This window comes from Pongo abelii, chromosome 7 (genome assembly GCF_028885655.2).
Source record: "Pongo abelii isolate AG06213 chromosome 7, NHGRI_mPonAbe1-v2.0_pri, whole genome shotgun sequence".
Taxonomy (NCBI): domain Eukaryota; kingdom Metazoa; phylum Chordata; class Mammalia; order Primates; family Hominidae; genus Pongo; species Pongo abelii.
Genome location: NC_071992.2, coordinates 92,175,849 through 92,247,937, shown reverse-complemented (window position 1 = coordinate 92,247,937; position 72,089 = coordinate 92,175,849). Strand labels below are relative to the sequence as shown.

The 72,089-nt window shown below is 38.4% G+C and overlaps 1 protein-coding gene across 2 annotated transcripts; it reads left to right on the top strand.

Annotated features, from left to right (window-relative positions):
- Positions 1-28,397: 28,397 nt before the first annotated feature.
- Positions 28,398-47,838, top strand: PEX2 (peroxisomal biogenesis factor 2). Of its 2 annotated transcripts, XM_063726700.1 has the most exons (4): positions 28,398-29,856; positions 41,571-41,602; positions 43,616-43,725; positions 45,701-47,838. In XM_063726700.1, exon 4 carries the CDS (start codon positions 45,718-45,720, stop codon positions 46,633-46,635), a length of 918 nt encoding a protein of 305 aa, XP_063582770.1. In that variant the 5' UTR covers positions 28,398-29,856; positions 41,571-41,602; positions 43,616-43,725; positions 45,701-45,717; the 3' UTR covers positions 46,636-47,838. The 2 variants fall into 2 exon arrangements, with proteins under 2 accessions (XP_063582770.1, XP_009242164.3); XM_009243889.4 differs by lacking the exon at positions 41,571-41,602.
- The last annotated feature ends 24,251 nt before the right edge of the window (positions 47,839-72,089 follow it).

Genomic DNA, 72,089 nt, shown 5'->3' with positions numbered 1-72,089 from the left:
GAGACTCCATCTCAAAACAAAAAAAAAAGAAAATTGATTTATGTCTGGGGACAGAGAAAGGAATTTTTTTTTTTTTTATTGGGCAGGACAACGTTTCAGCCTCTTTCTCCTCCATCATTTGTTTTCTCTCTCTCCCTCCCTCTCTCTCTCTCACTCTCGCTTTCTCTCTGCCCCCACCATCAATGTGAAGCAGCAGGCTTATTTGCCCCTGGGCCACCATATGTTATTCATCATCTCCACAATTCCCTTTGAGCTCACCAGTTTTACAGTAATTGTGGCCTCCTGGCTTCTGATGGTTTTCCACCACCACCAGCCTCTACTATTGATGGGCCCCATAAGTCACCAGTTCATGAAATAAGCCCAGCTCTGTCTGTGCCCACCTATCCTACTTCATCCCTGAAGTACCTCTTTCTCACCAGCACATTCCTAATGGCTTTAGTGAATGTATGTCCTCTGAGCCTCTCGTGGGACATAATCCTTTCATGGCTCTTCTGGCTTTACATTATATATATCCAATCCAATATGCCCACTTTACTCAAGCTTTGTTTTTTTTCCTTCTTTTAATATCTCCCAAGTTAACCAAGCATTTCTAATTTACTGACAATTGGCCGTTATTTTTTCTGGGTTTCTTTTTTTTTTTCTTTATTTTACTTTAAGTTCCAGGATACACGTGCAGAATGTGCAGGTTTTACATAGGTATAAGTGTGCCATGGTGATTTGCTGCACCTATTGACCCATCCTCTAAGTTCCCTCCCCTAGCTCCCCACCTCTCAACAGGCTCTGGTGTGTGTTGTTACCCTCCCTGTGTCCATGTGTTCTCATTTTTCAACTCCCACTTATGAGTGAGAACACGTAGTGTTTGGTTTTCTGTTCCTGTTTTAGTTTGCTGAGGATGATGACTTCCAGCTTCATCCACGTCCCTGTAAAGGACGTGATCTCATTCTCTTTTTTGTGGCTGCATAGTATTCCATGATGTATATGTGCCACATTTTCTTTATCCAGTCTATCATTGATGGGCATTTGGGTTGGTTCCATTACTTTGCTATTGTAAATGGTGTTGCAATAAACATATGTGTGCATGTGTCTTCATAGTAGAATGATTTCTATTCCTTCGGGTATATATCCAGTAGTGGGATTGCTGGGTCAAATGGTATTTCTGGTTCTAGACCCTTGAGGTACTACCACACTGTCTTCCACAATGGTAGAACTAAATTACACTCCCACCAACAGTGTAAAAGCATTTCTATTTCTCCACAGCCTCGACAGTATCTATTATTTTTTGACTTTTTAATAAACACCATTCTGCCTAGCATGAGATGGTTTCGATTTGCATCTTTTTTCTTTCCTTTTTTTTTTTGAGACGGAGTCTCACTCTGTCGCCTGGGCTTGGGCTGGAGAGTGCAGTGGCGTGATATCCGCTCACTGCAAGCTCTGCCTCCTGGGTTCACGCCATTCTCCTGCCTCAGCCTCCCGAGTAGCTGGGACTACAGGTGCGTGCCACCATGCCCGGCTAATTTTTTGAGTGTATTTTTAGCAGAGACAGGGTTTCACCATGTTAGCCAGGATGGTCTCGATCTCCTGACCTTATGATCCACCTGCCTCGGCCTTCCAAAGTGCTGGGATTACAGGCATGAGCCACTGCGCCTGGCTCGATTTGCCTTTTTCTAATGATCAGTGATGTTGAGCTTTTTTTCATATATTTGTTGGCATACAAATGTCTTCTTTTGAGAAGTGTCTGTTCATATCCTTTGCCCACCTTTTGATGGGATTTTTTTTTCTTGTAAAATTTGTCTAAGTTCCTTGTAAATTCTGGGTATTAGACCTTTGTCAGATGGGTAGATTGCAAAAGTTTTCTCCCATTCTCTAAGTTGCCTGTTCACTCTGATGATAGTTTCTTTTTGCTGTGCAGAAGCTCTTTAGTTTAATTAGATCCCATTTGTCAATTTTGGCTTTCATTGCAATTGCTTTTGGCATTTTTGTCATGAAGCCTTTGCCCATGCCTATGTCTTGAATAATACTGATGTTTCTTCTAGGATTTTTATGGTTTTGGGTTTTACATTTAAGTCTTTAATCCATCTTGAGCTAATTTTTGTAAAAGGTGTAAGGAACGGGTCCAGTTTCAGTTTTCTGCATATGACTAACCAGTTTTCCCAGCACTATTTATTGAATAGGAGAATAAAATACCTAGGAGTGTAGCTAAGAAGGGATGTGAAGGACCTCTTCATGGGGAACTACAAACTACTGCTCAAGGAAATAAGAGGGGACACAAACAAATGGAAAAAAAAATTCCATCCTCATGGATAGGAAGAATCAATGTCGTGACAAGGGCCATACTGCCCAAAGTAATTTGTACATTCAATGCTATTTCCATCAAACCACCTTTGACACTCTTCACAGAATTGGAAAAAACTACTTTAAATTTCATACGGAATCAAAGAAGACCCTGTATAACCAAGACAGTCCTAAGCAAAAGAACAAAGCTGGAGGCATCATGCTGCCTGACTTCAAGTTATACTACACAGCTACTGTAACCAAAATAGCATTGTACTGGCACCAAAACAGACATATAGACCAATGGAACAGAACAGAGACCTCAGAAATAACACCGCACATCTACAACCATCTCATCCTCAACAAACCTGACAAAAACAAACAACGGAAAAATGATCTCCTATTCAATAAATGGTGCTGCTTTTTCCAGTTTCTAAGAGCCACTCCAGTAATACATGTGCCCCATCACTTGGGTCTTTGTTAAGGGTATTGAAACTTATTTTCCAAAAACTCTCCCCAAGTCAATAAACTCTTGCTTATTCAGATTTAAACGTTGGCCCTTTGACCAAGAACTCTTAAATATCCAGTCCCTAGTTATAGGTCTGGCGGCCAGTAGAAGTGGTGAGGGCTGAACAGGGTATGGGTTACTGGTGTGGAGAGGTTCTGAAGCATCTTCTAGCATAGTTGAAGTGGTAGATCTTTCTACAGAAGGGAAAGGTGGCAACTTCTGCACACCAAGAGAATCCAGAGAGGGTTGCAGAGTCAACATCCTCGGGAAAATCCAGATAGCACTGTCACAGTTATCAGAATCTGTAGTTTTCCTTCCTAGGGCTCTGACCTTCACATAGCAGAACTGATTTGACTGAGTTTTCAATCATCTTTGGAACTCTGAAACTCTCACAATTAGTTCTCCTAGCCATTTGATTGTCCCTCTCTTTCTCTCTCTCATTTTTTATTTTTTTATTTTTTTGAGATGGGCTTTCGCTCTTGTTGCTCAGGCTGGAGCGCAATGGCATGATCTCGGCTCACTGTAACCTCTGCCTCCTGGGTTCAAGCGATTCTTCTGCCTCAGCCTCCCGAGTAGCTGAGATTACAGGCATGTGCCACCACACTCAGCTAATTTTGTATTTTTAGTAGAGACAGGGTTTCTCCGTGTGGGTCAGGCTGGTCTTGAACTCCTGACCTCAGGTGATCCATCCACCTCAGCTTCCCAAAGTGCTGGGATTACAGACGTGAGCCACCGCACCTAGCCGATTATCCCTCTCTTTCAATATGCTACTGCCATCCAAGCTCTGTGGTTCTCACACTTAGCCATTGATCACATATTAATGTCAGGCAATCTTACGCTATCCTTCTGAAGCACCTAATTTCAACAAGGCGGTAACCAGCCAATTTAACTGTGTTGGCAGGCATGGTTCATCCTATATATCTCAAATGCCAGCACCATGGCGCCTTCCTCAGCATTCCCTTTCACCAGGACATTTTTCCAGGTCATTATCAGCAAAATGATTAGCCACTGAACTTCACCTTGTGCCAGGGGCTATTCATCTCCTACATGCCTATCAGGGCAGTGTCTAATTTTCCATTGAGTGGTTGGTAGGCCAGTGCCAAATCTTCATGTTACTCCTATTTTCTTAAACCAAACTTACTCCTACTTCTTTTAGTTTAGATCCTCCAAAAAGCAAATGCCTAGGCAAAATTAAGCATGTAAGGATTTTAGTAGAGCAAACACCTGCAGGCAAAGAAATAGGGAGAGAGTTAGACAAGGGTGGGAAACCCATTAGACTGTGAATGAAGGAAAGCAAGAGAGAGAGTGTGTTGAGGAAAGGTGCCTAAACTGCTTTACAGAGGAAGGCAGGCTCAGCAAAGCTGCTAAGGTTGGTCTAAAAAAGGGTACCAGGTCTCCCAGGAACAATTCTGTTTTAGGATTCCAACTCTCCCTCACGCAGTCTTTGGTGAAGAGCAGACCATGGCAGACATGGCCTCTACTCCAAGGCAATGAAGGATGTATCACTGGAGCCCCTCTAGGTCAAGTGTGCTCCCTGTATTAAAACCTGCAGACACATTCTCATGGCCTTCACAGCCCCTCACATTGTTTATCTAGTAGGACTTTACAATTGTTAATAATTGTTGACTGCTCTGGGTCTTCCAAATGGAAAGTTTATTGTGACAATCTTGTTTTTGTTCCATCATTCTAGATGTACATCATTGGAGACAGATAAACTTTTTGTTCATAAGTCTCCTGGGAAAAAGGAACCACATTCAGACCAACTGCAGAAATCTATCCAAGCTTTAAGGTCTGTGTCAGTTAGCATTTGCTGCATCACAAACAACCACAAAACGTTGCCAGTGTGTAATAGATATTTATTTAGCTCAAATGTCTGCAGGTCAGTGAGGTTCAGCTGATTTGGGTTGGGCTCAGCTTCATAGCTCCGCTCCAAGCCTTAGCCCAGCTGGACATGGCTCTTCACTGAAGTTTGGGCTCAGGTCTGTCCACATGTGTTCATTTGGGGCCCAGCCAACAGGGAGCTCTTCTCATGGTGAAGAGAGAGGTATAAGACAATGTGCCCAGCTACTAACCACATGTCAATTCCTTGCTTGTGGTCGCTCTTCCAGCGGTCTATTGGCCAAGGCAAATTAACAAAGCTAAGGCCAAATTCAAGGAGAAAGGCATGGCAGGAGGGGTGGGAGAGGGGACCTTTAAACAGTAATCTATCACAATGCTCTTTCCAGCAAAGACAGACTATCCATATGCGTTGGTAGGAAAGCCAACTTGGATACCTCCCCTAACACGCAGTGTCCATCAGCATGGGCCTTACACAATTCTTTGGCATACAGGAGAGGATGATGCTCCAAAGTGTGGAAGGCATATCAGAACCAACCAGGGGGATATTCTGAAGTGTTTCCTTTCTTTTTTTTTTATTGTTATTATACTTTAAGTTCTAGGGTACATGTGCACAACCTGCAGGTTTGTTACATATGTATACATGTTTCCTTTCTTATCTCTTGCTATGCGAGAAACACTTTGTAGTGAGCCACTATTATCAATTCACTCAGCAGATACGGACTAAACAACTACATATGACAGACTCACGTGGGGCCCTGAGGTGACAGGGAAGATCCAGCCCCTGCCCTTATGTGGTATAGTAAAAGAGACAGACATTAGGAAAAAATAATAATAATTAAGCAAATATTTAATTATAATTGAGGTAAGTGAAATAAGGAAAAAGTAACAGGGAAAACTGAGTTCACCTGGGGATTGAGGAAAGATTACTTAAGAAAGAGACACCTGAACTGTGTTCTGAAGAATGAGCAGAAGATGCCTCAGTGGAATGGGGTAGAAGTTGAGGTAGAAGATTCCAGAAGGGGATTCCAAGAAGAAGGAATAGCAGGGGTGATGGTCCTAGGACAGAAAGTAGTGGGGCATGTAAGAGAAGCCCTCATAGCACCTTCTCTACAACAGGGCTTTTTCCAAGCTACTTTGGAGGACCTCACTGTTTTTCCTTCAACAACCTAAAATTATCTTTTCTTTTTACTTATCTATTTTCTATAATTAAAATAAAAGTTCCACAAAAGTGAAGAAGTTTTCCGTCTTATTCACCCAGGTTCTGTATACATGTCTATTGAATTAAGTGATTAATAAACATAAAAAGGCTTACTGCCTGAAGTACAAAGAGCTAAGGTAAAATGGCTGAAATAGGAAGAGGAAAAGGCCACAGCTGATCTAACAATACCTGTGAGTCACATTCAGGATTTGGGTGTTTAATCTAAGAACAATATTGTGCCATTAAAGGTATTAGAACAGAGAAATGGCATACTTCAAATTACCTCTCTAAAGTATCATTCTAGCTGATTTGTGTACAATGGATAGTAGGGATGAGTTAGGAGGTCACTGTGGTACTCCAGGGGAGGAAAATTGGCTTAAACTAGGAAGAGTACAAGAGATGGAGAAAATTCTTGTATTGTAGTCCTCAAGGATTCTGGGAAATAATAAACTTGAAAGCCATATGCTTGAGTGCTCATAAGTCTCATAATAGTAGCTGACTGCTGTGTGTCAGCAGTGGTAGGAAGTTTGGATAATCAGGGGATACTGAAACTTCTAGTTGTAAAACGAATTTTTCTGGATGGATGACAGTGAGATCACGAGCAGATTCTCCAGTGATTGTATGTACCATTTTTGTAGGAATATAAGTACATACTCTTCTAGCATCTGGTCGATATCTGAGTGGTAGTAAATAAACAGATGGATACTGACAAGTATGGCTAGTTTGAATCTTGCCTTCCCAACCTGGTTTGAGACTGGGAAGCTTGGAGATGGAGACGAGGGACTGTAACTGTATGTTTTTTTTTTAGCATCTCTTCAGCACCTAGCAGTATTTGAATAAATGGCCAACAGATCAACTGAAAGAAATTGGGAGTTGTTAGTAGCGTGGGGGAGAGGAGGAGTGTTTCAGGTAAGTACACTTCCCACCTGATGAAGTATACTAACACTAAAATGGATTGTACCAGGATTGGGAGAAACAATGATGGCAAGGTTAGGCCTGAAGTGAAATTCATCCTGATGGTATGGGAATGAAGGGGTCAGTAACGTTGAATAGGAGTTCCCAGAGTTAGCATAGGGGCTGCTATAACCTCGTCTTAGAGATGAACAGGGTTAATTAGGCCTCTTCCCAGGGTAAAAACATGCAGGTCAATCAAGTAGGCTTTAGATTCCTATAACATGGGACCCCAGAAGGAAAGCATCTCGACCACTTTTAGCTTCCTTGAATGCAAATGAAATCTGAGAAAATGAAGGAATGATGTTTTTCCACAGAGTTGAAAAGATAATGGGATTAGCATTTTGAGAGTGTCTGATGTCCTCGCCTTGTTAATCTTCTAAGAGACAGACAGGCATATCTAGATCCAAAAGACCTCTTGCTGGCTTCCTAAAACATGAGTGCCAACCTAGCGCCACCTGGAGATGTGTGGTGTAAAGTCTGTTCCCCTGGCTGTTGACTTGAACAAGGCAGGAGGAAGTGTCCTGAGGTCCAGGCAGATTAGCTGATCTTGAGTGACAGGCCCCAGATGCCAAAAGTGCCTGGTTAAGAGCCTGCTCTTGAGAAGTTCCTAGACTCTCAGGCTCTGATCCTGGTAATTTAGTGAGTGAATGTGTAGAGGGAGTGCATCACCATGTATGTTCTCCAGTTGCATGTCCAATATAAAAGCCACTAGACACATGTGGCTACTTGAATTTAATTCAAATTAAATCAGTTTAAACTTCAGTTTTTCAGTGGCACTAGCCATGTGTGGCTAGTGATGATTAGATTAGACACACAGGTGAAGGACATCTCCATCTTTGCATAAAGTTCTGTTGGGCAGTCCTACTCTAGACTTCCTAAGCTTTCTCAGCTGTAAAATGGAAAAAAAATTCCTGCCTTTCTCATAGATATATGAGCATGAATAACCTAATGAGAATGAAAATACTTCAAAAAATGTTGCATGCATTATGAGGCAGGGTTGCAGTGTGATTATTGCTTGCTTTCTGGTCGCTGGATTTATCATCTACTGTCAAACTAGCACAGCAATTTACTGCAGGAGTGAACCATCTCACAAGAACCCAGGCCATTCTGAGAAAGTCCCTCAGCCTGTGGAAGGTGTTTACTGAGCATGGTGTCGAGCAACTAACGGGCTTCTCCAGACTATTTTCCAAGCTGCCTGGCAAAAATCCTTTGGAAGTCAATCTCATCTTGGCTTGATCACCTGTGATCACACCTAACCCTCCCAGGCCAATTCTTTCTATCTTTAGTACCATGTTTGGAGTTGACTGGAAAAATGGTGTGAGGCCAATCCAGCTTTCAATTCATCTAATGGCCCTGAGCAAGGCCCACTTCAGAGATGCAGGACCTGAGCAGTCATACAGTGCCTTGCACTCAAAAGGGCTCTGCTATTGCCATGTTGAAATTGCCAACAATTTCATATTTAAACATATTCATAAGTGAAGTCCAGTGTGTCAGGGGAATATACACTGGAACAGAGGAGATACAAAGCAAAATGCAGGCATCTTGGCCTGTTCTATTCCTTAGCTCCCAATTCACACAGTGTTCATGATGTCCAGGAGCACAGGATTCTGGTGGACCCATGCTAAGTGGAAGTTCATAGAGACTCAAATCAAGTATTCAAGGTCGGTGGTCCACTACTGAGGAAGCAAAGGCACTGATAGCCCCAAAGGCCGTGATTTTTATTCAAACCAGAGCTTGCTTCAAACACAGAAAGAAAACAAAAGTGTTCTAAGAAACATGAACAACCAAGGAAACTTATCATACTTTCTTATGCATATTAGTTTCCTGTGTTAATGACCTACTTACATTGAAAATGATGACAAAGGAGGAAAGAAAAAAACAGGACAACCCATATTTCATTTTCTTTCTGTCTTTCATTACTCATCAGGAAGCTGAAGGTAGAGAATGCTGGTAGAATGTATGCATGTCAAGAAGTAAAATAAAAGCAGTTGAATTAGTTTATGCAGTTTCCACTGTTCTGGTAAGGAAAAAAAAGATATTCGTGTGCAAACTAAAAAAAAAAAAAAAAAAACAATAAAACCATGGTGGAATTTCTACATGCAAATTAAATACTCCCATATTTGCATTTAAAAATAGGTATTGCACAATACAAAGATGAATGGTAAAATGTATGCTAATCATTTTAAATTTTAATTTTCCTTTTCTTAAGATGACACTAAATGGCAAACAAAACTATCATGACAGGAGAAAGATTGTAAACTAAAGGAAAAGCTTTATATTTTAGTACATTTAATTATACTTTTTTTTCCTACTTTTTGAACAAGCAGTTTCATTATGGACTTGGCCCTGCAAATAACGTAGCCAGCTCTGACTATAAGCTAGTTATTTGACTTCTTTCCATTTCATTCATTCAATATCGAGTGATAAACTGAAAAACAGATTTTGGCTGCAGGTGCTCAAGTTTAGAATGCGGCTCCAGGTCTAAATGAAGGGAGCTGAAGTGCAGACTGTATTGAGAGGAAGAATAGTATAGTAGTTAAAGCACTGATGCCAGGAGCAGGGTGCCTGGCATTACATTCTGGCCCTGTCAACTTTTCGATCTGGGGTAATTTATTTAATTTCTCTGTGTCTCAGTTTCTTCATCTGTAAAATGGAAATGTGGTAATAACAATGCCTAATACATGGGGTTGTTGCAAATGTAAAGCACATTAATATTAATAAATGTAAAACACCTAGAATAGTGTGTGGCATATATCTGGTACTATTAACCATTACTATTATTTTATAAAATAGAGGGAAATAGCCTAACTTTAATCACAAATCTGAGTCACCTACAGTACATTATTATAAATTAGCATTATTTTAAAAATTATATATGACAATACTTAGAAATATTTAGCATCGAGCCAGCTGGCGTGTGAGGGGTTTGCTAGTTCTAGGGAGATTCTTCAAGCAATCACTACATCAACAGACACAGATGCTTCCCTTTCTTCATATGATGAAGATCAGGGACCCAAACTTACTAGAAAAGTTAAAGACGCACCATTCATCCCCATTGGAATGGCAGGTTTTGCAGCAGTTGTTGCATAGGGATTATACAAATTGAAGAGCAGAGGAAATACTAAAATGTCCCTTCATCTGATCCACATGTGTGTGGCAGCCCAAGACTTTGTTGTAGGAGCAATGACTCTTGGAATGGGCTATTCCATGTATTAGGAATTCTGGGCAATCCTAAGCCTTAGAAGAAATGAAGCTGTCTTGGTCTTCTTGGAGGAGCTTGCTTTAGTTAGACATCTCATTACTGAAGTTACATATTAATGTTAAAAATAAACTATTTGAGTGGGTTCAGATGGTAACATGGCATTTCGAATATTGGCTTCCTTTCCTACAGGCTTGATTTGCCTAGTGATCGAATTATTCGTGACTATTTTACCAACTAGGTCATTCAGGGGAGTCAAGTTAACACAAAAGAAACATGTCACCTAAATGCACTTGATAGCGTTAAAATGTCCACCTTCTTAAACTATTGAGGTGAAATTAGTTCTAAAGAAGACAGCAGGCGAACCCTGAAGTACTCCCAGTTTGCTGCAGAATCTCTCATGTTTTGGATGTTATAGAAGAGTCCTATTTGCCCCAGTTATTTTAACTTTTTTTCTACCTGTCTTGCGGACTGGCTGGCTTTTTTAGAGCTCTGTCTGGAATAAAAGTTGTAAAGCCTCCCACAGCTGAAAGTATATATGTGTGTGTGTTTAAACCAAATCTAGAAAGCTTACAATAGAGCTGCATAGTAGTAGTATTTATTAAAGAATTGCGGCAGGGTGCGGTGGCTCACGCCTGTAATCCCAGCACTTTGGGAGGCTGAGGTGGGCGGATCACGAGATCAGGAGATCGAAACCATCCTGGCTGACACGGTGAAACCCCATCTCTACTAAAAATACAAAAAAATTAGCTGGGTGTGGTGGCGGGAGCCTGTAGTCGCAGCTACTTGGGAGGCTGAGGCAGGAGAATGGCGTGGACCTGGGAGGCAGAGCTTGCAGTGAGCCAAGATCGCGCCACTGCACTCCAGCCTGGGCAACAGAGCCAGATTCTGTCTCAAAAAAACAAACAAACAAACAACAACAACAACAAAAAACGTAATTATAAACATGAGAATAACTTATGGATTCTAGTTTAGTTCTCTTGTAATTGTAGAATTATATTTTTGCTGCTGTTATATTAGAATAATTTTTAAATATCATCTTGAAATAGAAATGTGTATTTTAAGCACTCATAGAAAAGTAAATAAACACTTTCTAAATGTGTGCGTTGCTGGCTGTGCACGGTGGCTTATGCCTGTAATCCCAGCACTTTGGGACACTGAGGTGGGCAGACTGCTTGAGTTTAGGAGGTCGAGACCAGCCTGGGCAACATAATTAAACCCTGTCTCTACTACGAACACAAAAATTAGCCAGGCGTGGTGGCGCACACTGGTAGTCCCAGCTACTCGGGTGGCTGAGGCAGGAGAATTGCTTGAGCCTGGGAGGCAGAGGCTGCAGTGAGCTGAGATCACACCACTGCACTCCAGCCTGGGCAACAGAGTGAGACCCTGTCTCAAATAAATAAATAAATAAATAAATAAATAAATAAATAAGTAGATGTGTGCTTTTCTTATTTTCTCCCTAAGAATTGTAAACGTTAAGCTAAACAATTTACCTATAATGGAATTGATTAATGGTTTATGAGCAAGCTGGTTTGGTCAGACAGTGTATACACACTTTTATATACTACAGAATGCTATTACACTTGTGAAATTCTCTTGTCTAACCTGAATTTACATTCCACAGTGATAACATGGTATATGTATTGTTATTAAATCAAGTGACCATGTCTAAAAAAAAAAGAAATATTTACCTTCACTAAACACTACTTAAGCACACATGTAGTTTGAGGTTCTGATAGGTAAGCAGAAATCATCATCTTCCCAAAATGAACATTTTCTGGTTGTCTTAAGCTTATGACTAAACACGCTCAGACACTGCTTCAGGTAAACTGCCCATAGACAGCCAGACTACATTAGTATTGCTTTGTGTTTGAGCTACAATTACTTGTGAAAGAGAAAAAAAATATCAAATTTTATTTTCCAAATTATATATTTAATTGGTAAGTTACTAACCACTTAGAAAAAATAAATCATAACAAAGCTAGCTGAAACAAACTTGCCTTCATCTATCCTAGAAACTTACAAATGTTTGGATGTTCAGGCACAGATCATACATTATATTGATGTATCACAACTTGGAAGATTCAATACCATGGAGAATAGAGCCTGAACTTAGAACTGGAAAGTAACGTTTGCAATTATAAAGACCTAAGTTCTCATTTCTCTAAATAGCTATGAAATTCTTCCATGTTCCAAATGCCCTTGGAAGTGTGTGAGTGTAAGAAGGAAATAAGTTCTCAGCCTTAATAATTAAAAATACCACTGCAACATTTATCTTTAAAGAGAGCTCTGCAGGCTGGAAAAAGAAAGATTTCAATCTGCTTCTAAGTAAAATAATCTTTAATTTTAAAAAGTACTCCCAAAATTATTTCATTAAAAAACCAAAGGATACATTCTTTCTTTTAGAATAATTCCATTCTCCTGCAAAATGTCCTGAGCATTTTGATTCTTTCATTCTTGTTCTTATTTTTATTTCTTAGTGACTTTTGTCTTCTCCTAACATACAAACTAAGGGCAAGCACGCTCCCACAAATGTTTATATCCTACCAAAGTGACTAATATAGTGTCATACATTCAGTACAAATCTTATTTCATTGATTGCCATTTGATTAATAAACCTTAGTAAGATTTTCTAACAAGGATAATTTTTAAATAATAGGATTTTAAAGGAATAAGTAAAAAAATCATAGATTTTATACTGTCTTTCTGTAATAATGGCTAAAAGTCACCTTAAATTTACTAAATCTCTGTAAACTGAATATTATAAAACAAAACACTTCAAGATGGTGTAGCAAAGACTAGGCTAGTCTTATATTCTCAAGGCTACTCATCCCTCAGAAGTTTTTGGAAACCAAGTGAATTAAGCTTCCACCTCTACTACTCTGGATAATGTCAAAGCCTAGCTAAGCAGCACTACCCGTTGACATTCGGCTTGGTGCCTGGGTGTAATCCAAAGTATCTATAGACATTTGGCAACTTACTCTTAGAATCATATAAATTTAGAATTGGAAAAGTTCACTAAATTTATCCAGCCCATATTCTTCATTTTCACATGAAGTACTAAAGCCCTCAGACGTTCTATCATTCGCTCAAGGGCACTCAACTCAATGAGTATGTGGATGTAAGCTATCAGGTCTCCTTAACTTCAAGCCCAGTTCTTGTAACTCTACAGCATCTTCTTTATCCAACTCTTGGAGAATTTCTATGACCCAGAAGTACTTGGGAGCAATGTTTAATCATTAGATCCTTCTAAAATGAGGAGGAAAAATTCATTAATTCAGGAACTCAAGAAAAACCAGGACTTCTGGATACTTTCTGTTCGGAAATCATGTGAAATGCTAGTGTATGTATATAATCCTTTATTCTACTCATATTTTTTGTGGGATACAAGAATATTGACCTCAGACTCGTCCTGAAACTCTGAAGTAATGAGTGTTCAAAATACCCTATCCAGAGTTCCAAAGGCTTCTTTTCAAAGAAATGTCCTGCCTCTAAGGGTCACTGCAGTCTTCCAGGGTGGGAGCGTAGGGGCTGGGGATGAAGCTAGGTATTGGATGCTGAGGCTGTTAAGGTTAATGATGTCAGGTCAAATAATTGCCATATATTTTTTCTCATTACCTCACTGGCTTCCTCTGTTATGGCAGTAAGATATATAGTACAAACACTTAAATACATACAGAAAAGGGAGATATTTTAAAATGAAAGGGCTTCAAGATTATTCCTCTAGGGATGGTACAGAATCTGTCTGCCTATGAGGTAGAGGGAGTAGCCTCTTCTAAATTTTAAGATCAAAATTAGCAAGAAGAGGAGCCAAACTTGGGCTAGGCTAGGAATTTAGGACTTAGCCTCTCTTATGGATGTAATTATGTTATTCCTGTAAAGCTACAGACATAGAAAAGATGACTTCAAATAAAACATATAGACAGCACAAAAGCCCACATGTTTAACTGCACGATCAGGTTGAAACTGCAGCCATAAAAAATTGGCCTGTAGAATCCTAATCCATTAAAACAAAAGAAAAATTTTAGAGGACATGTCAAACAGATGAGAGATTAAAAAACTGAGGGCCTTGACAGTTAAGAGACCTTCCAAAGGTCACACAACTGTCAGAGGCAAATCAGTCAGGCCTCTGCATATATTTTATATTATCAACTGCCTGCTTTGTACTGTTTTGAAGCAGAAGTCCAACCCCCAAATTTAGGAATCAAAATGTAAACTGCTTTAATCTATGAATAGGAGAATTTTGAGATAAGTCAAGGTCAAAGAGAGACTATAGGAAAAGATATTACATATTTTCCTTTTGCCATTATTCAATGAGCTGTCCATTGGCTAGGTATAAGCTGTGGAAAGATTTCTCCTGGATTCATCTATTCCCTGGAAAGAAAACTCAATCTGGCTTAAGAGAAAAAATTCCTCTCCATGTAATGATAAATTGTCTAAATTGAAAGCTCACACCATAATCAAAGTTGAACTGTACAGACATCCTACAAAATTAAATTTTCATCTAGTGAATCTGAATGTTTTGAGGAAAAAAATACTTCTGTTTTTAAGGCCTACTCCCAGGTAACTAAAACACAATCATAATGATATTTTTTCTCCATTTCTATAAGCTCTGTTTTTAGTGGAATCCTTAATGTTCTTTGAATGTAACCACCAACCATAAAAATAATACGATTTTTATGAGAAAAAAATGCCTGTATATGTTGATATATAATGATTCATGCAGTTTTGCTGAAACTAAATATAAACTTAACACATTTTTTAATGTGTCAAGAAGTTTAACCACACAAAATGTTCAGTGTACATTCATAGTTTTCTTTTGTACTGTACTGAAACTAAATTTCATATTTTCATACAATCTAAACAATCTGATTCTCTGTGTGTTTCAAATTTACCCAAATATTATCTCTATAATAGTGCCACTAAATAGTTTAAGATGTAGTTGATTTAAACTACTAGTCACAAACCTCAAGAATCAATAATTTTATAAACAATACATTCATTTTTTTTTTACGTAACTATCTCCAGGCCCCAAACTATCTTTCTAAATTTATCTCCCACTTTTCCTCATCCTGATGCAGCTCTAGACGCTGTGAGCTGGTGTCTTCCAGCTCATGCTTCTCCAGCTGTCTTGCTCAGCTGATTATGCTCTTTCCTCTAACAGCCAGAAGCTTAAATTCTACCCAGCCTTCTACAGCCATGTCGGATACCTTCCTAGTGCCACAGCATTTCCTAATAACTTGGTCAGGGATAATCTCATCTGCCTGACAGACTGTAACCTTTCATTTCTTCCTGCTGCACCATCACCTTTTGCCTCATAGCATGGATCTTTAGGGAACAATTTATTATAGTGGTAAGAGTGAGAACTCAAGAGCCATACACCCTGAGTTCAAATCCTGCCAATCTATTGGCTCACTGCGGATCTTGGGAATATAGTTTAACCTCTCTTAAATTCAATTTCATCATTTATCAAATGAGATAATTATAGTACCTACTTTATAAAGTTGTAATAATCTAAGATTATAACATATAAAATGCATTGAAAGTTGTCTAATACCTAGTGAGTGCTCAATAAACATAAGCAACTACCAATACTTCAATTTTATTACTATTATCATCATTATTTGCAGTGGAAAGAGCTTCTACTAATAATTAAGTGACCCAGGAAGTTGCCTAATCTTTCCAAGTATTTGTTTTCTTATCTTTACTAAAGCAAAGCTTCTGCACAGCAAAGGAAACAATCAATAAAGAGACAACATGCAGAATGGGAGAAAATATTTGCAAACTATCCATCCAACAAGGGATTAATAACCAGAACATATAAGAAACTCAGACAACTCAATAGCAAAAAAACAAATAATCTGATTTACAAATGGACAAATGATCTAAATAGATGCTTCATAAAAGAATACATACAAATGGCCAACAGGTATAAAAAAAATGCCCAACATCACTAATCATTAGGGAAATGCAAATCAAAACCACAATTATATCACTTCACTCCAGTTAAAATGACTATTATCAAAAGGACAAAAAATAATAAATACTGGCAAGGATGTGAACACTCACACACTGTTGGTGGGAATGTAAATTAGCAGAGCCACGGTAAAAAACAGTATGAAAGTTTCTCAAAAAACTAAAAATATATCTACCATATGATCCTGCATTCTCACTGCTAGGTATACATCCAAAAGAAAGAAAATTAGTGCATCAAAGAGATTATCTACACTCCCATGTTTATTGCAGCACTATTCACAATAGCCAAGGTAAGGAAGGAACCTAAGTGTTTATCAGTGGATAAATGTATAAAAGAAAACATGCCATACATATAATTAATATATATGGCATTTGTACATACATATACATATATGGCATATATTATTAATATATTAATATTATATGACATATATTTATATATAAATAACTTTTTGTATATTTCAAAATACCTACAAGATTTGGAATGTTTCCAATACCACTAAATAACATTTGAGGTGATGGATATTCAAATTACCCCAGTTTGATCGTTACACATTGTATGCACGTATCAAAATATCACATGTACCCCATAAATATGTACAATTATATAACAGTAAAATCTTTAAACATTTTTTAAGTCAACAGCAAAAAACTGTATTTACTTTATTATTCATTACCTATTGCTGCATAAGAAATTATCCCCAAACTCACATCTTTGAAAAACACTTATTATCTTGTAAGTCCTATGGGTAAGGCATACAAGGTCCTCTAGTTCAGAATTTCTCACAAGGCTGCAATCAAGGTGTCCATAGAGCTGCAAGAATTTCAAGGATCAACTAGGGAAGGATCTGTGTCTCAATTCATGCTCTTGTTGTAGGCAGAATTTAGTTTTGCCCAAGCTGTTCGTCTTGGGGCTTCAGTTACTTTCTGGCTGTTGGTCACAGGTGATGCTCAGTTTCTTGACATGTGGGTCTCTTTCAAAGGCAGTTTACCACACTGCAGCTTGCTTCATCAAAGCAAGCAAATAAGAGGGCAAGAGAGAGACAGTGTAAGCTAGAGAAAAGTCATAGTTTTCTGGAACCCAATCTCAGAAATGATATACTATCACTATTGTCCTACTCTGTTCATTGGTAGAGTCACCGGATTAAGCCTACATTCAAAGGAGGGAGATTATACAAGGGGGTGAGTGCTATGTGATGGAGATCATTGGGTCATCTTAGAAGGCCTCCTACCACACCTCATAAAGTTATTGTGGAAATTAAATGGGATTAATGTATCTGTAGTTCATTGTAGAGTACCTAGGACACAGCAGATATGCAACAAATATGAATGTATTCTTCCCTCTCTAGTGGAATAAAAATCCTAGGAGACAAAGACATAATCAGTGAGCCCTGCAGTACCTAAGCATTCTACTAAGCCAACTTTGCTCTCAACAACCTGTAGAGTCATAAATGATACTGACACTACTGTTAACAATCTAGCTAACATTTATCTTTATTTTCAGAAGGTACAACCTATTACCTTTCCGCAGTGACTCATTTACAGTACAAGAGTGTGGTAGGCAGAATAATAGTCCTCCAAAGAGGTCCATACTCCAATCCATAGAACTTGTGAATAAATTACTTTACATAGGGAAAGGAACTTTGCACATGTAATCAAGTTAAGGTACTTGAAATGGGAAGACTGACATGGTTTATCCAGGTGGGTCCAATTTTATCACAAGAATCCTTTAAAAGCAAAAGCAGAGAACCATTCCTGGCTGTGGTCAGAGAAACACTTGTGATTATGCCAGAATGATTAGAGAGATGCAATATCGCAGGCTTTGAAGGTAGAAGAACGGGGCCAAGAGCCAATGAATGTGGACAGCCTCCCAAATGGGAAAAGGCAAGAAAACAGATTCTAGCCTGCACTCTCCAGTAAAGAGTGCTACCCTGCTGTCAACTTGATCTTAGGTTGGCGAGATTTTTGTCAGACATCTGATCTATAGAACACTAATATAATAAATTTACGTTGTTTTAAGCAACTAAGTTTGTGGTAATTTGTTATAATGGCAACAGAAAAATAATACAAAGAGAAAATATGTAAGTGTGTCCTGAGAGAGATCACACACAGGTACTCTCTAAATGTTGAAGGAATATATATGATCATTCTAGAACGTACAATATTAAAAATCATTGAGTAAAAAAACTTCTAGTTCAAAACACCATTACAAAGCACGGGACTATTTTTTCTAAATCATTGTATTTCAAAACCATTACCTATCATCAAAAGCAATGAGAATAAAAACTATTATGTTTTTATTTAACAAACACTTGTAGAACATTTACTATGTGGTAGACGCTATTATAGAGTCTAAAGTCATAGATACGTTATAAATATTATTCATTTAGTTCTATTAACTTAAAAGACAGTTACTATTATCATCCTTCTTCTACAGACAAAGAACAAACACAATTTTGATGAGCTTTCCCAAGCAAACTTCCCCAAGTTTGTAAGTGGCAGGGCCAGAATTCAAAGTCAGGCACTCTGGCTCCAGAGTACAGGAATTATGCTTCTTCTAAAATCGTAACTGAATTGTATATAATAATCATAATGAAATCATATATATTCCCAATACATCGTTTCATATATTTATTTAGACCGAAGCAGACTAAAAAATTGTATATATTCTGGATTATTTTTCCCAAATCATTCATTGACCAATTACTAAGTACCTCCTATGCCACAGGCATAGAGGAAAAAGAGAAATGAATAAAACAATGAGTCTCCCCTTAAATAATTCACAGATTAGTGACAAGAGACAGATGACACAATAATACAATAATTTATGTTATCATGAAATAATATAAATTTATTAAAGCAAAACCATCTCTTATGGCCCTATTCTCCATGAGCTCCTGATTTAGAAGGGAAGATATGTATTTAAATAAACAACAGTGTGATACCTTTTAAGTTACGGTAGAAGCATGTAGCTGGTACCAAGAGGCACAGAAAAAAGAGTAATATTTATAGGACCTGGCAGAGGGGACATTGAATGGTTTGAAGAAGGAGAGTAACATATAGAGTTTTGTAGTTTAGAGATCATTCCAGCAAGCAAGGATAGCAGGCCTGAAGGGCAGTGAGGCTGGAGGCCACCAATTTGTTAAGAGATGGCTTAAAGTGCAAGGATAATGAGGGTTTGAATTAAGGCAATTGCAGGAATGAATATTAAAAGAGAGAGTTAATTTGGAGTGGTATTAGCAGGCATTATGGAAGGTGACCCAGGATATGACATCATCCATACTCCCCAGAGTCCCCTCCACACACATAAGTCTCCCTCAAAGAATAATAATAGCAAATGAGAGCAGTGAAAAGTTACAGTTGATGGCTGTGTAAATACCCAGCAGAGGAATGGCAAGAGAGAGTCTCTGGAATGTGTGAAAAGTCCTGGTGCCCTTCTAGAGAGTTTGAATATTAGCCTGCAGATACTAGGATCTGGACAAAGTATTTAGAATGCATGATCAGATAACACTGAAGGTACCATGGTTAGAAAGATAGATACTAGCCTAGAGTGAGGAGAAATCAGAGTCTGAGAAAGGAGATAGCACTGTAGTGTATTAAAGTAAAAATTTTAATTTTCAGTTTTTATTTTACAAGGAAAGACTGATATCTAAAGGAAACATTTCTTTTTATAATAAACACTGTTTTTAAAAGTTGAATTGTCAGGGGAGGAGCCAAGATGGCCGAATAGGAACAGCTCCGGTCTACAGCTCCCAGCGTGAGTGACGCAGAAGACAGGTGATTTCTGCATTTCCATCTGAGGTACCGTGTTCATCTCACTAGGGAGTGCCAGACAGTGGGCGCAGGTCAGTGGGTGAGCGCACCGTGCGCCAGCCGAAGCAGGGGCGAGGCATTGCCTCACTCGGGAAGCGCAAGGGGTCAGGGAGTTCCCTTTTCAGGGGTGACAAATGGCACCTGAAAAATCGGGTCACTCCCACCCGAATACTGTGCTTTTCCGACGGGCTTAGGAAACGGTGCACCAGGAGATTATAGCCTGCACCTGGCTCAGAGGGTCCTACGCCCACGGAGTCTCGCTGATTGCTAGCACAGCAGTCTGAGATCAAACAGCAAGTCGGCAGCCAGGCTGGGGGAGGGGCGCCCGCCATTGCCCAGGCTCCCTTAGGTAAACAAAGCAGCCAGGAAGCTTGAACTGGGTGGAGCCCACCACAGCTCAAGAAGGCCTGCCTGCCTCTGTAGGCTCCACCTCTGGGGGCAGGGCACAGACAAACAAAAAGACAGCAGTAACCTCTGCAGACTTAAATGTCCCTGTCTGACAGCTTTGAGGAGAGCAGTGGTTCTCCCAGCACGCAGCTGGAGATCTGAGAACGGGCAGAGTGCCTCCTCAAGTGGGTCCCTGACCCCTGACCCTCGAGCAGCCTAACTGGGAGGCACCCCCCAGCAGGGGCAGACTGACACCTCACACTGTTGGCCGGGTACTCCAACAGACCTGCAGCTGAGGGTCCTGTCTATTAGAAGGAAAACTAACAGAAAGGACATCCACACCAAAAACCCATCTGTACATCACCATCATCAAAGACCAAAAATAGATAAAACCACAAAGATGGGGAAAAAACAGAGCAGAAAAACTGGAAACTCTAAAAAGCAGAGTACCTCTCCTCCTCCAAAGGAACGCAGTTCCTCACCAGCAACAGAACAAAGCTGGATGGAGAATGACTTTGACGAGCTGAGAGAAGAAGGCTTCAGACGATCAAATTACTCCGAGCTACGGGAGGATATTCAAACCAAAGGCAAAGAAGTTCAAAACTTTGAAAAAAATTTAGAAGAATGTATAACTAGAATAACCAATACAGAGAAGTGCTTAAAGGAGGTGATGGAGCTGAAAACCAAGGCTCGAGAACTACGTGAAGAATGCAGAAGCCTCAGGAGCCGATGCGATCAAATGGAAGAAAGGGTATCAGCCCTGGAAGATGAAATGAATGAAATGAAGCGAGAAGGGAAGTTCAGAGAAAAAAGAATAAAAAGAAACGAGCAAAGCCTCCAAGAAATGTGGGACTATGTGAAAAGACCAATCTACGTCTGATTGGTGTACCTGAAAGTGACGGGGAGAATGGAAACAAGTTGGAAAACACTCTGCAGGATATTATCCAGGAGAACTTCCCCAATCTAGCAAGGCAGGCCAACATTCAGATTCAGGAAATACAGAGAACGCCACAAAGATACTCCTTGAGAAGAGCAACTCCAAGACACATAATTGTCAGATTCAACAAAGTTGAAATGAAGGCAAAAATGTTAAGAGCAGCCAGAGAGAAAGGTCGGGTTACCCTCAAAGGGAAGCCCATCAGACTAACAGCGGATCTCTCGGCAGGAACCCTACAAGCCAGAAGAGAGTGGGGGCCAATATTCAACATTCTTAAAGAAAAGAATTTTCAACCCAGAATTTCATATCCTGCCAAACTAAGCTTCATAAGTGAAGGAGAAATAAAATACTTTACAGACAAGCAAATGCTGAGAGATTTTGTCACCACCAGGCCTGCCCTAAAAGAGCTCCTGAAGGAAGCGCTAAACATGGAAAGGCACAACCGGTACCAGCCACTGCAAAATCATGCCAAAATGTAAAGACCATCGAGACTAGGAAGAGACTGCATCAACTAACGAGCAAAATAACCAGCTAACATCATAATGACAGGATCAAATTCACACATAACAATATAAACTTTAACTGTAAATGGACTAAATGCTCCAATTAAAAGACACAGGCTGGCAAATTGGATAAAGAGTCAAGACTCATCAGTGTGCTGTATTCAGGAAACCCATCTCACGTGCAGAGACACATATAGGCTCAAAATAAAAGGATGGAGGAAGATCTACCAAGCAAATGGAAAACAAAAAAAGGCAGGGGTTGCAATCCTAGTCTCTGATAAAACAGACTTTAAACCAACAAAGATCAAAAGAGACAAAGAAGGCTATTACATAATGGTAAAGGGATCAATTCAACAAGAAGAGCTAACTATCCTAAATATATATGCACCCAATACAGGAGCACCCAGATTCATAAAGCAAGTCCTGAGTGACCTACAAAGAGACTTAGACTCCCACACATTAATAATGGGAGACTTTAACACCCCACTGTCAACATTAGACAGATCAATGAGACAGAAAGTCAACAAGGATACCCAGGAATTGAACTCAGCTCTGCACCAAGCGGACCTAATAGACATCTACAGAACTCTCCACCCCAAATCAACAGAATATACATTTTTTTCAGCACCACACCTACCTATTCCAAAATTGACCACACACTTGGAAGTAAAGCTCTCCTCAATAAATGTAAAAGAACAGAAATTATAACAAACTATCTCTCAGGTCACAGTGCAATCAAGCTAGAACTCAGGATTAAGAATCTCACTCAAAACCACTCAACTACATGGAAACTGAACAACCTGCTCCTGAATGACTACTGGGTACATAAAGAAATGAAGGCAGAAATAAAGATGTTCTTTGAAAGCAATGAGAACCAAGACACAACATACCAGAATCTCTAGGACACATTCAAAGCAGTGTGTAGAGGGAAATTTATAGCACTAGATGCCCATAAGAGAAAGCAGGAAAGATCCAAAATTGACACCCTAACATCACAATTAAAAGAACTAGAAAAGCAAGAGCAAACACATTCAAAAGCTAGCAGAAGGCAAGAAATAACTAAAATCAGAGCAGAACTGAAGGAAATAGAGACACAAAAAAACCCTTCAAAAAATTAATGAATCCAGGACCTGGTTTTTTGAAAGGATCAACAAAATTGATAGACCGCTAGCAAGATTAATAAAGAAAAAAAGAGAGAAGAATCAAATAGATGCAATAAAAAATGATAAAGGGGATATCACCACCAATCCCACAGAAATACAAACTACCATCAGAGAATTCTACAAATACCTCTACGCAAATAAACTAGAAAATCTAGAAGAAATGGATAAATTCCTCAACACATACACCCTCCCAAGACTAAATCAGGAAGAATTTGAATCTCTGAATAGACCAATAACAGGAGCTGAAATTGCGGCAATAATCAATAGCTTACCAACCAAAAAAAGTCCAGGACCAGATGGGTTCACAGCTGAATTCTACCAGAGGTACAAGGAGGAACTGGTACCATTCCTTCTGAAACTATTCCAATCAATAGAAAAAGAAGGAATCCTCCCTAACTCATTTTATGAGGCCAGCATCATCCTGATACCAAAGCCGGGCAGAGACACAACCAAAAAAGAGAATTTTAGACCAATACCCTTGATGAACATTGATGCAAAAATCCTCAATAAAATACTGGCAAACAGAATCCAGCAGCACATCAAAAAGCTTATCCACCATGATCAAGTGGGCTTCATCCCTGGGATGCAAGGCTGGTTCAATACACGCAAATCAATAAATGTAATCCAGCATATAAACAGAACCAAAGACAAAAACCACATGATTATCTCAATAGATGCAGAAAAGGCCTTTGACAAAATTCAACAACCCTTCATGCTAAAAACTCTCAATAAATTAGGTATTGATGGGACGTATCTCAAAATAATAAGAGCTATCTATGACAAACCCACAGCTAATATCATACTGAATGGGCAAAAACTGGAAGCATTCCCTTTGAAAACTGGCACAAGACAGGGATGCCCTCTCTCACCACTTCTATTCAACATAGTGTTGGAAGTTCTGGCCAGGGCAATTAGGCAGAAGGAAATCAAGGGTATTCAATTAGGAAAAGAGGAAGTCAAATTGTCCCTGTTTGCAGATGACATGATTGTATATCTAGAAAACCCCATTGTCTCAGCCCAAAATCTCCTTAAGCTGATAAGCAACTTCAGCAAAGTCTCAGGATACAAAATCAATGTACAAAAATCACAAGCATTCTTATACACCAATAACAGACAGAGAGCCAAATCATGAGTGAACTCCCATTCACAATTGCTTCAAAGAGAATAAAATACCTAGGAATCCAACTTACAAGGGATGTGAAGGACCTCTTCAAGGAGAACTACAAACCACTGCTCAATGAGATAAAAGAGGGTACAAACAAATGGAAGAACATTCCATGCTCATGGGTAGGAAGAATCAATATCGTGAAAATGGCCATACTGCCCAAGGTAATTTACAGATTCAATGCCATCCCCATCAAGCTACCAATGACTTTCTTCACAGAATTGGAAAAAACTACTTTAAAGTTCATATGGAACCAAAACAGAGCCCGCATCGCCAAGTCAATCCTAAGCCAAAAGAACAACGCTGGAGGCATCACACTACCTGACTTCAAACTATACTACAAGGCTACAGTAACCAAAACAGCATGGTACTGGTACCAAAACAGCGATATAGATCAATGGAACAGAACAGAGCCATCAGAAATAACGCCACATATCTACAACTATCTGATCTTTGACAAACCTGAGAAAAACAAGACATGGGGAAAGGATTCCCTATTTAATAAATGGTGCTGGGAAAACTGGCTAGCCATATGGAGAAAGCTGAAACTGGATCCCTTCCTTACACCTTATACAAAAATCAATTCAAGATGGATTAAAGACTTAAATGTTAGACCTAAAACCATAAAAACCCTAGAAGAAAACCTAGGCATTACCATTCAGGACATAGGCATGAGCAAGGACTTCATGTCTAAAACACCAAAAGCAATGGCAACAAAAGCCAAAATTGACAAATGGGATCTAATTAAACTAAAGAGCTTCTGCACAGCAAAAGAAACCACCATCAGAGTGAACAGGCAACCTACAAAATGGGAGAAAATTTTCGCAACCTACTTATCTGACAAAGGGCTAACATCCAGAATCTACGATGAACTCCAACAAATTTACAAGAAAAAAACAAACAACCCCATCAAAAAGTGGGCAAAGGACATGAACAGACACTTCTCAAAAGAAGACATTTATGCAGCCAAAAAACACATGAAAAAATGCTCACCATCACTGGCCATCAGAGAAATGCAAATCAAAACCACAATGAGATACCATCTCACACCAGTTAGAATGGCAATCATTAAAAAGTCAGGAAATAACAGGTGCTGGAGAGGATGTGGAGAAATAGGAACACTTTTACACTGTTGGTGGGACTGTAAACTAGTTCAACCCTTGTGGAAGTCAGTGTGGCGATTCCTCAGGGATCTAGAACTAGAAATTCCATTTGACCCAGCCATCCCATTACTGGGTATATACCCAAAGGACTATAAGTCATGCTGCTATAAAGACACATGCACACGTATGTTTATTGCAGCATTATTCACAATAGCAAAGACTTGGAACCAACCCAAATGTCCAATAATGATAGACTGGATTAAGAAAATGTGGCACATATACACCATGGAATACTATGCAGCCATAAAAAATGATGAGTTCATGTCCTGTGTAGGGACATGGATGAAATTGGAAATCATCATTCTCAGTAAACTGTCACAAGAACAAAAAACCAAACACTGCATATTCTCACTCATAGGTGGGAATTGAACAATGAGAACACATGGACACAGGAAGGGGAACATCACACTTCGGGGACTGTTGCGGGGTGGGGGGAGGGGGGAGGGATAGCATTGGGAGATATACCTAATGCTAGATGACGAGTTAGTGGGTGCGGCGTACCAGCATGGCACATGTATACATATGTAACTAACCTGCACATTGCGCACATGTACCATAAAACCTAAAGTATAATAATAAAAAAAAAAAAGTTGAATTGTCATCCATTATTACAGCTAGCAATTGCTTGCACTGCATAATGATGTTTCAGTCAATGATGGCCCACATATACAACAATGGTCCCTAAGATTATAATACTGTATTTTTACTGCAATTTTTCTATATTTAGACATGGTTAGATACACAAATACTTACCACTGTGTTACAAGTACCTATAGTACTCAGTACAGTAACACCCTGCGCGAGTTTGTAGCCTAGGAGCAGAAGGTTATCCCATATAGCCTAGTATGTAGTAGACTACATCATCTAGGTTTGTATAAGTACACTCTATGATGTTCACACAGCAAAATAGCCTAATGACACACTTCTCAAAACGTATCCCTATTGTTATGTATGACTGTATGTAGAGGCAGTGCTCTAAGTACCTTACATATAGTATTTGTTTAATTCTCAACTATTATTATTGGTTCAGTTTATTGTTAACTCTCAGAGAGGTCAAGTAACTTGCCCAGGGTCATTCACTAATAGGTAGGTAGAATTTGAATCCACAATGTGATGTCAGAACCTGAATTCATAGCCACTGTATCATCAACATGTGTTTAGTTAAATCCAGGTATGTAGAAATTATTTTTATTATGTTGAGCTTCAGAGCATGCACAGGCTCTGGAACCAGACTACCTAAGTTCAGATCTCCATTTCACCATTTAATGGCTGTGAGAAATTCGACAAGTTACTTCAGCTTTCAGCACCTGTTTCCTCATCTGTAAGTGGGAACAATAACAGCGTTTGCCTCCTAGGGTAGTTCTGAGGATTAAATGAGTGAATTTAGTAAAAGGGCTCAGAAAAGTACCTTGAGCATATTATATAACCAATAAAATTTACCTATTATCAATATTATTATTCTAACATAAAGTATTAAGAATAGTGGTATGAAACACTGGATATACTGCATGGCCCCAGTCGAGATCTGAGATAGGTAGAATAATGGCTCCTAAATATATCCATTTCCCCAATCCCTCTAAGCTGTGAATATGTTACATTATTACCGCAAAAGCGACTTTGCAGATGTAATTAAAGTTATGAACCTTGAGCGGGGGAGATTCTGTCTAACCAATGGATTCTTAAAAGGCTGTAATTGGAGAGATACAGCAATGGAAGAAGAAGAAAGAAAGACTTAGAAGGATGAAAGGGTCTCAATCCACTGTTGCTGGCTTTGGAGATGAAGAGGGCCATAACCAAGGAATGTGAGTGGCCTCTAGAAGCTGAAAATAGCTCTTAGCTGACAGCCAGCAAAGAAACAGGGAGAAAAGCTACAAGAGCAAGGGACTGAATTTGTCCAACAACCTGAATAAGCAAAAAAAAAAAAAAAAAAATCAGATTCTTCCCTTAACTCTCTAGAAAGGAACACAATCCTGCGGACACCTTGATTTTAGGCCATTGAGAACCATGTTGGACTTCTGACCTACAGAACTGTAAGGTAATAAATTGGTGGTGGTTTGAGCTTCTAACTTTGTTACAGAAATAGTATTAATAGTAAACTAATATAAGATCCATACTTAAGTTTCTCCTAAAAGACTCAAATATATTGATTTAGGAACTATATAATATTCTAGAATAAATTTAACTTCTTAAAGTCAGCATTTTAAAACTTATTAGGGACATAAATCAATGTCTTATTTACATTTCTATTGTTAAATTCTTAGAATCTAAAAGTTGCTAAAAGGCTAAAGAGGGTATAAAATGCTATTATAAAATATTTTCATCTTTTCTATGTAAAGGTAAAAAAATCAATTTTAATTTTTCTTTAACTTTTCATAGTTAATGAACAAATTAACTTTGATTTTTTTCCTAATATTTTTTAAGTCCACAGCCAAGTTCTAATAAAGACTCTTAACATGTCACTAGAAATATATAAATTCTAGGTTTAAAATAACTCATGTTTTGCATTTACAGAGGTAAACGTTTACCAAGAAGCAAAATATTCTATGTCTTGGTTATTATTTACTTATTCACTGCCTCTGAATTGATATGAATTAGCTCTGAGAGAGTAAGAGCCGTGTCTGTTTTCTGTCTTCACATTTTTATCAACACTGCCTAGCAAAACTCCCGGGCCTCAGAAAGCTTTTGTTAAATAAATGAATGAAAAATAAATACATCTTTAAAAAACTGGAAACAAAACTTCCCTGGAACCTCAGCTCACCAGCTTATGGGAAAATTAACAAGGTATACTGTATCTACAGGTTAAACATTAAAATCTAGAACTTATTTTAAACATTTTCAACAGAATTTTAAGTGTTGTATGTTTCCCCGCATTCTTAATGAGATTCATTAAATATGATTCAAGTTTCTTGATATCTTTATTATTTTCATTCACTACTGTGTGATGTTCACATGACATACATAAGGCTCTATGAACCAGAATTTGCTTTCTGAAAATGTCCTCTACGTCAATCAAGTCTTTGTGTGTATTTTCCCCTGTCCCTCTCAAAAATTAAGTGAAGCACAGCACATCTGTAGGCTACCTGAGAGGTGCAGCGTGGTTGCTTTTCTTCACAATTGCTAAACGAAAGGCCTACTCTTCTTCAGTGAGATTTTTTTACTCTCTAGAACAGCAGTATCCATAGAAATATAACGGAAGCCACGTAATTTAAAATTTTCCAAAACATTCTCATTTTGACATGTAAGCAATGTAAAATTAATGAAATACTTTACATTCTTTTTCTTTTCAGACCACGCTTTTTTTTTTTTTTTCTTTTCAGACCACGCCTTAGAAATCTGGTGCATGTTCTACACTTAGAGCAGACCTCAGTTCAGACTAGCCACTTTTCAGGTGGCCAGTGACTACTACACTGGACAGTTGCAGCTCTAGAAAATCCACTCCCAAACCCCTAAGTGAACTACATACCCTATCAATTTATAGCTTCTACTCTATCTCATTTGTACCATTGTTTCACAATTTGGATAGCATTAGAGTTAATAAATTTTATTTTAGCAAGTCTGCTCCATGGGTAGTTTCTGAAATAAAAATACAAGCAAAAAAAAACTTTTCTAGTAACATTGGTTCTACAGTACAAGCTCTCCCTCGAATGTCTAACAGAGCTTTCGTAGAAGTCAGTGTTCCTTGTAGGGACGGTGAGTCGAGACTGGAGGCAAGAACTAAAACGTTCTTAAACCCTACTACGTGCTGGAATCCTGAAGTGCCTGCCATCATTCAAACCTTAGCACTAACTCTCTAGAGAGACACTGCCATGCATACTACAGAACGAGAAGGCAGTGGGGATCCTCAACGGCTACATGTCACTGCCTGGTGAGCACTCTTCCCTCAGACCCCATTCCCAGAAGCTCTGCCTCGATTCCCCAGGGGTAGGCGAGCTGGCTGCCCGAATTCCTAAGCGTTACCGGGGAAATGTGAGGGCCTCCGGGGGCTGGAAACCTCAGGCCAGGCGCGCGCTGCCCCGAAGGCGAGCGCGCGTCCGGTCCGCTCTACGGGGTCTCTCGGGAGCGCTTTGCAGGGCGGATGAGTGACGGGCCAGCTACCTGCCTTCCTGAGCCTGCAGAGATAAACAACCTATCCTCCCTGTGCACACAGGCCCCGAGGGCAGGCAGGTCTCCAAGCGCCGCACAACTGCCCCAGGCCCGACGCAGCTACGTGCCCGAGGGCTCCCTCCCCAACAGGCCATCCCTCAGCCGATCCTCTTTCGACAGCGAACAAGGAACCCCGGAGGCGCGGAGGCGTCTCGCCGCCACTCGGCGGTGCCTGCCAGAGGCCCTTCGCGATGTCCGCAAGCAGAGAAAGCCCTGCCCTCCCAAGCCCCGGCTTCCCCTAGGCCCCTTGACACTTGTAGTGGCCTCACTTGCGGCCCCTGACCCGGGGCTGACCGGTTCGTGACTCTCCTGCCAATCAGAGACAGATTTCATCCGGCCAACCGACCAATCACCGCGCGCGGTTGTCCGCTTCGGCTTTTCGGCCCTTCGGCTCTTCGGCTTGTCGGCGTTCGCGGTTGTTTGGCCATCCCCGGCCTTCCGCAGCGCCGCTAAAGCGCAGTTCTGGTTGGTGTAACTTTTTTTTTTTTTTTTAGCCACTTCCGGCTCCTGCGTCGCTCCGGAAGCCTGCGAGTTCCGGAAGCCTTGGTAATGCAGATTCGGCTAGGAAAAGACAAGCTTTCCAGAGAATGTTTCAGAGAAAGTTACGTGGAGCGTGGGCGTTTCGCAGACTCCTAAGGTCAGTGTCTGCCCTAGAGAGCCGAAGTGCAAACCCGAGGTCTTGTTTTCAGCTGGGAGGTCGTGGAGTTTCACGACCTTATAATTGTCGCCGTTTGCTTTTTTTTCCCTGTTTATTGGCTTCCTGTCTACCTGGAAAAGGCTTCTGAATTTTGGAAAGGCAGTGAAGCAAACCTAAACTCCTAAAGATGTTTTTAGGATCGCGGCATTAAAAATAAACACACACACAGCTGCAATTGAGCCCCTCTGCATTCCACGTAGTAACTTGAGATGAACTTCGAAATCTTTTTCTCTCATTTGGCGGTCGTGAAGATATTTACCTCTTATAAACGGCTTTATAAAGAATTGAGGATCCAAGCTTTACTTAATATCTGGAAGTTCATGTAAAGTGTTATATGTAGTACAAAAAATTTGAGTATGCTTAGTTTTCTAACGTTGTTGAAAGCGCACGTAAAAGCAGTTCGGTTTTCTTATGGAGGAAGAGATAATGAAAAGTTTCTGATAAAATTGCTTGCGATAAATTAGTTATATTTCACATTGACTTTTGATAAGAAATCTGAATGTGAGAATTGTTAACATTTTTTCCTGTGTTCTTAAGTTAAAAATCGTTATTTGTTTATTTATTGAGGTATCATTTTCCAAATTTCCCACATTTAGTGAAAGTGCTTTTGGCAAAATGAGCAAGCTGTTGAACCTTCAAGTCTAACACATTCTGTTAAACTTCCATGATGCCCCTCGGAGATATTTTATCTTGACGTTTCGGACAATTAAATGATACTTGGGCGCTCTCAACGCCGCAGCTTGTAGTCTAAACACCTTCCCCTAAAGTGTTACCTTTACTTAATACTGAACAGAATGAACTTGGGGTGGCTCTTTTAACTTATCTTATCTCACCTATATTATCAATTACTTGTTTCCAGAAAGATTACAGTTGAGTGATCTTGAGCCAGAAAGAGATTTGAAAGAATTATTTACAGAGTCAAAAAAAAAAAAATTCATATTTTTTTCTTAAAAAAAAAATAGAAGTAACAGGACATAGAGCGAATACTAGACCATTAGACTAAAGAGTATTAGACTAAATCAAGACAGTTGGATTCTAGTCCTGACTCTGGTTACCTTTGTACAATTTTACCTCTTGGCCGTATTCTCCTTATTTTTAGAAATTAGTGTTAGTACTCAAGCTGGGGTTTTAAAACTGTTCCATAGGAGAACTTGTGTAGAAATTTTCTGGAGCCATGCAGGGAGAGACAAAGCAAGCCCACCCTCAGGTTTATTTTAACAAGAGCAGCTATTCACGGGTTCCGCTTGAATAACAAGTTTCTTGTTAAGAAGATTAAATTTGTATCTTAAACGAGATGATCTGCCTTTTCTTCTAGCATTAAAATTCTGGTTTTTGGGATAGTTATTCATTTGTACTCAATGTACATTTATTACAGTTTTTAAAAATAATATATTCACAGCTAATTTATTTCTAAAAGCTACAAATATGTCCCTATTCTGTTTCAATTTATTTTATAAATACAAATTTGAAATGTTTTTATGATCAGAATTAGAATTTATTATTCTCTCGTCTCCATATCCTCTTATTTTAGCCATAAAAGTTTTGCTTATATTTGATGCACATAATGATTCTTGCCGTAGGGAGGACAAGTATTTTTCATTTTACATGTTTGGTACCTGAACATTAAAGGTATTAGCAGGCTTGTTCATCATCACACCTATTAAAAGATCTCAGTCCTAGCCCCATGTTTTTCTCACAACATCAAATAATTGTAAGTTTCTTTCCCTCTTGCACACCATCCACATGCTCAGGTTCCCATAGCACAAGGAAAATGTATGAATGTGCACAATCTTTATTTCTGGCCAGAAGTTCTCTCTTGAATTATTTCATATTTTCCTTTTTGGATGATCTGAGTTGGACAACCTAGAAGCAAATTGGATGTTCTCTGTACCTCTTTTCTGTGAAGTGATAGCAGTTTGTAAATGTTTCATGTTTCTTTTCCATTCCTTTGGAATGTACAAGAAACCTCAGGAGAAAAGCCCTAAATTGCTCCATTTGCCCTGTCTGTAATCCTGCTCTTTTAAACCCAGCCCTGTAGTTTCTTTACATGGAAGTGGAGGCAAGGAAGGGATGTCTAGTATCCTCTGCCTTTCTCCGTGTGGGATATTAAACTTCTTCATAACATATTCCCATCTATACGATAAAAATACCTTGTTCTATGTTGCTTCTTACTCAATTTAATATATTTTCTTTTTATCAGACATCTCCCTTATTACTGCCTGTCAATAAGATGAGATAAAATTCCATCCAAGTTATCTTTTCTTTCTTCTTACTAGTAAAACAAAAACCAAGAACTTAAGTGTAATGGTGTTTTGATTATGCCTAGCCACTGTCTTTTCTCTTTTTTGAGACGGAGTCTTGCTCTGTTGCCCAGGCTGGAGTGCAGTGGCACGGTCTCAGCTCACTGTAACCTCTGCCTCCCGAGTTCAAGCAGTTCTCCTGCTTCAGCCTCCCGAGTAGCTGAGATTATAGGTGTGCGCCACCACACCTGGCTAATTTTTGTATTTTTAGTAGAGACAGGGTTTCACCATGTTGGCCAGACTGGTCTTGAACTCCTGACCTTAGGCGATCTGCCCACCTCGGCCCACTTGTCTTTTAGTGTTAGATGAATGAGTTGGCATTGCCTCTACCTTGCATGTATGTGTTCATAATGTTCACACTTTGAGTTTTTCACTCATCTATTTCCTTTGTTCAGATTTGACATGGTCCTTTGACCACATGTATAGTGACGCAGGGAGAGGGAATATAGACAAGATACATCCCAAGCAACAAGGAAAACTTTACCTCATTCCTTTAATTTCTTTCCCCATCTACAGTCCTGACAGCTTGACTGGCAGTCTGGTCTTTTGAATGATCTTGAAGGGGAAAAAGATTTCTTTTGAGTTCTGTGGGATTAAATTTGATCCAAGCTTAGCAAATATCCATTCTGCTAAGTGTATTTTGTATGCTCTACAGTTTTTCTAATGTTTACCGGAAATTTACTTATTACCAGCTTGACTTTAGATGGGTTATTAATCTTCTCAAGCCTTAATTTTTGTCTTCTTAAAATGGAGATGATAATACTGTACTTACTGTGTTGTGAGGATTAAATGAAATAAAGAATGTAAAGAAAAGTTGTAGTGCCTTGTACATGATATGTATCACGTGGTAGTTCCTCCTATTCCATTGCTAATGGCTCTTTGTTCCTTTGGGGATATTTCCGTGTTCTCTTATACCATAAAATGTGCAATTAAATGTTTGTTCCAGTTATTTTCAAGTCATTTAGAATTCTTAAGCAATTAGATTCTAAAGCCCATTTTTAAATTATTTATAGAGTATTTAAAGATCTAGCTGCTCATACATTTCATGTGTGTCCTGTTCATACTCGCACTAGTATTTTTCCCATAGTTTATGCCTATACTCTTAGTACTTGGCCTCTTTAAGGTAGCCCCATCTGTGTGACCTGTGGTACCATCCTAAAGTGTTTATGTTTAACTTTTGGGTCCATCACCACGTTGTCAGTATAGTACACTGGTTTAGAGCTGGTTCTGCCCCGTCTGGTCATGGGATTTTACACAAGTCATCTAATCTCTTTGCACCTCAATTTCCTTGTTTTAGAACAGAAGTAATAAGAGAAGCTTTTTATTAGTATTATAAGGATTAAATGATTTAATATTTAAATTTGTACCTGGTAATTAGCTATAGTAGTCACTTGTTAGCACTCAGTAACTGGTAAGTGTTATGTGTTTTCTCTGGTTGTAAACTAACAAGTTCATTGGGATTGTCTTCCTTAGTGGTTCACTGTTACTCTCCATGAATACTGTCTCTGTCTCCTGTGTCCTGCTCTGATTTCTCTATTTTCCTCATGTCCTATATAGCTCTTTTGCAATTGGAAATAGCTGTTCTTTTATTTTTTTCCCTTTCCCTTCCAAGATTTCCTAAAACAGTTTCTATAAGGATTCTAGATAGGTAGGTAAACTTACAGTTGCTTTTTTTTGTTTTTCTTTTTTTAGCCAATGAAGAGTATAGTGTAATAAAATGACTTGTCTAGAGTCACACAATCTGTTAGTGAACCTGGGCTAGAATACAGAGCTAATCAGAGGCAGTTTAACTCTGCTTTCCCCAATACTCGCTCCAACATCTGTTCTTTATTTTCACAATAAGCATTCTCAGACTCAGAAGTATCAGGTTTCTGAAAGAACAAAATATGAGTGCCATGCTATTATCTTAAAAATGTACTTATAAAGCTAGGCCCAAGTATTGGAAATTCTTTTCTAAGGTTTAAAAAAAGTATTTTGTGCTAGTTTTAGATACTTGAATAACTATATTGTATATGAGATAAATAAGGCACTCAGTTGATTGTATAAGACTCAGTATAGTCTTGAGTCGTGTTGAGTTTCCTCTTCTCCCTAAATGGAAAAAAAAAAAAGATATTTTCCCCTCTTCTAGGGCAGGTTACTTACCATTGTCCATATTTTTGAGAAATATGTGCAACTTTGAAGTTTATCTTTCAGATACATTTTATAAATGTTTTGTCATGTATCCACTACCACTTCAAAAAGAAAAATCCTATTTGGATTTTGATGAGGCAATGTTCATTGAAGTTAAAAGTAATTTAGAGGTCCGTTAGACATAACACAGTTTTAAAATTTCACATATCTTGGCTATACCCAAATGAGCACAACTGGGATTTACAACATCAGGTGTCTATAAACTTTTAAAACTTAGTTTATGTATGGTGAAAGAGAGGAACAAGAAAGTAGTGACAAGGCACTTACCAAGTCTGTGGCAGAAGTGGGATTTGAACTTAGAGTTGTTAGGCCTGTTCACAGTGCCAGAGGTCACAGTGTTCTAATGGGCTTCAGCCATAGCCTTTTTTCTTTTGCCCATATTTGAAACGTGTTCTGGGAATCGGTGTCCAGTTAAATCCCTCTTTGATGCATGTCCCGTTTATTAGTATTGATTTCAATACAATGGACAGTAAATCTATCTGACTACACAAAGGAAATAAAATAGTAGGTTATAGGTTCAAAACTTAAGATGTCTAGTCACAGAATTTTATTCATATAACCTCATAATATGAAATGCTAGTTTAACATTTTCAGAAAGAGAAAACAATGAATGTGGTCTCATCCACTTTGATTGCTAGAACATTTAAGATAGTGTGGCAGTGACATTTTCATTCTAAAACTTAGTTTATTATTGTGGAGATGGAAAAGAATAGCCTGGCAGGGGGTGCATTAGTGGGTATGACACAGTAGAGATTACTTGAGAACCACATGTTTCTGCTGACAAAGTTTACAGGACTGTAAATTTAAATCCAGAATTTTGTAGTCAGTATGCATTGACAAATATGCCTAATGGTAATACGTCTAATACTGAGAGTCTTGGAACAGGTCAATAATAATGTGTATATTGATAGCAGCGATGTAGGAGATGTTACATGGTATTATAGCTAAAATCCATGTTATCCCCTTAATCATAATTACGTTAATATTGACAGGCCCTTGACAATACCCACATTATTATTGATAGATTTCTGTCAATAACATGTTTTTAAAGAAAATATATTCATTCATAATTTGTACTATACTCAATAAAACTATAAAATACATCCTGAAAAATTCCTTCTTCCTCAGTGAGATACAGTCATTTGTTTAGTTTTTGGAATGTGATATAGATGGCAAAGTTTTCATTTTGGGATATGAAAAACATAAAAGGAAAGCATGAGTTATTTAAGGGATAAGGTTATATATTGCTGCTCTTAGTAAATAATTTTTAGTTGTCTTTTTCTGTGAAAGAAAAGCAGTGTGACATGTTTAGTGATAAAATGCCAGCAGGAGACCTTTTTAATCGTTTTTAGTACTAGATCATTTTGTCTTAAACATATTTATGTGACAGGTTAAACACACGAACCCTAGTAGATGCTATGCTTTTTATCTGGTCTTGATTTTGCCTTAAGCATCTTTTTCACATACCCTTAACGTGGTAGAATCCTTCACTAAACACTAAGATTATTTACTGCCAATTATAATTTTAGTTACATAGTTTTATATATATCTTTGCATAGCCAATAAATGTATCTCTCCCCTCCCGTGGGTTAACATGTTGGAATCTTAAAGTTAGTATAGTTCAAGAATTGCAGGAGTGGGTGGCTGGTAGGATTGTATATGAAAAGGTAGAATAGGAAAAATCAATTAGAATTAAATTTAATGGTAGTGGTTTCAATTCAAAGCAATTCTTACTTTTTTAAAAAAGGAGTTAGCTTGTAATTCTTAAAAATATTCAAGTTTGAGCTTACATTTATAAAACTAAATACTAATTTACAGTGACCAATAATATAGAAATTGTTAAAGCTTACTTAAATTATTGAAGGTAAAGTCAAAATAGACTTGCCAGAGGTTAGGCGTGGGTGTTGGCAATCCTTGTAACAGAAGTCAGGAGAGTACTAGTTTACCAAAAGCATTGGGAATTTTTGACCCAAAAATGTGAAGGGATAGTATAGTCTTCGTCTTGATTTCCATGGTTCTTAAGTAAGTTAAATTACTTTGACTTTTCCAGGAAGTTGTTAGCATCATACGTAGGCCCCTGAATTGTTGCAGGAATCCTATAAACTGGTCTCCCAGAATGGCAGTTTTTCTTTTCTTCAGTTTTATTGAACTCTGCCGTCAGATTAATCTTTTGAAATTTATATCCCATTATGTCTCTTCTCTTCAATGATTATTCATGCCTACAGAATCAATACAATTTCCTTAGCACAGGTTCTTTTTACAATGTGGCTAGGTTGACACTTCAGCCAGTCTCTCCTGCCAGCCTGCTTTGGTCATGGCAGATGACTTGTCTGCTTCCAGATAACAGATGCAGTCACATTGACGGGGGTTAAATAACCAAGGATGCAGCTCATGCTGCAACCTGTGTCCGTATGTCCCAGCTAGGCTATGGTCAGGAGCTTGCACGTTTCTGGGCTTTTACACAACCTGTTCCCTTGCCTTACATACCATTTTCCTCTTTTCTGCCTGGTAAGTTTTGTGATCCTTTGTAATGTTTTCATGTTTTGGGATCCATTCTTCACTTCAGAGATCAATGGCCAGTCCTGATTTCCTATGTCTTTTAAAATGCTTGCATAAAAGGAAGTTAGCTGACAGTTAAATATTTAGATTGAATCTCTGGTACCTAGGAGAATGCCTTGTATTTGGTAGGTGTCCAATATATATTTGTTACATTGAGTAACCATTTGTCAGAGAATTAGAATTCACTAAGATACAAACTGCTTACACTATATTGGGAATAGTTTTATGTGATATAAAGTCGTTTATGGCATTTATGCTTCATACCTATTATAACAAATCTTGTTGTACTGCTGTAGAGGGAAGAAGATTCCATAATTGCCTTAATTGAATTTCTAGTTATTTTGATGTCATCATTTTCTTCTACTCCTTGGCTGCCCTTTTCTAGAGAGAGTATTCTATAATAGCTGTACCTGCCAGAAAGAGAGGGGTGGGGTGGGAGTATGTGTGATGAGGAAGAACTGAATCTAATATGCTGGTGATGAATACAAGTTTGTTGCTTGTCTTGGACTGCCTGTACCATGTTGTGTGCAGCAAAGCACCTTAGAGTCAAATATTGTAAGTGTGCATTCATGAGGTTTCTTTACTTCAAGATAACAGGCACAACTATGTTGATAGGGGCTAAATAATCACGGGAGCAGGTCATGCGGGAACCCATGTCTTTTCTCAATCCACACTGTGTCATATCCTTTCAGACAAGGTACAAGTTAAGTGGGCAGTGAGTTCCACTGAACCATCATATCTCCGCCCACTCCTGCCTGGCCCCTCCCACGTGCACACATAAGGGTGACATGTTCATGGTTTAACTGCCACAATTTATGTCTTAATGATGTCAGTATTTCCTGGAAAAACATTTTGATACAGGTTGATTGAGGCATTACTATAACTAACAGTGAAGGTTTCAGTCTTTTGAAATGACATTTGCCAAAATTAGTTTGGGGCCTGTTACTTTTCATGCTCATCCCTAGCCAAAGCAACAATAATGTAATAAATAATACTGCTTTATGGCTTCCAAACCACTTTCGTAACATTATCTGGTTTAATCTCAACAACTTTGTGAGGTAGCTGTTATTTCCAACTTTTAGGAGAAGAATCCAAGGCTAATGAAGTTTTTTAAGATCTCATAGCAAGTAAGTGACAGAGCTAGAACTTGAGCCCAGGCCTGTTTGATTTTAAATCTGCTTTTTCCACTCTGTGACAGATGCCTAAAGAAGAATGTAGAGCATGGGAGAAGTATTCCACTTTAATGAACTATGGTGTGTAATAGACAGTATCTGTTCTATGTTTACAACTAAAAGAAGTCACAAAAATGACTAAAATGTTGGAAAATAAAACCTAAAACAAAAAAATAGAGAAATTATTCATCTGGAGGAGCAAAGGCTGAAGAACAGTTTAATAATAGTCTTTTGGTCTATTAAAGAGCCTTACGTAGGGAGGAGAGCAAACCCAGCTGTTCCTAATCTACACTGAGGCCAGGCCTGGGGAGAAAAAGAAGAAAGAAAAAAATGTTAAACTGTAACAGAAGGGATAAGAAAGAATTTTTTGATAATAAGTATTGTTAAATATTGTATTGGTTAAAGACTGTTTTAGGTCTCCTTTTCTGGCAGTCACTAAAAATTCCTATTTTTACTGAATGTTTTTAAGTGTGATTCCTCCAAAAACAAGAAACTTGACATAGATGATTCTTCTGAGAAACCACCCCCTCTGACCAGTTTCTCACTAAATATCACTAAGGAACCTGAGGAAGAGATGCAGTTATGCGTTGCTTATCAAGGGGGTACATTCTGAGAAACGCATAGTTTGATGATTTCATCATTGTGTGAACATCATAGGGTGTACTCACACAAACCTACTTGGTATAGCCTAGTTCACACCTCATTATATTTTACTGTGCTTTCTTCTGGTTTGCAGATACTGCTTTTACAAATTAAAGGTTTGTAGCAAACCTGAGTCAATCAAGTTTATCTGCACAATTTTTTTTTCCCAACAGCATGTACTCAACTTGGTGTCTCTGTGTAATGTTTAGGTAATTCTTGCAATATTTCAGACTTTTTTTTATTATGATATTCTTAATGGTGACCTGTGATCCGTGATCTTTGTTATTACTATTGTAACCGTTCTGGGGCACCACGAACTGTATCCATATAAGATGGTGAACTTAGAAAGATTCTGGGGCACCAAGAGCTATATCCATATAAGATGGTGAACTTATATTCTGGGGCACATGGTAGAATCCTTCACTAAACAGTAAGAACTGTATCCATATAAGATGGTGAACTTAATAAATACTGGGTGTTCTGACTGTTCTGCTGACTTGCCTATTCCCTGAGATACAACAATGTTGAAAGTAGGCCAATTAACATAAGCCTACAGTGGCCTCTTATGTGTTCAAGTGAAAGGAAGGGTTGTACATCTCTCATTTTAAATCAAAATCTAGCAATGATTTTGCTAGATTTTGCTAAGCTTAGTGAGGAAGCCATGTCAGAAGCCAACACAGGCCAAAAGGTAGACCTTTTATACCAAACAGCCAAGTTGTGAATGCAGAGGAAAAGTTCTTGAAGGAAATTAAAAGTGATCCTCCAGGGAACACATGAATTAAAGAAAGTGAACAGCCTTATTGCTGATGATGTGGGACAAGTTTTAGTGGTCTAGATAGAAGATCAAACCAGCCACAAAATTCCCTTAAGCCAAAGCCTAATCCAGAGCAAGTTCCTAACTCTCTTCAATTCTTTAAGACAGAGAGGTGAGGAATCTGCAGAAGAAAAGGTGGAAGCTAGCAGAGGTTGGTTCGTGAGATTTAAGGAAATAACCATTTATAATATAAACATGAAAGCTGAAGCAGCAAATGCTGACATCAGAGCTGCAGCAAGTTATCCAGAAGCTTTAGCTAAATAATTGATGAAGGTGACTATGCTAGACAATATATTTTCAAGACAGACAAAAGGCTTATATTGGAAGAACATGCCATGTAACACTGATAGCTAGAGAGGAGAAGCCAATATGTGGCTTCAGAGCTTCAAAGGACAGGCTGACTCTCCTGTTGGGGGCTAATGTAGCTGGTGGCTTTTAAGTTGAAGCCGGTGCTTATTTACCATTCTAAAAATTCGAAGACCCTTAAGAATTACGCTAGAACTACTCTGCCTGTACTTTATAAATGAAAAAAACAAAGCCTGGATGATAGCACATCTGTTTACAGCATGGTTTACTGAATATTTTAAGCACACAGGTGAGACTTGCTAAAAAAAAATTACTTCAAAATATTACTGCTCATTGATGTGCACCTTAGTCACCCAAGAGCTCTGACGAAGATGTACAAGGAGATTAATGTTTTCATGCCTGCTATCACAGCATTCATTCTGCACCCCGTGGATCAAGGAGTAATTTTGACTTTTATATCTTATTTTTTAAGAACTACATTTCGTAAGCCTATAGTTGCCAATAGCAATTTCTCTGATAGATCTGGGCAAAGTAAATTGAAAACCTTCTGGAAAAGATTCACCATTCTGTTTACCATTAAGAACATGATTCATGAGAGAAGGTCAACATATCCACATGAACAGGAGTTTGTAAGAAGTTGATTCTAACCATTGTGGATGACTTTGAGGAGTTCAAGACTTCAGTGGAGGAAGTAACTACAGATGTGATGGAAATAGTAACAGAGCTAGAATTAGAGTGGCGCCTAAAGATGTGACTGATTTGCTACAATCTCATAATAGAACTTGAATCGATAAGGAGTTGCTTCCTCTCTTTTTTTTTTTTTTTTTTTTGAAACGAAGGTCATGCTGTGTCACTCAGGCTGGTGAACAACAGCACAGTCAGCTCACTGCAGCCTCTCAATCTCTTGGGCTCAAGCAACTCTCCTGCCTCAGCCTCCCCTTAGTAGCTAGGACTACAGGTGCATGCCAGCACGCCAGGCTAATTTTTTTTTTTTTTTTTTTTAATTTTTGTAGAGACAGTGTCTCCCTATGTTGCCCAGCAATCCTCCCTTGGCCTCCCAAAGGGCTGGAATTATAGGCATGAGCCACTGCACCCAGTGAGTTGCTTCTTATGGATAAGCAAAGAAAGTGGTTTCTTGAGATGGAGTCTGTACCTGGGGAAATGCTGTAAACATTGTTGAAAAGATAGCAAAGGATTTAGAATATCCCATAAACTTAATTGATAAAGCAGTGGCAGGGTTTGAGACTATTGACTCCAGTTTTGAAAGAAGGTTTACTCTTGGTAAAATGCTGTCAGAAAGCTTCGCATGCTACAGAGAAATCTTTCATGAGATGAAGAGTCAATCCATGCAGCAAACTTTGTTGTTGTCATAAGATATTGCCACAACCACCCCAGCCTTCAGCAGTCATCACCCTGATCAGTCAGCAGGCATCAACATCAAGGCAGGACCCTCCACTATCAAAAAGATTATAACTCACTGAAGGCTCGGATGGTTGTTAGCATTTTTTAGCAATCAAGTAATTTTTAATTAAGGTATGTACATTGTCTTTAAGGCACAGTGCTATTGCACACTTAATAGACTGCAGTATAGTGAAAATATAAGTTTTATATGCATTGGAAAACCAAAAGAGTTGTGTAACTTACTTTATTGTGATATTTGCTTTATTGCAGTGGTCTGGAACCTAAGCTGCAGTGTCTCTGCGGTATGCCTGTTTTCTTATGTGATTCTGATGAACTCACAAGTTTGAAAACCACTAGACTAGAGGAGCAGAGACCACAGGACTGTGATGGTGAAGACCACAGTTTAGAAGGATTAAAAGCCCAGAGATACATATATCTTTATCATAGACACATATATCTGTTAGCAGTTAAAAACTACCAGAATAAGATTATGTTGTTACAAAGAAAGTTGAATGTGTTACAAATAGACAAGATCTATCTTGTTTTAAATCACTGCCTTCTTGATTTTAGCACTTATGTAGATCAAGTAGATTTAAAATAGATTAGTTTTACCAGAGGGGCATCAGACTTCTGAAATTCTACCCAGATTTTTTCTGTCGTATTTACATAACTGCCTACTGAACTTTTCCACTTAAATGTCTCATAGGATCTTCAGATGTTTAAAATTCCATGTATTTATTATCTTTCTGTTCAAACCTGTATTGCCTCATGTATTTCTTGTTTCAGGGACTTGGATCACTATCACTCAGTTACTTAAGTCAGTTTTTCTTGGCTTATTTCTCTCCAAATAGTGTCACTTCTACCACCTCACTGCTGTCAAAGATAACCCTTTTCTCTCTGTCCCCATTGATACTTTTCTAATTTAGGCCATCATTAGTTTCTCACTAGATCATTTTAACAACCTGTTAACTCGTCTCTATGCTTCCAGTCTTTCTGTCAGCCTCTATTCCATTCTTGCTCAGGGTGGCCAGAACAAGTAGTCTAAAATGTAAATCTTATTAGTTCTTTGCGTACCACTATTGAGGGCTTCCCATTACCTTCTTCATAAAATACAGCCTCCTCAGCTTGGCTTCTAGGGCCTTTAGGACCTGTCTCCTGCTTCTTTCCAGCCTTATCTCATCTGTGCACCTCTAGTCCTTAGTACCTACTCTTCCCACCATTGGCAATAATATTCTTACCCTCCTTTGCCAGGCCGACATGCTAATACTTCAGGTGGCTGCTTAGGTATTGACTCTCCCAGGAAGCCTTCTCTGACCTTCTGAATTATAGTTGTAACCATAGTGCCCTGAATTTTCCCTTGCATATCACTGATTGCACCTTATTGTAATTACCTGTTTATTTTATATGGCACGCCTTTACTTTTCTCTCTCGTTCCACAACCCTCCACAAGGGTTGAGACAGTGTCTGTTATACCATTATATCACTAGCTGTCATATTAACAGGTAAATAACAGAGATGCACAATAAACATGGTGAAATTAGTAATAATCATCTTTCTGGATATGGTAATTTGGAATAGTTTTAAAGGGTAATGGATGGGAATTGATATTTTTTATCCTTCACACATCCCAGACTTCCATCCTATTCATTTATTCATTTATCTAGTGTTTGTAGAGTGCCTTCTGTGTACCAGGAACTGAGATAGTTGTTCTGATTCAACTGTGATAAGGCTCAAATAATCTTTACAACAGGCTTATCCTCTAGTGGAGGAAATAAACCATTTAAAAGTAGTTTATGTACAGTACATAGAGGCCAAGAAAGAGAAAGAATAGAGTGCCAAGGGAACAACTAGATGGGCAGCAACCCAAATTTGGAGTCAGAAGGAAGTGATGTCTGAGCCAGTACTTAAAATCTTAGTATGAGTTTTCAGTTAAAAGATTGGAAACGGACTGTTCCACACAAAGGGAACAGACAATGAAGTCTACTGGTGAACAAGAGAAGGGGGTACTTTTTGACTGGATGTGATGCGTAAGGAAGGAAAGCAAGCTGGGAGTGGATTTGGGGAGGTTTGTGTTTTAGAACACTGGCAGTGTGGGGAATGCACTGAAGGAGGCAGAAGGTAAGGTAGTCCAGTTTAATGGAATCCATGAGAGAGGAGAGCAGCCAGAATTCAGGAAAAGGCTTGCGGGGGACAGGGAGTGACAGATGGGTTAGGAAAAATTTTGGACCACGTACCAACAGTCCTTGGCAATAGATTTGATTTGTAGAGTGAGGAAAGGGAGCTCCCTTTTTAACTTTATTCTTTTTTGTGTGTAGCTTCTGGCAAGTATGAGGCAAGGATTTCACAGAAGAACTTGGAGCAAAAATTCCCACTGCCATAGCTATAGGCTGTCCAGTCTTGAGGGAGCTGCAGGAACAGGAAAAAGGTGAGATCTCCCCAGAAGGTCATTGGCATTTATGGTGAGAAGCATTCCTGTTGTATATCTGGTTTGAGAGAAAAATAGCACCAAACAACCGTTATTCAGTGATCATTTTTGTTTCCTGGACTTGAACTTGTTAAACATGTAGTCTTCTGCCACTAAGTCTTCTAGGATGCATGGGTAAATTTAGAACTTCCCTCTTGAAAACATCTTCGGTTGTCAAAGATACTCCCAATTTCAAGAAGTACAAGTTTACTTTACCTTCTAATAAATTGTGTTTATCATCTTTTTACTAAAAATCATAACAGAATAGAATTTGAAAGGACTTTGAAGGTCATTTTATCTCCATCCCTTTGTTTTATACGTGAAGAAACCAAGGCATAGGTCAGGGTCAGGGGAAATGATTTGTCGAAGAATACGTGACCAGACCGTGGCAGTGAGCTCCGGCAGGATCCATGCCTCCCTCAGTAACTGTTCTTTCTGTTAGGGTATTGGCTTTTTAAAGGCCTAGACATGATAATCAAGCCCTGTGTGGTGATAGCCCATTTTAATTTTTTTGTATTTTTTCCCCCTAGCTTTATTGGAGTATAATTGGCAAGTAAAAATGGCATATATTCAAAGTGTGCAATGTAATGATTTCATATGTGTATCCATTGTGAAATGACTGCCACAGTCAAGTTAATTACCACATCAATCACTACCCATAGTTACCACCTGTGTGCATGTGTATGATGAGGACACTTCAGATTTGCTCTTGGCAAATTTCAAAGAAACAATAGAGCATATTAACTATGCTATTCTGGACATGAGTTCCCCAGAACTTACTCATCTTATAACTGAAAATTTGTACCCTTTGACTAACATCTCCCATTTCCCTCACCCTCCCAGCCCCTACCAACCACCATTTTACTCTCTGTTTCAATAAGTTTGACTTTTTTAGAATCCACATATAAATGAGATCATACTGAGGTCCATTTTAGCAACTAAATTTAAGCCTGATTTTTTTTTTTTTTGGTCATGGGTGGATTTGCCAGTTAATAATATTTAAAATATCTGAACTGGTCTGTATACTGGATTATAGCAGTGACTTGGTGTTTTAATTATATCTGCTTGCACATAATACATAATAATATATGTGTATTGAATCAGTAAGCTGTACCTAGCTAACTATTCAGCTTCTTATATTTCATTTAAATTTTTTTCCGTTTAGCACCAATTTGTTTCCTTATTCTATTTATGGCATTATTGTGGTATATATTTTTATATCATTGTTTTCTTAGAGTACTGTGTGATGTATACATTTTTAGTACCTTAATAATGATATTTCTGCATTCTTGTTCCTTCATACTAAGATTTAGTACTGTTTATTTTCAGCAATAGCGTGATAGAATAGTAACCATGTATTGTTCATTTATTTTTCTTTTTAACTTCCTTTACACATATAAAATGTATTTGAGAAAGATTAAATGACTTGCTGAAAAATAACACCTTTGGAGTCAGTAGTAGTGCTGGAAAATAAACTGAGGTCTTGACTTAACCATCTATTGCAATGTTCTATATAGTTGTTGTATTTATTACCTTCCTATATCTCTTCATTAGTCATGTTATTCAGCCTCCTTTCTGTTAGCTTCAGGATTTTAATATCTCCCTGCTAGAATATCTGACCAAAGAGTATTGCTTAGAAGTATACTTGTGGAAAGAGGGTACAGTTTTGTTTTGTTTTTTTGTTATTTCTTTGATGAAGAGGGCCAAGAAAAAAGAAAAATTAAGAAAAAAAGGCAGGGGGAGAAAGAAAGGCTCTGAGAGACGAGACAGAAGTTTCAAGTAAGAAGTGATTATTTGCTGTACTATTTGAGACTACTGAAAGGCTCATCTTATGTGTCCTGTGTAATTTGTGTATAACAGTTTCCAGGCATAAGTTAAGGAGGTTGTATAAGATTGCAACTCTTTGCTAATGTTCTTCAATTGTATTTTTTCCTAGAGACCTTCAGAGAAGACATGGCTTCCAGAAAAGAGAATGCGAAGAGTGCAAACAGAGTGCTAAGAATAAGCCAGTTGGATGCACTTGAACTAAACAAGGCCCTGGAGCAGCTAGTTTGGTCCCAGTTTACTCAGTGCTTTCATGGATTTAAACCTGGGCTGTTAGCTCGCTTTGAGCCAGAGGTGAAAGCGTGCTTATGGCTTTTCTTGTGGAGATTCACCATCTACTCCAAAAATGCCACAGTGGGACAGTCAGTTTTGAATATTAAGTACAAAAATGATTTTTCCCCTAACCTGAGGTATCAGCCACCCAGTAAAAATCAAAAAATCTGGTATGCTGTTTTTACAATTGGTGGGAGGTGGTTAGAAGAACGATGCTATGATTTGTTTCGAAACCATCATTTAGCATCATTTGGGAAAGTCAAGCAGTGTGTGAATTTTGTGGTTGGACTTTTGAAATTAGGTGGGCTGATTAATTTTTTGATTTTCCTTCAGAGGGGAAAGTTTGCAACTTTGACAGAACGTCTCCTAGGTATTCATTCTGTATTTTGCAAGCCTCAAAACATACGTGAAGTTGGCTTTGAATACATGAATAGGGAACTTCTCTGGCATGGTTTTGCTGAATTTCTGATTTTTCTCTTACCACTTATCAATGTCCAGAAGTTGAAAGCCAAGCTGTCTTCATGGTGTATTCCTCTTACTGGTGCACCTAATAGTGACAATACATTAGCCACCAGTGGCAAAGAATGCTCTCTTTGTGGAGAGTGGCCCACCATGCCTCACACCATAGGATGTGAGCATATTTTCTGTTATTTCTGTGCTAAGAGTAGTTTCTTATTTGACATGTACTTTACTTGTCCTAAGTGTGGTACAGAAGTACACAGTCTGCAGCCACTGAAATCAGGAATCGAGATGTCAGAAGTAAATGCTCTTTAGAAACTAAAATTGCTTCCTCTGAGAAAAAAAATGCACCGTGTTTAAATTCTTAATATTAGTCATCCTAAGTATACCATTTATGTATCCTTTATAAGGAATGTGCTGCCTAGCCACTGTCTTCTCCTTTCCAGGCGTGACTGAATTCTAATCACTGGAAACCATGTGATTCTAAATATATTATGTAAATGTTAATGTAGTATGTTTTTTAAATCATTGCATTCAATTTTTAATATCAAGAATAATGGACAGCTTTTGTCAGGTGACTACTAACAATGCTCCTTCATTTTGCTACTTCTTAAAACGAGGTTGGATTCTAAAGATAAAGATTTTGGAGACTCTGAGATGAGTGTGCATTTATTTTCAGAGTTGACATAATATGATAATGTGACAACTGTAAGACTGTTTTAAACCTTAAGACCTGATGCCTCAGTTGTAATTTTTTTTTTTTTTTTTGAGACGGTGTCCTGCTCTGTCACCCAGGCTGGAGTGCAGTGGCGTGATCTCTGCTCACTGCAACCTCCACCTCCTGGGTTCAAGCAATTCTCCTGCCTCAGCCTCCTGAGTAGCTGGGACTACAGGTGCATGCCACCACACCCGGGTAATTTTTGTATTTTTAGTAGAGATGGGGTTCACCATGTTAGCCAGGATGGTCTCGATCTGCTGATCTCATGATCCACCTGCCTCAGCCTCCCAAAGTGCTGAGATTACAGGCGTGAGCCACTGTGCTCGGCCGCCTCAGTTGTAATGTTATGCCTTTCTCTGAAGCCAATTTTTAAGAAGTTCAGTCCTCAGCTGTCTGACCCCTCCACAGTTGGCTTTATATTCAGAAAGTAAAAATTACTTAAGGCAGCTTGGAAGTGAGGCCTGGGAACTACTGGGGGCAACTAGTATGAACAGCACTATTTACAGGTCTCTTTCTCTTGCCTTTGATTCAGAGCTCTCATTCTCGGTAAATATTGGTAGTTTTATTGAAACAAAAGGGGTCTTTAGCATGAGAATAATAACAGCAGTGCATAATTAAGATAATTCTGTATCCTTCACTCTTTTTCTCTGCATTTTTTTACTTAAAAATAAATTCAGACTCTTAAAATGGTATAGAATTATTAGCTTGAACATTGAATTATCTCAAGTCTTAACTAGAATGTTTTTTAAAAAACAGTTTTTAAATGTTTTTAAATAAACGTCTTGCTAGTATGGTGGAAATACACTGCCAGTTCATTTTTCTCTTCACCTTTCATTGAACAAGTACTCAGGTGCCAGGTACTGATGTAGCCATTGGAGGCACAACAGTACATTAAGCAGGAAAAAGAAAGTTACCTTCATGGAGTTTACATTCTGTGATTGAATGAACTGTAAGTTTAATTTAGGTTCAATTTAGTGTAAGATACTGAAGAAGTTTTGTAGTTTGAGTCAAGAGTATTTTACATCTTAAGAATTTGCCTTCTTTTGCCTTCTGTAATTTTAAAACATTATTGTAGAAAACACCAACAATTCAGGAAAAAATATAAAATCAACTTTCCCACAATTTTTTGAGAGATCATCACTATATTTTGCTATATTTGTAGATTTGTTGCACATACATTTCTTATTTACAAAATTATTATAATGCATTAAAAAAATAAAATAGCATTTTTTCATATGCATAAGTATTCTTCAGAACTATTTTAGGGCTGAGCACAATGGCTCATGCCTGTAATCCCAGGCTCCCTACTTAGGGAGGCTGAGCCCAGGAGTTTGAGTTTGTTTCTAAAAAAATAAAAATATATACAAACGTCTTTGTTTTTTGTTTGTTTGTTTTTGGTGAGAAAGGGCCTCACCCAGTCACCCAGGTTGGAGTGCAGTGGTGCGATCATGGCTAACTGCAGCCTTTTCCTCCCAGGCCTCAAGCAATCCTCCCATCTGAGCCGCCCAAATTGCTGGGACCACAGGCCCATGCCACCATGCCTGGCTAATTTTTGTAGAGATGAGGTCTCACTTTGTTGCCCAGGCTGGCCTTGAACTTCTGGGCTCAAGCAGTCCTCCTACCCTGGCCTCCCAAAGTTGTGGGATTACAGGCATGAGCCACTGCACCCAGCCATAATATATTTTTAAAAGGCTGTGTATATGCCATCATATTCCTATTCCTATTATTATTTAACCACCATCATGGCGCATTTAGGTTCTTTTCACTTTCTGTTGTGAATAATGCAATGATGAATCTGAGTTCATTAAGTGAAGAGTCCAGCTGCACACTGCAGGCCCAGTCTGGATGTAGGTGCTCAGATGGTTCTCTTTGAGACAGGCTTTATCCTTTGGCTCTCATTTTTTTGATGAGTGTACATGGCATGAGGGACACAGATCCCGCTAGAATTCAAATCCCACTTGTGTATAACCTAGGACAATGCGCCACATCTCTGCACATCTGTACATTGTAAGGATTACATGTTTAGTGTATATAAAGCTCTTAAAACAATGCCTGACACATAGTAGATAGGATATAATAGTAGTGCTTTCCTTTGCTGTTGTCAGTATTACTCTGAGTCGGTTTCATTCTCACACAGAATGATGGCCGCTAGAAGCTCAAGGCTTATAATCTGCTGGCTTTCTGATCCCACTGGCATGAGATACTCTTGCCTGATAGTTCCGGCTAAAGTCCAGGAGCTCACTGTTACTGGTCTGCCTTGAATTATATGCACATTCCTGAACCAGCCACTATAGCTAGGGGATGGAAAATACTGTTCCTGGTTACTTAAATGTAGGTGACGCTCCTCCCATATACCACATGAACCTAAAGGAGTCCTGGAGGAGGCCGTTCACCACAGGAAACTGAGGTGTTCTTAGAAGGGTGGATGCTGGCAGATAGATCTCTACTAGTTAGAGTCTACATTTGCCTTTCTCATTTCAAAAGTCCACATTGCAGTCTCATTTTACCAGTAATCTAGTTTGATAAGGACATTCATAAGTAACTGGATGATTCTTTAACATTGCGGATTTGAAAGGATTAAATAAAGTCAACAAAATTGTTACATCAACAATTGTTATATTATTTTGATAGAGTAACTTCTAAGTAGATATCCATATTGTCAAAATCTTAAGAAAACAGTACTTCACATATATGCCAGCTGATAGACTTGTCAGTATTGGAGTGGGGGGGTGATTTTTTTCCACAGACCCTAATGACACTTAGTAAAAATAGGTTTTTATTATTTTTCATTTTTATTTAACATCTGCCACCCCTACTAGGTGATAACCCCCATGAGTTCAGAGACCATGACTGTTTTGTTCATCACTAGATAGCCAGAGCCTTTTAGTTCTAGTGTAGCAATAGAAACATTTTATTAGCTGAATAAACCTAAGGTCACAGATAGGGTTCTGCAGAAGCTGGCGTTGAAAGGGGTTTGAAGTACAAGAGATTTTTATGTGTAACTCTCAGGGATCCATGCCTGTGAAGGGAAAGAGCAAAGCAGGAATAGGCAGAAGAAATGAGAGTACTCTAAAGCAGGCCTGAAAAAAGTTGGCCAGCCCAGAGGGGAGCTCTGAGCTAGTGTCATCTGTCAGAATGTCCTAAATTAGGCCAAAGTAAATAGGCCTTTTTACCTACACTTCTATCAGTCACTGGGTGTGGGCAGCTCTGGGAAGGTTGTGATCTCAAGCATGGCAAGCTCTGTAGCGGAAGCAGATCCTGTGGGAGCCAACAGCTGAATACAGTCCACTGACCACACTCCGCAGCTGGGCACCATGTCCATCCTTGCAGGAGGAGCCAGGTGGCATATCTTGGTGTGTACCACATCTAATACTGTCCATTTTTTCCTTTATGGTTTCCTTTTTTTTTTTTGTTTTTCTTGCATATAGTACACTTGACAACACACTAATGCCAGGTAGTGTTCAGTTTATAAACAATAGATTTATGACTGACTGACACACCCAAGTGCCTCGAGTATTTCTGTCCCACTGCAAATACCAGACTTCCTGGCCAAGTTGCTATGACGGCCCCCAGGAACTCCATTCAGTCTCTGCCTCTCTGGGCACTGCCAGAAGAGTTGCTCTACCTCTGGTGCGACTGTTTCTACTCCCCAGCAGCCTCCAGGCTCAAGCTTTAGGAAAACTGGATGGGATTTAGCTACATGATATGTTTCCATGTTAGCCTCAAGTACCTAACCATCAGTTACAAACATTCTTCCTTAGGAAAATAAAAACATTTACACTAAACATTTTTCTTTTCTCTCCCATGCACTTGCTCTCACATCAAGTTTGCTACTTTTGTAAAGTACCCAAGTGACTTCAGTGATCATATCTAAATTACTCAGATATCAATCAGAGCTCACACAAGGCATGTCCTACTACTTGCTCTCAGCTCCCCTGCTTTCAGTATTTAGTGACTGGATTTGGGACAAGTTTATTTAACTTCTTTAAGATTCAATTTGTTCACCTAAGAAATGGACATTCAATAATGTCTACCTCTTAGAATTCTAATGGGAATTAAATAAAGCATTCTGTCAAAAATTATCTATTGAGCCCCTGCAGACATTCCTTTTCTGTACTCAGGGAATGCATTCATGAATACCACAAAACACCTGCTCTCATGGAGTTTACATTCTTAGAGGGGTGATAAATAATAAAGATAATTTCAAATGTTAGTAGTACTCTGAAGAAAATAAAGCAGGCAGAGAAATGGGGAGTGATAGGGGTTGCTGTATTGAATTGTGTGCTTGTGGAAGGCCTCTCTGAGGTGATATTTAAAAAGATATCTGAAGGAAACGGAGAAAGCCAAGCAGAAAAGGGGTGCTAGGATAAGGAAATGGCTGCGCCCAATCTCTGAGATGAGTCTTTTACCTCTTTGAGGAACAGCAAGAAATTCCAGTGAACCAGAGAAAGAGGTGGGAAATGAGGTAGACAAGGTGAAGTCATGCAAGCCAAGGGGAAAATACCTGGATTTATTCCAGATCTGAGGAGGCCAGAGGAAGATTTTAAGCAGAGATGTGACATGATCAGATTTACATTTTTAAGGGATCACTCTGGATAATTTGTGCAGAGGTATGAGTCAAAGCAAGAAAACCAGGTCGAAGGCTATTGCTAATAGTCAACATGAGCCATGATTGTTATTTCCATTAACAATATTACTGAAATGGTCTGTAATCTGAAATAAAGCCTGAAGAAACCTAAATAGATTTTAATAGATTTTATCACCAGAGCTATACTCATGGGACAGTTTCTCAAGTCTCCAGTAAGAGGCTGCTTTATTTTGAATAGAATTCTAATCAACTTTCACCAACAGATTAAAAATAACAGGCAGAAGAGGAAAACTGGTAAAAGCAAGCATGGTTTACCATAACAAGCAATAATGAACAACTTGGTATCAAAGAAGAAAAACTTAAAAACAGACTTTAATCTGGTATCATTTAGAGTAGGGACACACAGGCTCTGAGGACTAACTGTGAATAGTAATTGTGATTTTAAAAAATGACCTTGGATCATCAATGAAATCTACCCTATATTCTGTGTGATTTGGTTAAGAAGGCAGAGAAATTAGTATTGCTCTGTTTGAGAAGCCTTCAAAATGGGATGGCACTTAGAGGCAAAAATTTGATTTATTTGAAACATTCAATTTTAGCAAAAAACATTCGGTAAGTGTTGTTACTGTTTTAGACAAGATCTTTTCAGCAAGAAAACAGTTCTAAACATGCTTTTTAGCCAAACTAATTGGCCATATTGTATATACAACTGATGATCCATGGTCCTCTGCAGCTAGAACTACTAGGTAGTGTACGTTTCTACTCATCACCACAAATAAGTTAGCAAATATTTTTCTTTGGTAAAAAAATAATTTCAGTCTGGGCACGGTGGCTCACATCTGTAATCCCAGCACTTTGGGAGGCCAAGGCAGGTGGATCACTTCAGGCCAGGAGTTGAGGACCAACCTGGCCAACATAGCAAAACCCCATCTCTACAAAAAACAAAAAAAAAAAAGCCAGGTTTGGTGATGCATGCCTGTACTCCCAGCTACTCGGGAGGCTGAGGCAGGAGAATCACGTAAACACGGGAGGCGGAGGCTGCAGTGAGCCGAGATCAAGCCAATACACTCTGTCGCCAGCCTGGGCAACAGAGTGAGACTCTGTCTTAAAAAAAAAAAAAAAAGTTCAACTTTTATTTTATGTTTAGGGGGTACCATGCGCAGATTTGTTACCTGCATATATTACATGATGCTGAGGTTGAGTATAGTGGATCCTGTCACCCAGGTAACTGAGTATAGTACCCAATAGTTTTTTTTCCAACTCGTATCCTCTTTGTCTCTCCCAACCTAGTAGTCACCAGTGTCTATTACTGCCATTTTTATGTCTATGAATACCCATTCTTTAGCTCCCACTTATAAGTGAGAACATGTGGTATTTGGTTTTTTGTTCCTGCACTAACTCACGTAGGATAACAGCCTACAGCTGCATCCATGTTGCAAATAACATGATTTTGTTCCTTTTTATGGCTGCATTGTGTTCCATGGTGTATATGTGCCACATTTTCTTTATCCAGTCCACTGTTGCTGGGCACCTAAGTTGATTCCATGTCTCTGCTATTGTGAATAGTGCTGCTATGAACATGGGAGTGCATGTGTCTTTTTGGTAGAACGACTTACTTTCTTTTGCATATATACCCACTAATGAGCTTGCTTAGTCAAATGGGAGTTCAGTTTTAAGTTCTTTGAGAAATCTCCAAACTGCTTTCCACAGGGTCTGAACTAATGTACATTTCCATCAACAATGTACGATAAGCATTCCCATTTCTCCACAGCCTCGCCAGCACCAGTTTTTTGACTTTTTAGTAATAGCCATTCAGACTGGTGTGACATGGTATCTCGTTGTGGTTTTGATGTGCATTTCTCTGATTAGTGATTTGGAAAATTGTTTCATATGTTTGTTGGCTGCTTGTGTAGTTTCTTTTGAGAAGTATCTGTTTGTATATTTTGCCCATTTTTAATAGGTTTTTATTAACATGTTGATTTATTTAAGTTCCTTATAGATTCTGGATATTAGACCTTTGTTGGATGCATAGTTTACAAATATCTTCTCCCATTCTGTAGGTTTTCAGTGTACTCTGTTAATAGTTTCTTTTGCTGTGCAGAAGCTCTTCGGTTTAATTAGGTCCCACTTGTCAATTTTTGTTTTTGTTGCAATTGCTTTTGAGGACTTAGTCATAAATTCTTGCCCAAAGCTGATGTCCAGAATGGTGTTTCCTAGGTTTTCTTATAGGATTCTCAGAAGAGTTTGAGGTCTTACATTTAAATCTTTAATCCATATTGAGTTAATTTTTGTGTATGGTGAAAGGTAGGGGTTCAGTTTCATTTTACTACACATGACTAGACAGCTTTCTCAGCACCATTTATTGAATAGGAAGTCCTTTCCCCATTGTTTATTGTTGCCAACTTTGTCAAAGAATGGGTGTAGGTGTGTGACTTTCTTTCTCGGCTGTCTCTTCTGTAACATTGGTCTTTGTGTCTGTTTTTGTACCAGTACCATGCTCTTTTGGTTACCATCACCTTATAATATAGTTCAACATCAAGTAATATGATGCCTCCAGCTTTCTTCATTTTGCTCAGAATTGCTTTGGCTATTTGGGCTCTTTTTTTGTTGTTGTTCCCTATGAATTTTAGAGTACCTTTTTCTAGTTCTATTAAAAAATGACATTGGTAGCTCAATAGGAATAGTACTGAATCTGTAGATTGCTTTGGGCAGTATGGCCTTTTTAGCAATATTGATTCTTCTTATCCAGGAGCATGGAATGTTTTTCATTTATTTGTATCACCTGTGATTTCTTTCAGCAGTCTTTTGTAGTTCTTGTAGAGCTCTGTCACCTCGTTGGTTAGATGTATTCCTAGGTTTTTTATTTTATTTTTATTTTTGCATCTATTATAAAGGGAATTGTAGTCTTGATTTGGTGCTCAGCTTGAATGTTATGGTGTATAGAAATGCTACTGATTTTTGTACCTTGATTTTGTATCCTGAAACTTTGCTGAAGTCTGTTATCAGTTCGAGGAACCTTTTGGCAGAGACTTTTGGGTTTTCTAGATTTAGAATTGTATCATCAGCAAAGAGATAATAGTTTCCCTCTTCTTTTCCTATTTAGATGCCTTTTCTTTCTCTTTCCTGATTGCTCTGGCAAGGACTTCCAATACTATATTGAATAGGAGTGGTGACATTTCAGTTGGTTCCAAGTCTTTGCTATTGTGAATAGTGCCGCAGTAAACATACGTTGCATGTGTCTTTATAGCAGCATAATTTATAATCCTTTGGGTATATACCCAGTAATGGGATGGCTGGGTCAAATGGTATTTCTAGTTCTAGATCCTTGAGGAATCGCCACACTGTCTTCCACAATGGTTGAACTAGTTTACAGTCCTACCAAAGTGTAAAAGTGTTCCTATTTCTCCACATCCTCTCCAGCACCTGTTGTTTCCTGACTTTTTAATGATCGCCATTCTAACTGGCGTGAGATGGTATCTCATTGTGGTTTTGATTTGCATTTCTCTGATGGCCAGTGATGATGAGCATTTTTTCTTGTGTCTTTTGGCTGCATAAATGTCTTCTTTTGAGAAGTGTCTCTTCATATCCTTTGCCCACTTTTTGATGGGGTTGTTTGTTTTTTTCTTGTAAATTTGTTTGAGGTCTTTGTAGATTCTGGATATTAGCCCTTTGTCAAATGAGTAAATTGCAAAAATTTTCTCCCATTCTGTAGGTTGCCTGTTCGCTTTGATGGTAGTTTCTTTTGCTGTGCAGAAGCTCTTTAGTTTAATTACATCGCATTTGTCTATTTTGGCTTTTGTTGCCATTGCTTTTGGTGTTTTAGACATGAAGTCCTTGCCCATGCCTATGTCCTGAATGGTATTGCCTAGGTTTTCTTCTAGGGCTTTTATGGTTTTAGGTCTAACATTTAAGTCTTTAATCCATCTTGAACTGATTTTTGTGTAAGGTGTAAGGAAGGGATCCAGTTTCAGCTTTCTACATATGGCTAGCCAGTTTTCCCAGCACCATTTATTAAATAGGGAATCCTTTCCCCATTTCTTGTTTTTCTCAGGTTTGTCAAAGATCAGATGGTTGTAGATGTGTGGTATTATTTCTGAGGGTTCTGTTCTGTTCCATTGGTCTATATCTCTGTTTTGGTGCCAGTACCATGCTGTTTTGGTTACTGTAGCCTTGTAGTATAGTTTGAAGTCAGGTAGTGTGATGCCTCCAGCTTTGTTCTTTTGGCTTAGGATTGTCTTGGCAATGTGGGCTCTTTTTTGGTTCCATATGAACTTTAAAGTGGTTTTTTCCAATTCTGTGAAGAAACTTATTGGTAGCTTGATGGGGATGGCAGTGAATCTACAAATTACGTTGGGCACTATGGCCATTTTCACAATATTGATTCTTCCTATCCATGAGCATGGAATGTTCTTCCATTTGTTGGTGTCCTCTTTTATTTCGTTGAGCAGTGGTTTGTAGTTCTCCTTGAAGAGGTCCTTCACATCCCTTGTAAGTTGGATTCCTAAGTATTTTATTCTCTTTGAAGCAGTTGTGAATGGGAGTTCACTCATGATTTGGCTGTTTGTCTGTTATTGCTGTATAAGAATGCTTGTGATTTTTGCACATTGATTTTGTATCCTGAGTTGCTTATCAGCTTAAGGAGAATTTTGGGCTGAGACAATGGGGTTTTCTAAATATACAATTATGTCATCCGCAAACAGGGATAATTTGACTTCCCCTTTTCCTATCTGAATACCCTTTTTATCTCCTGCCTGCCGAACCGAATCCAGCAGCACATCAAAAAGCTTATCTACCATGATCAAGTGGGCTTCATCCCTGGGATGCAAGGCTGGTTCAATATATGCAAATCAATAAACATAATCCAGCCTGTAAACAGAACCAAAGACAAAAACCACATGATTATCTCAATAGATGCAGAAAAGGCCTTTGACAAAATTCAACAGTCCTTCATGCTAAAAACTCTCAATAAATTAGATATTGATGGGATGTATCTCAAAATAATAAGAGCTATTTATGACAGACCCACAGTCAATATCATACTGAATGGGCAAAACCTGGAAGCATTCCCTTTGAAAACTGGCACAAGACAGGGATGCCCTGTCTCACCACTCCTATTCAACATAATTTGTTTTTTCCCACTTTCCCTTTCCGCCTCTCCCTAAGTGGTATCACTGTAGAGAATGCTGTGTAGGATCTTCCGGCTTTGCTTCTATTGCCCTAATAGGCACTTCTGTTGTCAGGTTTTATATTGGGCTGTGCAGTTCAACCTAAGAGCCAGTGGATGGTGCTTATGGGTAAGAGCCAGTTTGGGCCAACACAGCTGGATATGTACTTGATCACTGTATGCTGGGAGAAGCTCTGTTGCCTCAGACAATGGGCTTATTCACAGAGTACACAGGGATCTGAGCTCCCTCCTTAGCCCCAGTGGGGTGGGGGCCAAGATGGTCAGGGCTGGACTAGACAGGCCTGCCTGCAGGCCCCTTAATGGCATACACATGCAACAGTGCCAAGGGAGAATCCATTGCAAAGTCACCAAGTGCCCAGAGGCATGCGTAGGCATGGAACTGGGAAACTTCCTCAGCCCCAGGGTCTCTGCACAGGGGATAGGGGCAGCCTAAACTCCCTGTCCATCAGAGTGGGTGCTCAAGATGCCTGGAGATCTGCCTGGGTAGGGAGCAGAGAGGGCCTCACTGTACCAGAATCTCTGCCCGGTAGGCGTGGGCTAGCTCAGGCTGCTGGTTCAGGTGAGCAGGTACTCCAGATGCCTGGGGATCTGCCTACATGTGGAGCAGAGAGGGCCCCACTGTACCATGATCTATGCCTAGAAAGCATGAGGCAATTTAAGCTGCTGAACCAGGGGAGCATGTGCTCCTAATCTCTGGAGATCTGCCTGTGTATAAACAGCCCCCCTGCCCGCCGCCCACACTGTGATCTATGCTTTGGAAGTGTGGGACAACTCAGGCTGTTGATTCAGGCAAGGGAGTGCTCTGAATAGCTGGAGATCTGCCTGGGCATGGAGCAGAAAGGGCCCTATTCTACCACAATCTATGTCCATGAACGATGGGGTAGCCAAGCTACTGGTCCAGGCACGTAGGTGCTCCAGATGCCTAGATTTTTGCCTGGGGGTGGAGTGGAACAGGCCTCACTGCACCACAATCTCATGAGAGTGGGGGGGGCACCCAGCAGTAACACATGCAGACCCGTTCCAGGTTGCCAAGCTGGCACTGGCTGCATGTCTTGTCATCCAGGAGAAACTGCAGCTGTACCAGTTCTCCTCCTACCTCAGGCCTGCAACAGGGGAGACCACAATTCCAGTACCTACTGCTGAGGCACTTTCCACAATTCTGGCTGTGAAGTCCCTACTCTGCTCCAGAGCAGGTGCTCCAGTCTCTGGCCTGATGCAATGCCTGCATGGCTATGCTGCTAGGTCACCAAATAATGCCTGTGACTTTGTATTCACCCTGATCAAAAATGGCATTCTGCTCTCAGTCCTGGGTGTGGGAAAATGCCTGCAGCTTTTCCCAATGTCTTTTCCTCACAAAGTCTCCAAGCGTCTCCCCAAGTTAGCTCTTGGCTTTGGGAGAAACAAAGTGTTCTCCCTTGGCCTGGGTTTCTTGAATCTGCAGTGGAAAGGTCAGTTACAGAGGGAGGCCCTCTGCCTCTTTCACATACTGGGGGTCACTCATTTTTATCAGCCGGACACTGATAAAATCAGAATCTGAGGTGTCCTTCACAATTCGGATGGATTCCTATTTTCCTTCTTGAATTAAAGCTGATAGAGTTGGTCTTTATTCACTGTCTTGCTATTTCCAGGTGGCTGAGGTGCGCTAAAAGTCTCTAATCCTCCGTCTTGGGGGGAACAAAATCAGCTTTTTTTAATGTCTATTTCTTTTATCTTTCAAAGAGTATGTAAATCATGAAACAAGACAGAATATGAGAATATGCCTTCATGTTTCCAGGTAGTCTCTTATTTCTCCTCTTTTCCAAAAAAGAAAAAAAAAAAAAGCTTATAGTTTTAAAATATTGGGAAAAAATTAAGTAAGCATCATTTTGTATAATGTCTTTTACCTAATCCTGAATTGAGTTGTTATTCTGGAAACTATAAAAAGTCAAATAAGGTTGAGAGAAGTCACTTTTGAGGCCAGGAGATCCATAAGTATAGTATTCTATAGGTAGTTCACTTCCCTTCTCTTTAGCAGCAGAATAATATATTCTCATTAACAGGTTCAACTTATGTCTATGCTGAAACCTCAGAACCAATAAATTGTATATCTACTTAGTTAAGTAAAACTGATTTTCAAAATCAAGTGGATGTGGACATGTTTATATTTATTAACTTCAAGAGATCTATCTGAAGGAAATGATAATGTTTAGTGCCAGACTATTCATAATAAAGAAAGATGTGAAACAACATAAACGCTCAACAATAGGGAGATAAATAAAATAGTGTAGCAATTTAGTTGACTAAAATAATGTAATATAAATACAACAGGAAAGAATTTTGTGCAGAAATATTTGTGAATATTTTTAATTACATGAGAAAGTGCTCATAATGTAATACTAAATTAAAGAAATAGGATACTAAATTAAGTACAATATGACCTCACCAATGAGATAAATAGGCACATAATATGTCTTAATAACAACAAATACCTCTCAGTAATCAAATTTTGATTTTCTTCTTTATGTTTTTCTGTATTTCCCAAATTTTCTACAATGAGCATATAATTATTTTTAATAAGACCCAAACAGGTTATTTCTTTAAAATTTCATGACCAGTTTTGTTTCAGTTAATCCAAAGATAAAACATCTTCACAACTTGTAAACAAGTTTTTTGATGTGAGATAATTTAGGAGGTAAAAGATTCTAAATTACTATAGTACTTATTTTTGCATTAAATAAAGCCTGCCTTTATAGCCAATCACAACTGTAGAAAGTCTGAATTATTTCATATGTCTTAAATTACATATTAAATATCTGACTCCATACAATATATGCATTTTAATCACTTAGAAGTATGTAGGAAAGTCTAGAGCTAATACACCAGATCTGAACAACTGACGTGAATATTGAATATTGTCAACTGCCTAAGCTTGTAAAGTCACTATATTTCCACAACTAAGAATCTAAGATACAGGGTCTGACCTAGGATTTTGTATTTCTTCCAGATATCAACACAAAATGTTGACATTTCTGAGTATTGTTATGGTTTGGCTGCCAGTAAGAGACAATGCAAACTTGAATCTCAACTGAGACCTAATCTAAATAGTCACAGTTGGTCAGGCGCCGTGGCTCACACCTGTAATCCCATCACTCTGGGAGGCCGAGGTGGGTGGATCACCTGAGGTCAGGAGTTCGAGACCAGCCTGGCCAACATGGCAAAACCCCATCTCTACTAAAAAATGCAAAAATTAGCTGGGTGTGGTGGTGCACACCTTTCCCAGCTACTTGGGAGGCGGAGGTTGCAGTGAGCTGAGATCGTGTCAGTGCACTCCAGCCTGGGCAACAAAGCAAGACTCTTTGTCAAGAAAATATATAAAATAAATAGTCCCAATTCTGAATTATTGGAGCTGAAGTCTTTACTGTTCTTGAGGATTTCAGAATGGTTCCTTGGTAAATATATCTCACCATGCACTCAGAAAATATCCTCTCCTGACAGCCTCTATTTTAAATCCACACCAATTTGTAAGAGTGCCTTTCTAGTCACCAAAAATAAAATACTACAGTTTTTTTCACTAATTGAAATTATAATTACTCGCTTTAAAAATACTTAGTTCTAGACTAAATATAGAGGTCAAAAAAAAATTTAAGAGCAAGGATCCTCATCCAATATTGTGAGCATTATTTGTTAGTTTTCCTTCTCAGACCTAGTGGAATATTTCTCAGTTCAACTTGATGACTGTCTCAAACAGCAAAATAGCCTTTGAGCTCAGTAAGGACAGAGACTGTATCTTTCTCATTTTTGTGGCACTACAGCCAAAAACTGACCGACACAATACAGATGCTCTGTAAATGTCTGTAGAAACCAGGAGAGTTTGGAGTTTGATCATCAAGCCCTTCACAAAGATTGAGCATAGCAGCTGATGGTATTAGCGTAGGGAGAATTCTATATGCATGTATATAATGTTGTAGAAAGGCCACACCTCAGGTTTGTAGTGTATCTTAGGATTGCCATTTTTAATTTAAAATATCCTGTGGCATTCTTGCTTTGAGAAAAAACAGTTGGAATTCAAGAGCACAATAAGAGAATTAATAACTTTGCTTTGAAAATACATGCAATTTCAGAGCTGTCAATTTTAGCTATGTCTCTTTAAATACTTTTTTCTTCTAGAATCCAACTGGGTAGATAAAGTTTGTTTTTTTTTAATTCCATTATAGAAGTAATAGCCCTGTTTTGGTGTTTTGTAAGCAGATAATATTCTGCTGGTGACTGTCTTTGCAATAATGCATTGCTCTGAATTCTGAATTCTATTATTTTACGTCTACAGCAGCGTAAAGTGTATTTTTTATAAACAGCAAACTTCACCTCATAAAAATTCATTACATATGGGCATAAGCAAGTGCTTTTCCTTCTAGTCATTGGCAGTAAGTGATTCATCAGTTTTCCACAGAAAACCAATTTCATTGCAGATGTTCTGTAATTTCCAGTCCTGAATTGTGGAGCCATATCACACAATCCCAATGCAAAGAACATAAGGACTTTTTAAAAGGTCTGTGCTTAGTCTCTTTAATAGGATTGAATATCACTTGCTGTCTCATTGGTTTTATTTTTTAAAAATTAAGAAATCAGACTCCTTTTCTTTCCTATATATATGTTGATTCCACACATGGGTGGATAACTGGTAGCAAATTCAAAACCAACAGATTTCTTCGTATTTGAAACAATGACATTCATTCTTTTCCCTGGAATCAAAGCAGAAATATTAAGAGAAACAAAAATTTTCCCAAACCTAAATCCTTTTTCTTCAATTGTGCTTAATTTCACTCTTTTTTTACCCCAGGGTAAGGAAGTCAGGCAGAGGGCTGGGGGAAATTCAGGAAGTATCCATCTGTCAATTAATGGAGCTCCTGAGAATTTTCCTCAGGTAAATTTCTTCCACTGATAACTTGAGTGTGGTTTTGTCTAATGTTTCAAGGTTGAGAAGTGGAAGATGGGTATTCAGCATAAAATATGGAGATAAGAGTAGGGGAAAGCCTGCAGACTCAGTGATGGTCTAAGGCCATATATGATAAATGAACATTTCTCCCAAGTACAAAAGATTTCTCTCAGAATATTAAACATCTCCTAGAAGGCTTATGAAATTAAAGTCCAATTTTTTTAAGAACATCATCCTTGGATTGAAAGGTTGAATCAAAAGCATGATAATTAAATTTACTTATAATACAAAGTTATGAGCTATTGCAAGGGTGAAGTGATAGATTTTCAAGATAACCAATTTGGTTCTGAAGCTGGTCCTTATTTACTCCTCTGCCTTCCATTGCAGCTCTAGTTACCCATGTATTTCCTTTAATGAGTTAAATAAGTAATACCCATGGACTTGGTCTCTGCAGGGCCACTCTTATGCAGAGGTCTCTGCATGTGTTTTAGAGGTATAAATATCTGCCCTTAGCTCTGCCATGGTTCCTGGCATTTAATCATCAATTGGAAGTAGTATGTCTATAAGGGCAGAGCATTATCTATAACATAAATTCCATGCAATGTGCTGCCTTCTTTTGTGGATTTCCTGCCAGCGCCAGTCAGGTTGGAGGCAGCTGGAGTGGGAGAAAGGTGACTTGTATACATACATCTATAGACTATAGAACCATCAATCAAAATCTATTTCCTCATCTCCCTAACCACTAATTATTTTTTACACATTACCTCTTTTTACTTACTATCCTCTAAATTCATGTTCATTTTATTTTTATTATTTTTTTTTTAGAGGCAGGGATCTTGCCATGTTACACAGGCTGGTCTTGAACTCCTGGCCTTAAGCAATCCGCCTCGGCCTCCCAAAGTGCTGGGACTGTAGGTGTGAGCCACTGCATCTGGCCCTCTAAGTTCATTGTAAACTGGCTTCTCCTTTATACAAGCTAAAACTTAAGGCCACATGAATGATTAAGCCTAGCCTCCCTCCTCATTCAGCCAAATGATTATTGAACACTTTTTTCAATATTTTTTTTAGTATGTTGGGCGTTAAGAATCCAAGGATAAGTAGGAGATTAGAGTCTACCAAAGGAGAAGGCAATGGGAGTAAATAGACAAAGTGCTTGGAGAGCATTGAGAAATGAGTGATTTATTTCATCAGAGACCTGTAGAGGCCTTCCAGGGACAAAGACATTTCAGTTTAGTCTTGAGGTATGTAGGATATCTTCAGGTAAAGAAATTTAAAAAGGACATTAAAATGGGATATACATACATGTACACACACGTCACCCACACACACATATATATATTATATGTTATGGATATGTGTGTGTATGTGTGTGTATATACAAAGCCAACAGATTTCCTCATGTCTGAAAACAGTAACATTTAAGAATATCTTAAGAGTATATAAGTTCTTGAGATTTAACACCTGAGCCCCTAACATCCAAGTTTAGATGAGTAGTCATTCATTCAACAGATAATCATCAGGGACTCACAGTCTGCCAGACACTGTGCTAGGTAAGCATCAAGGATGCAAAGACAGTAAATACAGGACATGTTTTCTGCCCTTAAGAAACTCACAGTTTCCCTGAAAACTAGTTAACCACTATGGAAAACAGGGTACAGTGAGAACAGAATTTTACGCAAGAACAAGGTGAAGATAGTATCATAACATAAGACATCCTTTAGGAAAGAAAGCACAGGCTGGTAATCCCAAATTGAGATTTTTCCAGGGCCACTAGGAAAGGCTAAGGATGCCTTGGAAGAAAAAGGGAAACAAAACTAGAGAAAAGGCTGTTGAAAGAGGACAGACCAAGGAGCAAACAGATTTTGGCCGAAATGAACCAAAAATTCATCATTCTACCAGGTGGCTGGTACCCTTTTAGAACTCTTTATTCTGTGAGATGTGTTATAAGCCACTCTTTACAAAAGAGGCAACTAAGTAATTTTCCCAAGGTTACACAGCAAGGGTGAGAACTAAGGTCTTTCTGATGCAAAATCTACCCTCCTTCTACAACACCCAATCACCCTTCAATTTTATCTCACAATTGCTACCAGAGGCTCATTGTTTAACTGGCTTGTCCATACCCTCTGCAATATACTGCTTTCAACAAAAACCAGAAATGTGTCAAAAAAATTTTAAAAAAGGTCACGCAGATGGAACTACCACTTAAAGTAGGGGCGATATGAGAATAGAAACCAACTAGAATGTCCTGAGTAGATATAATTGAGAAATAGGAGAGATACAGTATATTCTTGAGATACTTGGATACTTGAGAGGAAAAGCCCTTGTCAAGACTTTCTTTGACTCAAGAAATGGAGGATAATGATTCAGAAAGGGAAGAGTTATTATTGTTTTCTCAGAACTCAACATTGTGCCTCGTCCATGGTCGTACTCAATAATTACTTGTTGAATGACTAGAAGAATGAATATCAAGGGAAAGGGAAAACACTGGAGATGCTAATTTTAACTTACATATTGGCAAAGCTATTTTCTGATGGTGATGTTTTTAATAAAAATACCAAGTATTGTTGGGAGTATAGAGAAGCTAGCATCTTCTTAAACTACTGTATCAGTGTAAATTTTTTTGGAGAGCAGATTGGTTATATGCATCAGCAGTTTTAGAAAATGCCTCCTTTTTCACAAGAAATTATAGTTCTATAATTTAATACTGCTAATAGAGGGATTTATTTACCAGGATGTGCATCTCTATTTACTATGGTGAAAATTGCCAACAACCAAAAATCTCCCAAAGGAGATACGCTAAATAAACCATGCTGTAAAAGCATGTAGTTTTTCTTATCTATTATTTAGTGAAAAGTAAAAGTTGGTTATAAACAGAATGTACAATATCATCCTGTTTTCCTAAATACAGAATATGTATATTTTTATATGTATATAAGTCTATTACAAAAGACTAGATAAATTTGTAGTAGAAATGTTGGCAATAGCCATCTATGGGAGATTTAGGTAATTTTTATTCCTTTCTATGTGATTGTATGTATTCTCCAAATTTTCTACAATAGATATATAATTATTTTATAAAAGGAAAAAATTAGGATCAGGCTGGTGGCTCAGGACTATAATCACAGCATTTGGGGAGACCAAGGTGATAGGAATGCTTGAGGCCAGGAGTTCCAGGCCTGCCTGGACAACATAGTCAGACCATGTCTCTACAAAAAAATAAAAATAATTAGCTGGGTATGGTGGTGAATGCTTATAGTCCAAGCTACTTGGGAGGCTGAGGCAGGAAGATTGCTTGAGCCTGAGAATTTGAGCAAGACTCTGCCTCAAAAACACAAAACAAAACAAAACAAAAACAAAAATACAAAAACAAAAATTAAAAAAAATAAAAATGTAAGAGCAAGCAACAAAATGAGAAAAATATTTTCAAGTTACATAAAAGGTAAAGAGTTAATGTACTTAATTCCACCTATCTACTAAAAAATAATGAGCACAAATACAAGAAAAAAAAATCCTCAGAAAAAAGAAATGAAAATAGCTAATGGACTTACAAAAATATGTTCTACTTGGCCAGCAATGAAAGAAATGGTGATTAGAACAAATTAGAATAACAATGTACTATATGAATATGAATATTTATTGTTGTTGAAAGCCCAGTAATGATATACTTGGGGAAAGCAGTTTTCCAGTATGAATGAAGAGCCTTAAACAACTCATAGCTTTTGACCCAAGATTTCTACTTCTCAGAATCTATCATAGTAAAGCATTCAGAAATGGGGACAATGACTTATGCAAAATATGTATATTACAAAGTGATATGCACTCCTAGGGTTTACATATGTATATGTTAGAGGAATTTATGGAATAAATCCTAGGGAAGCTTACATTGAGTCACTTGAGGTGTTTTGACTGAGACTGAAACTTAAGGAAGGTAACTTCTGCATGTTGACATACAATACTTTCAATTGAGTAACAATGATAATATCCTAAATTCAAGTATGGTTGGTGTACCATAAAGATGTACATTTCTAGTCATTTAAAAAACGTTACTTGAATTGAAATATTGGTTTTTTTAGTTAGCTTGTTAGATTAAGCCAACAAGGAAATAAAAAAAACAACAATGAAGGAAAGGGTATTGTGTTTGTTGTTATTGCTGCTGCTGCTACGGTTTTTATCTTAAGTGCCTGTCACATGGTAACATTCTATAAATAAATATTGATGAATAGATTTCCTACAAATTAAATGTGAGTCCTTCTTTTTAAATAGTAAGGTGTTTGAGTTTCACTGAGTTCACTGTACCACCAATTTTTCCAGTGTTTATTTTCCTCTATTTCTTACAATTCTGATTAAACTGCTATCACCAGAAATAGGTATTTGTATACATAATTGCTAGACCCAATGTTCTACTTGGCTAAAAACACCAACTCTTAGATATTCTGATCTGTCAGAAACTATTTCTAATCTTCAGTGAGGGCTATGGTTTGGAAGGTAGAGTGTGTTCCAAGATGCTCAGCAACCTCTTGAACCAGGAAACAGGATCTTTATCTTCCTGACCTTCTATTTATCTTTTGAAAAGACGGAAGCAATAACATTAGCTATGTAACTAACCTGCTAGCTCAGGTTCCTCTTTGTCCTTCTTAGTGGGCTCTTTCCATTTTTCTGTTTTCTTTCAGCATTCTCCATTGCTGAAGTATTTGGGGGAAAAAAACTGTTCTATTAACTTACATTGTTTACGGAAAAAAGTTTATTTTCTTTAAATTAGTTAGTCAAGTTAACATTCAGTGAAAACAAGGTATTCGATGTTTATTATTCTTACTTTCTTGTTTCAGTGAAATATAGATACTTTATACTTGTACACTTATTAACAAAGTCAGGTCCTGACTGAAGCCCTCCGTTTTGAAATAAAAATGATGTCCTAGCTCTAAAGTACATCCAATCAAAGCAATTGAGTTCGAAGCACAAAACAACACTAGTGATCTCATTATCTACGTTAGAAAATATGGGAAATGCAGGCACATAATCTAGCCAAAGACTAATCAGGATTTCATCCACAACTCTTCATACTAAAATAATCTATCAAGTAGGATTTTTAGGCTAAAGCTATCTGATACCTACGTAAAATCACAGTCAACTGTAGTAAACATTATACTGATATGCAAATATAAAAAATCAAGTGTTTCCTGAGGTTCTTCTATTCTTTTCCTGAATCTTTGTAGTTCAAGGATTATTCCTTTTACAAAAACCAAATGAAGTTCTTCTTCTTCCGTTCCATAGTCAGCTCTTATCTGTGATCATAGATTCGATGGCCACAGTGCTTATTTGGTAAGTAATCATAAAATCACAGGCTTGAAAGTACTTTTTTGAAGAATACCTCTATAAAACCTTTATCAATTGGGTATTCAGACTCCATTTTATTACTTTCAGTAACTGAATTCACAGTCTCCCAAGAAAAAATCAGTCATGCTTTTGAGATGTCTTATTTACTTAAAGTGTTTACCTGTCATTTCAAAATAGTTGTCTACTGGTTATAATTCTGTACTGTAAAGCCATTAGAAAAAGTAGAATATTCCTTCCTCAAGAGAGTTTTTTATATATTTGAAGTAAAACACAGCATGATTGTCTTCCTTTACTCATGTCCAGTTAGTCACCTCTAGCATCAACCATACACCCATGCTGCAATGGAAGCTGGGTCAAGGAGCGGCATGGGAGCTGAAATTCAGGCTGCACTCTATGTGCTAAGTGTTGGACCCCAACACTGGGACTGTATCCACCCATAGAAGAAGGTGTCTTTTTATAATTTTCATGAGGGTACTTCCATTTGGTCCACTTGTCATGCTTTTTATCTATGCGATTTAGTTTATCTCAAGAAGGAACCTTCCGCTTATTGAGACAAAGTTGTCATCTGGTTTAGGGGACCTGTGTTCTTTACATGACATGATTTCTGAACTCCCCTCTCTGGTTGCTTCCTAAATTTTTCCATTGTTATCCATATGCCAACATCACTATCTTCTCAACGATAGATTTTTTTTCTTAATCTAGTTGTTCCTAAAAGATATATATTGTTATGCAATAAATTATACTGTAGCACCATTTTTATTATCCTGTGATTCTACTCTTCAATAGCTCTTATCTAATTACTTTATCAAAGCTGAACTTTTGGACCTGGCTTTCAATGACTTATAGATTGGATCTATCTTACTTGAAAATATAACCCAAAGGGTTCAAAACTTAACTGATTATCATTATCCCCCAAACCACCTCTTTACTATGTTCTTTTAATTGTCCCACCATCTATTTAGTTACAATGAAAGAAAAGCTGTAATTATTTCTTGACTTCCTCTCCTCCCTCACTCTTGCATTCAGTTGGTCCCCCAGCTCTGCAATTCTACATTTGCATTACCTTATATACCCTTTCTACTCACTACTCTTCATTTTTACCTCCCTGCCCTAGTTTGGATTATAATACTCTCTTGACTTCTTTGCCTCCTATCGAGACACCCAATGCATCTCTAACAATGCTGCTTGCTATTTAAATTTTAAATTAATCAGGACTTGTATTAGTCTGTTTTCATCCTGCCAATAAGACATGCCTGAGACTGGGTAATTTATGAAGAAAGAGGTTTCATTCACTCACAGTTCCACATGGCTAGGGAGGCCTCACAATCATGGTGGAAGGCAAAGGCGGAACAAAGTCAGGTCTTACATGGTGGCAGGGAAGAGAGCATGTGTAGGGGAGGGAACTCCCCTTTATAAAACCATCAGGTATCATTAGACTTACTCACTTTCACAAGAACAGCATAGGAAAGACCCACCCCTATGATTCAATTACCTCCCACTGGGTATCTCCCATGACATGTGAGAATTATGGGAGCCATAATTCAAGATGAGAGTTGGGTGGGGACACAGCAAAAACCATATCAGGCCTCTACACTGTTTTAAAGGTTCTTTGATGGTTTCCTATTTAAGTAAAAGGAAAAATGCCTAATTCGTTTGGCATGGCTTCAAGAGCCTTTGATTGTTTCCCCCATTTTCTCTCCACAAAGGAAACACTATAGACTTCCAGGGTTTGTGTGTGTGTGTGTGTGCTTCAGATGATTCCCACTTCTTTATAACTCTGATGCTTCCCACTTCTTTGCAAATGTCAGGAGCTAACATGGCTCCAACAACCTATTATCTTTGTTTCCAGTTCATGTCAATTTTCAGTGGTCTTAAATACTAATTCTTCTTCATAATCAAGGTAGAAACTAGTAGTTTGGATTTATTTATTGTGAATCAAATACATTCCCTAAAGATGGCACTTTAAATTTCACTATGATTTCTGATAGTTTTTCTATTCTTAAAAGTGTGATATAAATTTATCATTTCCACTCTTAGTAGACTCCGCCTTGTTGTAAATTACAGCAGCACATTTGATTACAATATTATTTATACCTTTTGCTCATTGTCTGGCACTTAGTGAATTTAATATACTTTCAAACTGTAAGAACTTTAATATTCCTGCTCTGAAAGTCCACAGATTATGGAATCTTCATATAAGAGCATGACCACATTTACTGAAACATTTACTAATCATTTTCCCCCATACTAAGTAACATGAGAGGATTTGAACCTATGAAGAAGCTAGTTCTAAATGTGTCTTATATTTTCTTTTGCTATGTTATGTCAAAACATCAAGATGTTTTAATGCAAAAAAAAATTTAATGTAACTTCTTATCAGCAGAAAGCTTGCTTGGCTCCTTATCATCAAGCCTTTCTGATTGTTCAAGTAGAGACATGGTAGATAAAAAGCCTCCTAAAGTTTTAAAATAATTTGAAACCCAAAGATGGAAGGTTGGGCTGAGACAGATCTAAACCTAAAATACACTAAGGTATCCAGACTTCCTACATTTTCAAAAGTGGTAGAGATCTGCTGTCTCTCTTTAAGCTCAATACCCTCTTGCTTGAGTAACATATTACTTAAAAATAAATAATAAAGAACAACCTGTCTTACAAGAAGCTTAAGTATATGAGTTAATTGAAAGGTCAATATCTAACTGGCTTTGAGTTTACCCCAAAAGTTTCAGACCTCAAGGAGGAAGAGCCACTGGACAGATCATAGTTCCTGGGGATGCACTACAGCCATGCTGCTCCAGGAGGCCACAGATATGAATTGAAAGGTAGGGAACCTAGACTGAAGAAGACGGTGCATGAAAATAAAACAGGACAAGGCAGTCTGTGACATTACAGATCCAGAAGAAAAGAAACACAGTCATTTTAAAATTAGTATCTCATTTCTTTGTTCTTTCTATGAAGTGAATTATTAATATTAACCTTGTTTGAATAGTATTTGCTGCATTTTGAAAAAGATAATTCTCTGGAGTTGGTGTCCATTGTTACCAATCAATGAGGAGAAAGGTGAGATATTAGCTGTCTAAGAAGAGAGTGGAACCATCTCACTGTGATTAGTCTGAACCACAGCCCCAAAGTCTTTAGGAATCTGATTCAGTCCATCTGTTTTCATGGCAAGCATTTCATTATCTTATCTGAACTCTAGCAGTCTCTAAAGTGTGTTTTTCAAACTACAGATCATAGCCCCCTAGGATTCATTAATCAATTTAGTAGGTTGAGACAAGCTATTTTGAAAACAAATAAAAGTAAGTAAAAGATAAAATAAATGTTCTCACTCATGTAAAGGGTAATGTATTAGTCAGAATAGGCTAACCTATACTTGATATCTAAGTGTCTTTAACACAATAAAAATTTCCTTCTCATGTGTGCAAAGCCAATGCAGGTTAGATGAGCTCCCTCAGTCTTGCAACTTCACAACATGGGATGAGCGGTCTCCAAGACAGCATGCTACCTGCAGCAGTGAAGAGAGAGGTTCAGAGCCACACAAGCTGTATTTAAGAGGCAGGCCTGGAAGTCGCTTGTATCACTGCTGCCCATATCCCATAGGCCAGTACTTGGTTGTGTGGATCCAATCTAACTGTAAGGAAGGCTGCACAATGCAGTCCTCTTGCGCATACGGAAGAGGAAGTGGAAATGGAATTTAGACCAAGGCACTGTCATTACACCCATTCTTCATTGAGTTCAACATATATAAGCTTCTGTAGAAGAAATAAGTCAGCTATTTTAACAAATACCTAACCTTTCCTGAAACCGTAAGCAGAAATTTTATTTTATTTTTTTTCTGAAAAGAAGATACTATCTGTCACCAATGGGGCAAAAACTAAAGTTTATTTTTAGGTATTTGGATTTTCCTATCAAGTTGATTAAACTGACATGTATTGAACACCTGCTGAGTGTACCAGGCCCCATGGAAAAATCAAAGATGGATGAGATAGCAGTTCTACCTGTTTCCCTATCATCCCTTTCTATACCATCATTATTTATCCAACTGTGTGCTCCCTCTGAGCTATCCCACAAGGCCTCAGATAGCTACACTTGGAGACTTTTTCCCAAAAAAATTGGAAATATGCAAAATTTCCCCAGTCTGAGAAAAATTTCTACCTTATTGTGAAGAATTCCAATTCTAGTAAAGAATAACCAGTGGACAAGACCACTTGTCCAGGCTTCTGACTCTTTTGCTCAGACTCCTTTCATGGATTCTGCATCCACTGTCCCTTAATCCTAAAGTCTTGGTGCCTGCCTCTGACTAGATGATACTATGAACTGAATTGTGCCCCCTCCCATTCATATATTGAAGCCCAAGTTCCCAATGGGACTTTATTTGGAGTTAGGGATTGTAGGCGGTAATTACAGTTAAATGAGGTCATAAGGGTGAAGTCCTAACCCGATGGGATTGGTGGCTTTCTAAGAGGAAGAGATCTTTCTTTCTCTCCACTCTCTATGAACTGAGGGAATACCGTGTGAGGACACAGTGAGAAGGTGTCCATCTGCAAGCCAGAAAGAGCCCTCTCACTAGGACCTGAGGGTGTAGGCACTCTGATATTAGATTTCCAGCCTCTAGAAATATGAGAAAAATGTCTGGTACTTAACACCACCTAGTCTGTGGTATTTTGTTTAATGGCAGCCTGAGCAGACTAAGACAGATGCTTACCTTAGGCAGTCAATAATAGGATATACAAGGATTAAGTGTCTCCTTCACTGTGCAGTTTCTTTTGCCTATCCAAGCTGAGTTCATTATTCCTATTTTTCATGCTATAGTCACTGTTTGTGTACACATTCTCTTGTGTATTAAAATGTAAGTTCCTGAAGAGTGGGAACTAATTCAAAGATAATCCTTCATGGTAAGAACACATGAAATAAATATGGAATGCTGTATCAAGGTCACAAAAAAGTGTCATTTAGTAAGTATTGTGTTGGTGTTTTACGCAAGTTATCTATCTTAATACCTAAACTAACCATAAGAGGCAAACATTATTATCCA

Excerpts from the sequence above, each read along its gene's own strand:
- PEX2 (XM_009243889.4), top strand. The coding sequence starts at position 45,718 with ATGGCTTCCAGAAAAGAGAATGCGAAGAGTGCAAACAGAGTGCTAAGA.